Source organism: Humulus lupulus, chromosome 3 (genome assembly GCF_963169125.1).
Source record: "Humulus lupulus chromosome 3, drHumLupu1.1, whole genome shotgun sequence".
In the NCBI taxonomy this organism is placed as follows: domain Eukaryota; kingdom Viridiplantae; phylum Streptophyta; class Magnoliopsida; order Rosales; family Cannabaceae; genus Humulus; species Humulus lupulus.
The window spans coordinates 68,607,538-68,679,626 of record NC_084795.1 but is presented as its reverse complement, the minus strand read 5'-3'; the positions used below and the strand labels follow the sequence as shown (position 1 = coordinate 68,679,626).

General features: G+C 40.7%; 1 protein-coding gene and 1 pseudogene across 1 annotated transcript; both read left to right on the top strand.

The window, feature by feature from the left end:
• Positions 1 to 43,135: 43,135 nt before the first annotated feature.
• LOC133822795 (trans-resveratrol di-O-methyltransferase-like) lies at positions 43,136 to 44,645 on the top strand. Its single transcript, XM_062255239.1, has 2 exons — positions 43,136 to 44,047; positions 44,167 to 44,645. The coding sequence occupies exons 1-2, from the start codon at positions 43,268 to 43,270 to the stop codon at positions 44,464 to 44,466; spliced, it is 1,080 nt and encodes a 359-aa protein (XP_062111223.1). The 5' UTR covers positions 43,136 to 43,267; the 3' UTR covers positions 44,467 to 44,645.
• Positions 44,646 to 54,941: 10,296 nt separating this feature from the next.
• On the top strand, positions 54,942 to 62,306 carry LOC133824311 (uncharacterized; annotated as a pseudogene).
• The last annotated feature ends 9,783 nt before the right edge of the window (positions 62,307 to 72,089 follow it).

Sequence of the window (72,089 nt, the reverse complement as noted above, 5' to 3'; positions counted from 1 at the left end):
TTTAGAGAACATGTGAAGGAAAGGAAAACCTTGGTTTTTTCTCTGGTTTATGTTTTCTGAAGGATAATAGTGAAAGTGGTGAAGGTGGAGAAGAAGGTGAATATATATACCCCAGTGAGGATGTCAAGGGTCGAAATTATCTGGGCCGTTAATTTTGATTAAAAAGGGATCCAAAGGATCGTATTTAATTATGCAAACTGGGGGCAAAAAGGTCATAGGAAATGATGTGTGCAGAATAGGGAGATACTCGAGTACACTCAGTATGCAATCCCCTAACGACACGTGTCCGCACTCGAATGAGGTAGGTGGGCAAGTTTTTGGAAAGTGGAGTTCAAAAGTTTCCTTCTCATAGGAATCGAACCAACACTTTTAAGGGGGAAAATGTTACACCCAAATTTTGAGGATGAATAAATGAGCCTCGAAATGTAGGTTCGAAAAGCGTAAGCTCAAAAATAACAAGCATTGGCTAAACACTTGTATAAATTGACATGATTCCTGATTTGTTATTGTTGGTGATCGAGCACAAGTTGAAAGGTTCGAGCTTAAGTTCCAGGCTCGAAGACCAGGGACCTTCTCTGAAGCATGTGTTTGATGAAATCATTAGATGAGAAGAAACTTGACTGGAATGATGAGCTCGAAGTTTGGATTTGTCTCGAAAGCACGTCAACCATGCATTCAAGATCAGTAACGTGTTTTGCACACGACAACTGTTAGGAAATCCCTATTCTTTGGGGATTTGTTGTTATCAGATATCATATCCCAATTATCATGAGATATTGTGTAATTAATGTATTATTTTCATTTATTTGAAATTTTAATAATAGGTTGTAACTTCCCAAAATAAGGGGAAGACATTCTGTCAACCAAGATTATAAATAGCCTGGAGAATTTCATTTGGATTCACACACAAAATTGTACTAAAAATACTCTCCCAAATATCTTTCTAAAAAAGCTTTGAGAGAGTGTCAAGATCAATAATATTTATTCGTGAACTAAGCAGATTTTAACGGCTGAACCACGTAAAAAGCTCTTGTGTTCTTCTATTAATCTGAAATATTGTTTAGTCCTCTTCTTAATTACGTTGACGAAAAACGACGTCAACAAATGATACCTAAGGAAACAAGATATAATTAAAGATGTTAAATAGTAATTAATTCATACATTAATTATGAACCAATAATATAGGATTGAATTGTATGTAATGATTAAATCGATGGACGCTTTTTATATTTAAAAATTACTCAATAAATAAATGTCTATAATTACAAGAGTACAAGCTCATATTTTTAGTGGAATAATATTGAGATTAATAAATTAAGGTTATTATATTAAAGATTTTAATTAATAATATAAATTTATTGGAGCTTGAACTTATAGGTCCATAGGTCCCCGAGATGGCTCTATCAACATTATTCAAGGTAAGAGTTCAAAATGAGAAAAATCACGGAAATTACATATTTGGAAGAAATTTTTTCTTCGCTGTCAAATATGTAATTGAGACAAATAAATTAATTAACATATTAATTTTTTAAATTAATAATTTAATTAATGAAATTTTAAAAATTCATTTTTTTATTCAAAGGGGCATTTTAAAAAAATTCATTTAAATAATTAAGATAATTAATTTTGAATTAATTAATTTTATTTATTTAAATTGTGTGAAAATATATTTATGATAATTCAAATTGGATTTGAATTTGAAATAATATTTATCCTTCAATTAATATGATAAAAAAGTTCTCAAGATTAGATATCTTTTAAGAAATAATTAAATAAAAGAGGTTAAAACACATCCCTACAAATAGGGAGTGTTACACGCCAATCACAATGCTAGTACTGTGACTAGCATGTAACAATAATCAAGGTTTGATCTTGGATATTTCTTTTATTTATTTAATTGTTCATCTAATATTTGATTTATAATTTGAGTTTTGAATTTAATTAATTCTTTTATAAATCTATTAGATAGAAATCGTTTCAAGATACGCTTAAGTGAGAGAATATTCTTGAGAGAAAATTCTAAGTTTTTCACAGAGAAAGAAAAATATATCGTAATATTTTCCTATCCGTGAAATTGGTCTCAGACCTGAAATGTTTTCAAGATCTCACATGTTGAGAATATCTTGTGAATCAGTAAAATTTTCCACAATAACTCTACGTGCTCACACATGTCTTGAGGTGTAGAGATACATCTTGGAAGATCGTGGTCTGAGTATTTTGGATGTTGCTTTGGATTGGATGTTCGTAGGATTTACTAAAAGATAGCGATGATTCATAATTGGTCTACAACTGGAAAATGCTCATCTTTTTCTATCTCATTGATTAATGTTTTGGATATTAATGGATCCGATTATTTAAAGTTTGTTTAAATAATTTTTTTTGAAATCTCTGGGCACACCACCCCATGCTTTCCGCTGCACACATGGTAAACTTGTTACCAACACTACATCCACAAGCAATTTTATTAATAAAATAGGTGTCAAACTCAAGATCAAGAAGAACAAGGTTCAACTGAGTTTCCTAAGCCTAAGAGAGAATACAATGCAATAGGGATTTTGTATGTAAAGTGCGCTTTAGAAATTAATGATTGTTATAGATTTCTATTTATAGTCTCTTAATGGGCCATGGGTCGTACAAATGTGATCTAGGCCCTATACGTGTAGTGTGAGATTGATACAACTGATTACATATTTCAAACAATTAAAAAGATACATTTAAATATCAGTTAAATAAATATCTCATGAAATTCAAATCATTCTTATTGAATGGTTTGTACTTCGAGCTGGTCTCCCTCCGAGCAACTTTATGAGATTAATCTTCCTTCGATCAACTCCTTTCTATTCGAGCAACAACCTTCATGGAACTTCACTTTCTACAAGGCAAATAGCTTCCTTCATGTTGACAACACACACTCGAGCAGCCCTTTTATGTGGACCAACTTTTGGGAGTTTCAATGTTGTTTACTGCCATGTGTAATCTTCACATGCCATGTCATCATGTCCAATTTTGGATTAAACAAGTATGAACAACAATAAATGCTAGTGCTACTTTCACTAATTACATATATATATATATATTAAGCTTAAATAATATAAATATGTTTGATTTATTTTTAGGAAATAAATATATCATGATTTTATATATATTTATGTATGTTATACCAAAATTTTGGTATTGCCACGTGGCGACCCGTGAAACTGATGACGTGTCAAAACAAGTGGTGAAGTGGCAAGACACCACAATTACCGTCACGCATCAAAGAGAGTGATCCTCACCATTCCCTCATCATTTAAGTAAAAATGGACTTCTTCAGCAAAAGTCTAGCTCTCCCATTGTGCGAAGTCAATCGGCCCCCAACCATCCAGGTCGTCGCAAATCACAAGGATGAGGGGGTCCTCGCGAGTCCCCTAGCGCCAACAGCCCTAGCTAGTCGTCGATGGCCTTCGTCTGTCACCAATGGCTATCACTGCTCACTGTTGGCACTCGCCACTTGACCCTTCTTCAGCACCGGAATATGCCCTCAACCTCTTCATGCACATTGGATTGTCATTTTTTGAGAAAAAAAAAACCTGACTACATTTGAGTGTCCCAAAAATTAGTCGGATCAGGAAACAACTTGCCACCGTCATATCTTCCCATGCTCGCGACTATAACTATTGCCAATCAAAAAGTAAAAGGGATCAAGAAAAAAGTCAGTAACTGTTTATCTTCTAGAGAGCTCTCACTCTCCATTGTTGTAACTGCCTCAAGAACAGAATCAAACATGGCGTGAGATCAAATACTACTGACTAAGGTAGATGTAGGTCATCTTTTTGGGGTCGAACCACTATAAACCTGTGTGTTTTTTATTTATTACTACATTTATTTCTTCTTTGGTTCACTATTCAAAGTTAGGATTCCACTTTGGATCTTACACACAAAACAACTTTTCTTTCATTACTCCGTATCAGTTGATGAAAAAACCAGTCAACAATATATAGCTAATGCGAACATGGATGAAGACTTGGAGGGTAAATGTTATCCTTGTTTTCCACCCATGACACGTGGGATGACCCAATGGACTCGTGGACCCTCTTAAGAGGTCCGGGCCCATCCTGAACTTGGTGAGCGAGGAAAGAGGAAACCCCAGATAGCCTAAGCACCATCGAGCCCAACAACATTCAATGGGCATGAGCATAACGAAGGAACTAGGACTAAGATGCAGGCCCGACTCATCTTCTCGGCCCCGACCAACCTACATCATGGGATGCCAATTGAGGTAGCATACTAACTGGTCAATGGAGATGAACCTTATCAAAGATCCAAGGGAGATACTCAGTGTCACGACGTCTATCTTGGAAAATGAACCTGAGTCCTGGTGAACGAACCATGACTCTGGTAAGTGAATCGGGACATTAGTAAACGAACTTGGATCAAACTTCTAGATAGGGCAAACCTAGCTTTCCCTGATGTTGACCTGTCCCCATGAAATCCGGAAGTTGGTCTCCTCAACTAACCTGCAGAAGAGGGTACACATGGAATGTACACTGTTCCTAGGAAATAGTACTACCACTACTCTGATAGATCCTGTCCCCAGGATCCTTTTAGAAGCCCACGCAGAGTCACTTAGGTGGCTTAGGTCGACCTTAATCATCTTTTTAAATTGTAATGTATTTACTAAATAGTATTTTGGGATTCCAACTGTAAATTTTTTTTTATGATTTCAATGAATGTGCAAATCTTTATAATTAATCTCATTAAATAATTTTTATTCCAAATTAGTCACACTTTTAACCTAGAACTTCGATTAGCGAGCTAATGGCACATATTTAACTCACATATTAATGACTCTAAGGAAGAAGGGTGTTACAACTTGGTATTAGAGCGTGCCAAGGTTTATGGTTTTGGAGATTGACCAAACATGTACACTCGCTGCAAATGACAAGCTCAACTCAGAGTTGGTTGGTATTTAATTAACTATATGCTTAACTGCTTGTTTATGTTGCCCTGTTTGCCTTAATATATCGATAGAGCATGATGAATATGTTGTTATATGCATGATGTTAAGGCATGGCCCTCTTGATTGTTATAGTTGTGTGTGACTTGTGGACTTGCTGATTGCAGTTGATTGATGAGATTGGGATGTGGTTTTGGATGTTGTTATCATGCCTAATGTGCAGTTTCATTGATTGCATGCATATTGTAGTAATGCCTCGGCGATCAATCAGACTCTGCGACAATAGGGCCGAGGATTAAAACCAGGGTCAGGACCCTCCACCTGCCCCACTGAATTGGCAACGTATGTTTGCTGAGATGGAAGCTAGGCTTCATCAAACAGAAGAAGAGCTTCAACAGTTGAGGCAGCAGGCCCCTCTTCAGGGCATTGGATTACAAGTTCCATAGGCTGTGGCACCAGTTCCAGCCCAGCCTGCTATGGAAAATAGGTGGGAACCATTCTATGGGAGGTTCAGGAAGCAGCATTCTCCCACCTTTGTGGGTGGCTCAGACCCATTGCGGGCAAAGCAGTGGATGAACATGATTTCTTCCATCCTGGGTTTCATGAGGGTGGAAGGGAATGAGAGAGTAGCCTATGCTAGCTATATGTTGAGGGAAGATGCTGACATCTGGTGGGATGTTGTGTCTCAGAGAAGGAATGTGGCAATCATGACTAGGGAAGAATTCATAAACATTTTTAATGAGAAGTATTACAACATCGTAGTCCGAGCTGCGAAGGTTAATGAATTTACTAACCTGACTCAGAACCGGATGACGGTTAATGAGTATACCTTGTAGTTTGACTGGTTAGCAAAGTTCGCACTCGATTTGGTGCCTACTGACATGGCACAGAGAGATCGATTTATGCATGGATTAAACGTTATGATCAGCCATGTCGTCAAGATAACTCTGGATCCGGGAACCACAACTTATGCACAGGTAGGGGAGAAGGCCCTTACAGTTGAGGGGGCCGGGGATCAGATTTGGTGGGAAGGCGCCACTAGGTGCGATGCTCGAAGGATGGTGCATCCTTTTACTGGATCTAATCGGGGTAGAGGCCCCATTGAATAGAAGATAAAGGTCCCAAATTCTTTTTTTCCTTCTGGCTCAGATAGGAGGGCACGGGGTGCTTTCAGTGACCGTCAGGGCGGGGGAGACAACTGGAGAAGTTTCCCAGTGTGTCCTCGGTGCAGACGACAACCTCAGGGAGAGTGCAGGAGCAGGGCATGCTTTACTTGTGGGAGCATTAATCATTTGAGGAAGGAATGCCCACATGCCAGGATGGAAGAGCCGAAACAGAGCGACAGTTTCACACCTGCCAGAGTATTTACCTTGACCCAGAATGAGGCTAAGGCTAGCCCCTCGGTCGTGACAGGTCAGATTTATAGTGTTGGTTCTTCTTTTACTGGATTGATTGACTTAGAGGCTACTCATTCATTTGTATCTGCTATAGTGATAGATGAGTTTTGTAGACCTAGTCATTTGTATGCTAGGGGATTTCAGAAATTGTTGCCAACTGGGGAATTGGTAGTCTCTAGAAGATGAGTTAGAGCAATGCCAGTAGAGATAGACCGTAGAGAGTTGTCAATGGACCTGATTGAGTTAGCGATGGATGACTTATATACGATCCTAGGGATGGATTGGATATCAAAGTACGGGGCAACGATTGACTGCAAGCACAGAATGGTGACCTTTGAACCGAAAGGGGAGGTACCCTTTGTATTTGTGGGGACAGTGAGTGGACCGCAAGTGCTTGTGATTTTGACACTGAAGGCTAGAGACCTAATGCAAGAGGGTTGCATAGGATTTCTAGCGAACATTGTGAATACTTCTAGAGTTGTTTCGATTTTACTAGATTAGTCTGTGAGTTTCCTGATTTGTTCCCCGCAAATTTACCAGGGTTATCGCCACACCGAAGGAACTGAAGATTCAGTTGCAAGAGTTACTGGTTTTGGGATTCATTAGACCGAGTTTTTCACCGTGGGGTGCTCTAGTGTTGTTCGTCAAGAAGAAGGATGGATCCTTAAGGATGTGTATTGACTACAGAGAGTTGGGTAAGTGGACCATTAAGAATAAGTACCCACCACCTAGGATCGATGACTTGTTTGACCAACAATAGGGGAAGACAGTGTTCTCCAAGATCGATCTTCCATTAGGCTACCACCAGTTAAGGATTAAAGAGGAGGACATACCAAAGACTGCTTTCCGTACAAGGTATGGACACTATGAATTCCTGGTCATGTCTTTTGGATTGATTAATGCCCCATCAGCCTTTATGGACTTGATGAATAGGGTCTTCAAGGATTATCTGGACATGTTTGTGGTCATAATTATTGATGACATACTGATGTACTCCCAGTCAGAGACAAAGCATGAACAACATCTACACCTGGTACTACAGCGGTTGAGAGAGACTAGGTTATATGCTAAGTTCAACAATTGTGAGTTTTGGCTACCCCAAGTAACATTTCTGGGTCATATTGTCAGTAAGGAGGGGATTCTGGTGGACCTAAGTAAGATTGAGGCAGTGATAGTTTAGCCCAGGTCGAGCAACGTACTATAGGTTAGAAGTATTTTGGGATTGGTAGGTTACTAACGGCAATTCGTTGAGGGATTTTCACCACACCATTGACCGAGCTGACACATAAGAAGACTAAGTATGTGTGGATAGACAAGTGTGAGAACAATTTCAAGGAGTTGAAGCGGCGACTGATCACCGCTTGAGTATTGAGTCTGCCATCAGACAATGAGAAGTTTGTAGTCTATTTCGATGCTTCCAGGCAAGGTTTGGGGTGTGTATTGATGCAAGCTGGAAAGGTAATAGCCTACGCATCAAGATAGCTGAAGGAGTACGAGCAGAGGTATCCCACACATGATCTAGAATTGGCAGCGGTGGTATTTGCATTAAAGGTTTGGAGACATTATTTGTATGACGAGAAGGGCGAAGTATACACCGACCATAAAAGATTGAAGTACTTCTTTACTCAGAAGGATTTGAATATGAACCAGAGATGTTGGCTGGAATTGGTAAAGGATTACGACTGTGATAATCTATACCATCTTGGGAAGGCCAATGTGGTGGCTGACGCGTGAGTCAGAAGGGCCCAAGACAAATATTCAGTTCTAAGCAGATATCAGATAGGTTAGTTGAAGAGATGACTAAAGCATGTATTCAGTTGGTAGTAAGGCAACTAGCCAACATCACTCTTCAGTCCACGCTTCTTATGAGGATCAAGGAAGCACAAGGGAAGGACCCCCAGTTGAGGGAATACACAGAGGGCGTCTTAGCTAGAGTAGCAAAGGACTTTTCTATTTCAGAGATGGGTTTGTTGAGATACAAAGGTAAAATTTTTGTTCAGATGGATTCTGGTATCCGGCGAGAGATTTTAGATGAGTCTCATACCTATTCCTTACATCCTGGTTCAATGAAGATGTATCGAGATTTGAGAACTTTATATTGGTGTCGGGCAATGAAGAGGGATGCGGTGGAATATGTGGCTAAGTGTTTAACTTGTTAACAAGTAAAGGCTGAACATCAGAGGTCAGCAGGGTTGCTGCAGCCTTTAAGGATTCATAATGGAAATGGGAGGATGTCACCATGGACTTCGTGGTTGGATTACCGAAGACTGTGAGACAACATGATTTTGTATGGGTGATTATGGATAGGTACACTAAGTCAGCCCACTTTTGGCATGTTAAGACAACTTATACAGTGGAACAGTACGTTTAACTGTATGTCAAGCAAATTGTGCGATTACATGGGGCTCCGAGGTCGATAGTATCAGACATGGACCCCACCTTCAACTCCAAGTTTTGGAAAAGCCTGCAGAAGGCTATGGGTACACAGTTGCGGTTTAGTACTGCTTATCATCCTCAGGCGGATGGACAGTCTGAGAGGACGATTCAGATATTGAAGGATATGTTGCGAGCCTGCATTCTTGATTTTGAGCGATCTTGGAGTAAGTATCTCCTTTTTATTGAATTTTCCTACAATAATAGTTATCAGGCGACTATCGGAGTGGCTCTGTATGAGATGGTATATGGGAGAAAGTGTAGATCACCCATCCATTGGGATGAGATGGATGAGAGGAGGTATTTAGGTCCAAAGGTTATTATTTAGAATTGAGACGCAAGAGCGTAGAGTTTCAAGTCGGTGATCACTTGTTTCTTAGAGTTTCTCCCTTGAGAGGGGTGAAATGGTTTGGAGTAAGGGGCAAGCTGAGCCCTAGATTTGTTTGGCCCTTTGAGATTTTGGAAGGGGTTAGAGAGGTAGCTTACAGATTAGCGATGCCTCCAGCTCTATCAGTGGTTCACAAAGTGTTTCACGTATTTATGCTCCGAAAGTACGTATCGAATTCTACACACGTATTGAGTTATGAAAACTTGGAACTGGATCAATATTTATCATATGAAGAAAAGCCGGTTGGGATTCTAGACCAAAATATTAAAGTCTTGTAGAGTAAGACCATCGCCTTGGTAAAAGTATTGTGGAGGAATAGCAAAGTGGAAGAGGCAAGTTGGGAGCTTGAGACACATATGCGGGATCGGTATCCCGAGTTATTCAAGTAATTTTGAGGATGAAATTTTGTAAGGAGGGGAAAGTTGTAGCATCCCAAATTTGTTAATAAGGCTTAGGGCAGAAATTAGGGTCTCGGGAGGACAATAATTGAATTAATTATGCTGATATATGAATTAAATGATTATATGATTAGAAATGCATGTTTAGGTGAATTAAATATTCATGTGGGCCCCATTGGGTAGTTGGTCTCCTCAACAACATCCAGAAGAGGGTACGCACGGAAAGGATCCCCGTAGAAGCCCACGCAGTCCAGGTCGTGCTAACGTACAATGGGCAGCTATAAGGCTTGGCCACGCCTAAGCTGGCCCAATGGGCCTAGATTAACTACATCTTATTATGTAAAATTCTTTGTATTATGGCTCCATTAGCGAGAAAACTATAATTACATCTCTATTGGGCCCGAATTAGTCTGGCCAAATGTGCTTGTCTGCCTATAAATCGGGCTAGTTATGGACTGTAGTGGGGATCCCAGATTTTTCTTGTAAGAAAAAACTCTGTAAAACGTGTAAAAAACTCCATTGTCAATGTAGCGTCTCATAATTTTTTTTAGCTAGAAAGTAGTAGTAGTAGCTTAGTCTTTATTTTTAGTTTTCGTGGTTATTGGTTCAAGCCGGGACTTAGTTGGAAACTCATAGAGATAGCTATGGATTTTATAAGTTTAGCCTATAGTTTAGAAATACTGATTTTATCAAAAGGTTTGATAAATATAGCAGGTCCTAGAAATGTTATTTATTATAACCTAAGGTTTAGATAGAATAATTAAGAATGTGATACTTGTCACATGTATGTTTATTAAGGATTTAAGAATTTTAGATGAATAAATTAATCAAGGATAAACCTAGGAAGTCTAGAACCTTCCCTCAGTTGTTAGGATCACATATTACTCAGTCAAAGTGGTTTAAACAAATTCAAGTGGGTTGAAAGTGTGCAAAAATGAGTTTGATATATCAGTGAATGCCAATATATCGTAGCTATAGGGGTTGATATATCTCCTATGATTGATACGGAAAATACGTCGAATTCGCACGAACAAAAACACAGAGGCCCGGGACTATGGGGGAGGCGATATATCGCCTATAGGAGGCAATATATCGGCTGCACTTGCATATTTTGAAAATCCATGGAATCAGTGCTAGTAACAGCCCTCAACAACTTGGACTTGCTCTTGAACGATTTTGACCAAGTTCTGGGCATTTGTTGAGCAGAAAATTCAATTATTTATTCATTTTAAAAGGATTTAGTTTCACTCCTTGAACTCTATAAATAGGACCCTTCAGTCACCCATTTGCTTCATCATTCAAGCACTTCTCAGAGCCTCCAAGCTACTAAGTTTGTATTAGAGAGAAACACTAGGGTTTTTGGGGTTAAAAGCTTTCAAATCCAAGCTTTTATAAACACTTGGGAAGTAAGATAGAGTGATATTTTAGTATTCAGGTGTAGATTGAAGTTTTAATCTATCTAAGGTATTCTTTATCCTCAGGTTTAGTTCATTGTAGTTCCTCTTATTCTTTTCATTTTCTTCCAAATCCTAACTTGTTGTGAGGGCTTTTGGTTAGGTGTTTGATTCCTTTGAAACTTAAGGTTTTCGGTAAGTTCTTATCTTGATGGTTTAGATCTTCTTTTCATCTTTTTTTCTTTTGAAAACTTATGATATTACTATTTTGTTTTAGGAGTTTCCAATCTCTATCTTGTCTCCAATATCACTGTTTTTTGGTAAGGAAAATAGGTTAGATTTTATATGTATGTATGTATGTATGTATGTATGTATGTATGTGTTTTATGTTGTAGGTTCTTGGGAAATATGGTTGCTTAGATAGCAAATAAGCAAATCCCAAGAATTTTTTATCATTACCGTAGACTATAGCTATGTTTAAACCTACCTCTAAATTGTACCAAGAGAACTTAGATGATTATCATATACTATATTTGTATTTAAACCTACCTCTAAATAGCAGCAAGAGGACCTAGATGGTTTCTATCACATACTACGGTAATGAGTCAATGGTCATTAATTTGTAGTCATATGTTTTATGATTTATGTTTTTACGTCATACGTCATACGTCATACGTTTTATGATTTATGTTTTTATGTCTTATGATTTATGATATGCTTTAGTAGTTTTTCCTTACGCGGCATTAGACTCATTCCTTTTTATTTTAGATGGTGTAGGAAAATGAGCTTGGAAGACGGGACAGATTCATGGCAGCTTTGGCATGTGTATTGGGCGAGAACTGAATGAATGGACTGATGGGAAAGATTGAGGATGACGTTTTGTTTCAAGTCTTTTTAATTATGTATGTATGTTTTTCCGCACTTAGTATTTGAACAATTAATTAAAGGTTTTGTTTTCCTTATGATTTTGTGTAATAACAATGGGATCCCGTATTTTGGAATTTTATAATAAAGTTCTATTATTTTATGTATGTATACCAAAATAGTAGTTATGCTTAGTAGTTTTAATGATCTCAGGTCTTTAAGTTAGTCAGGTCATTACAGTTGGTACCAGAGCCACGGTTCATATGCTTGAAGTTCTCCTAGATACACACGCAAAAGCTCTGAATCTAACCGCCAATGTAAGTGCTTATGTTATGAATATATGTTGTGTTAAAATCTAACGTTTTAGTCATTATGTTTTCAGCCAAAATGAATGGAGCTTTGACCTATCATGATATCCGAGCCATTAAGGCATTGAAAAGGGTTAGAGAGCTAAGGGACACAATATGAGTGCTAGAAAGAATCACTCAAATATTGATCATATTTCACAAGGAGATAGTTCACCTTCAAATCGCTACGAAAATTATGATGTGAGCCATGGAACAATATGTCTTAGTAATTAGGATTTTTATGGAATTTCCTTCTGAAGTTTCAAAATTGGAAGAATAATGGGAGACTATGGATGATGAAGATGATTTACTAGTAGCCATGAGATATTATTTTCTTATACTTATGTTTACCTATAGGTTTGAGTTTCAATTTACCAATGAACAAAAGCATATTATCCTAATGAATATTGCCCGAGGTAGTTTCGAGGCTTATGATACTGATGATTATGAGGAAATAACTAATGATATGTTAAATGAAGGGTCAGATGTAGAAGATCCTGATTTTTAGAAATTTTACCCTAGTAATTATTAGTATAGTTTCTTTATTTATTTTGAATTTATGATTGTAATAAGTGAAAATCTTTTTCAAAATGAATAAACTTGTTATTTTTAATGGCATGTGTGAGTTTGATTTTTCTTACAATCATAATAAATTCAATAAATAATGACTGAGTTAAGTGAGGGTGGATACAAATCAATGAATCCAGTTCTGTATTGAGAGTTTGGGAGGCCATAGTAGTGGGAACGATTTTACTGATCCCAGCCCTCCCTCAATATGGTTAACTTTGGAACAATGACAAGTTTCGAGCCTGAGAATTAAGTCATATATGGTGGTTAGAAACAAACTTACTAGATCATAAAGATGGCTGAATAGTCTAAGTATAGAAACACACCCTAATTTATATAGATGGCTTACATAATATTTCATAAGAAATCATAACTGATAGGTCCGAGTTATCCTTGCTTAGACTAAGTTTTTCCTTAGAAACTAGTAGGGTAAGTTCTAACATGTTTTTCTTGACTGTTAGAACTTTTCTAAAGATGTCGCTCCAAAGGTCTGCACGCAAGAACGCCAATGCTCCTAGCACCGCCAACTAAACTCACGAAGCCCATCCGATTTGAAGAAGGGGAACACGTGCTACTACTGCTGCTACTAATAGGAATGCACCACCACTAGTTGAAAAACCCGCTAATAGTATCTGGCTATGACATCAAATGGAAGAACTGTTGCAACAACAATGACAATAGTCTCAGCCATAGGCTCAGCTATAGCTTCAGCAGCAGCTTCAGCCGCAGACTCAGCCGCAACCTCAGCCAATGACTCAAGCACCTCAGCAAGGGGAGAATGTAGGATATCCATATGGGGGATGGTTGGTGGCAAACTATGCGCCTTATCCAGCTTAGTACATAGAACCAGTCTACGAGTATTTCCGTAAGCAGCACGCTCCAAACTTTGAAGGGACAACTGACCCCTTTGAGGCTGAAGAGTAGCTCAGAAATGTAGAGCCTATTCTAGCACACATGAACCTCGGCAACGCGGATCGCATATCCTGCATTTCCTTTCTACTGAAAAAGGATGCTAGAATCTGGTGGGATTTGGTACAACAGACTCATGATTTCACCACCATTACTTGGGCCAGATTTGCAAAGCTGTTTCACAAAAAGTACTACAACTTGGTAGTCATCACAATGAGGGTAGAAGAGTTTGCAAGTCTGAAGCAGGGAAATTTGACGGTAGTCGATTACACTCGACAATTTCATCTTCTAGGCAAGTTTGCAACAGAATTAGTCCCAACCGACTCAGACCCAAGATTGAGTTAGGAGTCAAGCTTGCAAACCCTGCAACTATTTATTACGCTAATGTTCTAAAAATGCCTATAGAGGTGGAAAGGCTCCAAGCAAATTTTAGTAAGGAGGAGGCCAGCAGGTCTGAATCCAAGCTGCAGAATCAGAAGCAGAATGGTCGAAACCACAACAAAAACCAGCATAACAATAACAGACAAAAAAGAAAGCATCCTGATACTAAGCAAGCCGACGATGATAAAAGAGCACTGACCAATAACGGTAATAATAGGTCGGGTTATGTGGAATACCCTCAGTGCTCCAAGTGCTAGAAAAGACATCCTAGGGAGTGTCGTGCAAACACCAAGGGTTGTTACAACTGTGGCCAGGAAGGTCATCAGAAAAAGGATTGTCTGCAGCTCAAACAAGAAGAAAAGAAGGACAACAAGATGGTTCCAGCCAGAGTCTTTGCCTTGACCCAGAGAAAAGCCGAAACTAGTAACAAGGTGGTCACAGGTCAACTTCCTATCCTCGATAATATATGTTGAGTATTGTTTGATTCGGGAGAACACACTCGTATGTCTCATTAGGAATGATAGAAAAATTATCAAACCATGTGAAAGATTTAGAACTAGGTTTGTTACAGAACTGCCTTTGGGTGAAGTAATTCTATCACCACGAATAGTACGGGGAGTACCGATCAAAATTGAGAGCACGAAGTTAGAAGGAGACCTAATAGAGCTAGAGATCAAGGACTTCGATGTAATACTGGGCATGGACTGGCTAGCTAGACATGGTGCAACCATCGACTATAGATGCAAGCAAGTGATGTTTGATACTTCTGAGGGTCAGAAACTATGTTTTATGGGAAAGGTTTCACGACTACGTATACCACTTATCTCATCTCTCAAAGATAAGAGGATGATAGAGAAAGGATGTCCCACATTCTTAGAAAACATCACAGATGTGGCATAGGAAACACCATTAAAGGTTGGAGACGTCTGCATTATAAAGGAATTTCCAAAGATATTTCCTGACGACTTACCAGGGTTACCCTCTACTCGAGAAATTGAATTCACAATCAAACTAGTACCGGGAACCAAGCCTATCTCAAAGGCACCATACCGGATCGCAACTACTGAATTCGAAGAGTTGAAAACGCAGTTGTAAGAACTCTTAGACTTGGGTTTCATCAGACCGAGCCATTCACCACGGGGAGCACTGATTCTATTTGTGAAGAAGAAGGATGGAAGCATGCGGATGTGTATCAATTACCACGAGTTGAACAAGGTGACAATTAAGAACAAGTACCCGCTACCCCAGATCAACGACTTAATTGATCAATTCTAAGAAGCGACTGTATTTTCAAAGATTGATTTACGATCTGGTTATCACCAGCTCAAGGTAAGGGAAGAGGATATACCAAAGACAACTTTTAGCACTCGATACGGACACTACGAGTTCCTAGTCATGTTTTTTGGTCTTACCAACACTCTAGCTGCATTTATGGACTTAATGAATCGGGTCTTCAAGGATTACTTGGGAAAATTCGTTGTAGTGTTCATTAATGATATTTTGGTGTACTCCAAGGATGAATTCGAGCACGAGGAACATTTAAGACTGACCATGTTGCGACTAAAGGAGCATCAACTTTATGCCAAGTTCAAGAAATGCATATTTTGGCTATCGCAAGTAGTGTTCCTCAGCCATATAGTATCCAAGGATGGAGTTGCAGTAGACCCAACTAAAGTAGAGGCTGTGAAGGATTGACCAAGACCTAAGAATGCGTCAGAAGTTACAAGTTTTCTTGGGCTAGCAGGCTATTATCGAAGATTTTTAGAAGGCTTTTCTAAGATATCCACTTCACTTCCTAACCTGACCCAAAAATAAAAAAAGTTCAACTGGACAGATAAAAGTCAAGAAAGCTTCCAGTTGTTAAAGATAAATTATGCTCAGCACCAGTACTTTGCGTACTGACACCCAACGACAAGTTGTAGTATATTGTGATGCGTCCAAGCAAGGTTTGGGATGTGTGTTGATGCAAAATGACAAGGTGATAGCCTACGCCTCAAGGAAGCTGAAGGAATACAAGCAACGCTATGCAATGCACAATATGAAGTTGGCAGTTATGGTTTTCGCATTGAAAATCTTGCGCCACTATCTTTATGATGAACGGTGTGAGATTTATATGGACCACAAGAGATTAAAATATATATTTATGCGGAACGAGCTCAATATGAAGCAACACAGGTGGTTAGAACTAGTAATGGATTATGACTGCGAAATCCTATACCACCCAGGAAAGGGAAATGTAGTTGCAGATTGTTGACGGTGAAATCTCGTCAACGAAATTAGGTCGGAAAACTCAAAGGTAAATGCGGCGATGTTTGGATAAGAACTTAGAATTAACTTATGAAAGGATAAACACAGATGAACAATGGAGTCAAAAATGTATATTGCTTAATAGCCTCTCCATACAATGAATTTTCCAACCCCCTTCTCTGTGGAAGTGGGGTTCATTTTATAGTAGGCTCTAATGGCCCTGGGTACATGGTGGTCCAGGGGACCAGATGGTACACGAGTACACTAACAGGAGAGTGGTTCCAGGGGTAGTGGTGTTGGCTCTGGTACAAGGTTAGAGATCATGGGAGCACCTCACCATGACTTCGATATTTAGAGGGAAAGGCCTAAGAACAATTCAAAAGGATCATGTTGGTACAATCTTGTACGGGGTACGACCGTACGCATGATCCTGACACCCTTGATAGACGAGTAGTTGGAGCATTAGGAAAGAGGACAGAATCGACACCACTACCTCCTGCGCCACTACACATGCCACTACTCATCAGACACGGGTACAGACAAGTAGTGGAGACATCCTCCTGACATCTGCTCCTGTACGGGATGTACGACCACAACCTCTGAAGCCACTCCCCTGACACAGTACATATGTACCACTTGGTCTCCTGGACCACCATGTATCTAAGGCCATTAGAGCCTACTATAAAATGAACTCTATGACCACCTGAAAAGGGGTTGGAAAATTTTACTGTAGCAGAGGTTTGAGTGTGAATGAAAGACTGAATTCTCCATTATTGTTCAAGTTTTTACAGTTTTCCGATCAGTGATCTTGATTTGATAATTTTTCCAACTTAACTTCGTTGACGAGTTCTCACCGTCAACAGTTTGGCGCCGTCTGTGGGAACATTAGTTTCAAGCTACTGTTCCACCATTGTTTCCGACAAGAAGAAGATGCCAAGACGCTCGAAGCGACTGAGGGAGACGCGGGAGGTAGAAGTTCACCTGAACGGAGTCCAGCTGAAGGCCTCCATGAAGGACGCTCCTCCACCCAGGGACGTGGAGCCCCCGAAAGACCCTAAAGTTCACGAAGGTGATAGGGTGGCCTCATCGCTGGCCGCTCCACCTGGAGGGAGTCCTCCAAGAGCACCACCGGTACACGCTGATGAGTTCCCTCCTCCAAAACCGCCACAGGCACCGAACTCCGGCCGGCAAGACCCGGGCCCTTCTGCCCGTAGGCCTGAAAAGCACCCCCGGGTCCACTCCGTGAGCTCGAGTTCAAAATCCTGGTTTTACGAAGAGGAGATACGTGAGCTCCACCACAAGAACCAAAGATTAGAAACCACCTTAGAAAACATGCAAGAGGTCCTTAACGGCCTGCTGCAGGGTAAGTCCAGCGTAACCTTGCCTAAGAGGAAGGAGAAGGGCAAGGATGGGGTGGAGACCACGGTACCGGTAGATGATGGGAGAACCCGCCATTCAACTAGTAACACCCCCTGTGCGAAGCAACGCGATCACCCCGAACCGCCTAAGCAGGCCCCGAAGCCAGCGCCGAGGACCAACGCTGCCCCTCCCCATGAGGATGAGGTCACCTCCAAAAGAACACCCTCAGACTTACGGGAGGAGCTTAATAAGAAGAGGGCAAGCAAAGGGACCACGCCCCCTGTGGCACCTCGAGAAGGCAAGGGAAAGGCGGATCTCAGCCCGTCCGCTTTAAGGGACACTCTCAGCAAGAGGAGGCAGGACCTAGACACGGAGATGAGGAGCTTGCGGAGCAAGATCGTCACCACGTCAGGCGGCCAGGCCTTTAAGGAGGACTTCGACCATGAGTCGCCCTTTGTGAGAGAAATTCAGGCAATCCGACTCCCTGCCAATTTTAAGGAGCCCAATATGACCCCTTACGAAGGGAACACAGATCCGAAATACCACCTGGATGCGTTTAATGATCTGATGAAACTGAGAGGGATCGGAAGTGGTGCCAGGTGCCATTGCTTCGCTGTTACTCTAAAAGGACCCGCCTACAAATGGTTCAAAAGACTAAGGCCGGGGTCCATCAGGTCGTGGCAGCAGTTTTCTGACGAATTCCTTCAGCAGCACCATGTCGTGCGAGACTACACGATGCCTGGTACCAGCCTGGCTAACGTGAAGCAAGGGGAGAATGAAAGCCTGAAGAGCTACATTCATCGGTTCAATATGGAGGCCGCAAAAGTGGGAATCCTAACACGCCGAGAGTTAAAAATGGCCATTACCGCAGGAGTGCTCCCAGGAAGCAAGCTGTGGGACAACATGTTGAAGAGGGAAGTCACCGACTTAGATGACTTCTATGAGAGAGCGCTGAAGTACATCCGTGTGGAGGATGGCCATGCAAACCTGAAGGCGGGGAAGGAGGAGCCCCACGCGAAGCCCCCAACTAACGACGGATCGAATGTAGCAAAGAAGAAAAGGACGTACGATGGGCCAAGAGATGACCAGCAGAGGAAAACCAAACGAAGGGGTGACCATAGGCCAACGGCTTATACTTACTATACGAACCTCACGGACACCAGGGAGCATATTTACATCACCAACGAAGATCGAGTGCCCTTCAAAAAGCCCCCACCAATGAGAAAGGATCGGTCCAAAAGGGACCCCAGTAGATACTGCCAATACCACAAGGACATCGGACACACCACAGCAGAGTGTATCCACCTGAAGGAGGAAATTGAGGAGCTTATCCGCCGGGGGCACTTGGGCCGCTATGTCAGGAGAGAAAGGCAAATGCCAGAAAACGAGCCCACAACACCCCAGGCACAAGAGCGAGCCCCAGAAATACAGGGGGAGGTCCGAACCATTTTTGGAGGTCCAGGATTTGAGGGAGATCCTAGGAAGGGGCGAGATAGGTATGCAAGAGAAGCTAGGCGAAGTCTGCCTCCCTGCGTCATGAGTCTAGAACAACGACCCTTGAAGAGCTTCAAGGGGGAAAACGACTCGATAATGTTCACTGAGGAGGACGCACGGGGGGGTACACTTTCCCCACAATGATCCGCTGGTGTTGACAGTCCAATTGGCAAATATGCGTGTGCACCGAGTCTTAGTGGACAACGGGAGCTCGGTGGACATCCTATATCGCCCTGCTTTGGAAAAGATGGGACTGGGCATTCGTCACCTGAAGCCCTGCCAGTCGTCCCTATACGGATTTACAGGGGATTCAGTGCAACCCCTTGGAATGATCGAATTGACACTTACCATGGGGGAACAACCCCGGCAGACTACAGTCATGTCTAATTTTGTTGTAGTAGATTGTGCATCAGCTTTCAATGCGGTATCGGGGAGACCCTCCCTGAGAGAATTGAAAGCCATAACTTCAATATATCACTTGGTTGTCAAGTTCCCGACTCCAGGAGGGGTCACAAGTATGAAGGGAGAACAGAAGGAGGCGAGGGAGTGTTACAACACCTCACTCCGCACGCCTATAAAATCGCGTGAGCCAGTGGCCATGGTGGTACATGAGGCGCTATGTATGCCCACGGGGGGTCCGCAGGAGCTGGACCCTCGGGTCGTGGATGAGTCGAGAGCAGAACCAGTGGAAGAAGTAGAGGAGGTTACGGTGAAGGAGGAACCCTTAAGGAAATTGAAGATAGGGAGAAGCCTGCAAGGTGACGTGAAGGAGGAGTTGACGAAATTTTTGAAAGATAATCTAGACGTGTTTGCATGGAGTCATGAGGACATGGTGGGCATAGACCCCAGTGTGATGTGTCACCACCTGATCATCTCCCCAGAAGCAAGGCCCGTCCGGCAAAAGAGGCGGGTGCTAGACCCAACAAGATACGCAGCGTTAAAGGAGGAGGTTGACAAGTTGAAGGCCAACAGTTTCATCCGTGAGTCTTTCTACCCTGTGTGGGTATCGAACCCAGTACTCGTGCCGAAGCCGAATGGGAAGTCGAGAACTTGCGTCGATTTCACGAACTTGAATAAAGCTTGTCCAAAGAACAGCTTCCCACTTCCCAGGATAGATCAGCTAGTAGATGCAACAGCAGGACATGAGTTACTAAGTTTTATGGACGCCTACTCAGGATACAACCAAATCCCAATGAACCCGGCAGACGAAGAGCACACGTCATTCATTACAGACAAAGGGCTATACTGTTACAAGGTGATGCCCTTCGGCCTCAAAAACGCGGGAGCCACCTATCAAAGGCTGGTGAATAAGATGTTCACCAATCAGATAGGAAGGAATATGGAGGTGTATGTGGATGACATGTTAGTAAAGACCAAAGTAGCAGCAGAGCTCAACAAAGACCTTGGTGAGATGTTTGACACGCTCAGGAAATACCGGATGAAGTTGAACCCAGTCAAGTGCACCTTCGGGGTATCCTCAGGAAAATTCTTGGGCTTCATGGTCAATTCCAGAGGCATCGAGGCCAATCCTGACAAGATAAAGGCACTCATAGAGATGAGCCCGCCAAAGAATAAGAAGGAGGTGCAGTGTCTAACAGGAAGGGTGGCGGCCCTTAATAGGTTTATCTTAAGGTCCACCGACAAGTGCCTCCCATTATTTAACATTCTCAAAGGGAGCAAAAATTTCACTTGGGATGAAAGATGTGAGGAAGCTTTTGTCAAGCAGAAAGAGCACCTGGGGAAGCCACCCCTGTTAGCGAAGCCAGAGAAGGGCAAGAAACTGTACCTGTACTTGGCAGTGTCTGAGCATGCCATCAGCGCAGCCCTGGTTAAGGGAGAGAAGAAGTAGCAACAACCCGTATACTATATCAGCAAACGTTTGGTGGACGCGGAGAACCGGTATCCAGAGATCGAAAAACTGGCCTATGTGCTAGTGGTGGCTTCGAGGAAGTTGAAGCCTTACTTCCATGCACATACAATTGAAGTCTTAACAGATAGTCCTTTGAGACAGGTCTTACATAAGCCAAAGACTTCAGGGAGACTAATGAAATGGTCGATTGAGCTAAGTCAGTTTGATATTGTATACACCCCGAGGGCTTCCATCAATGGACAGGTGCTGGCAGATTTTATAGTAGAACTCACCCATCAGTCGAATGAAGGAAGGAATGAAGAAGGGGAGCAGCCTGTTACGAAGGAGGAGCTAGGAGGTTCAGAGGAGTGGAGTTTGCACGTTGATGGGGCGTCAAATGAAGGAGGATCAGGAGCGGGCATCATGATGACTGGGCCCGAGGGACATAGAATGTATTGCGCAATCCGATTTGGGTTTGATGCCTCCAATAATGAAGCAGAGTACGAGGCGCTCTTAGCTGGCCTGCGTTTGGCCCAGGAACTGAGAGTGACGCGCCTTCAAATCTTCAGCGACTCTCAATTGGTAGTATGCCAAGTAAAGGGAGAGTACCAGGCGAGGGGACCCAAGATGGCGGCATACTTGGAGAAGGTGAAGGGCTATCTGGGACGGTTGGTGGCATATACTATAGAGCAAATCCCCAGAGAAAAGAACACCCATGCCGATGCACTCACAAAGCTGGCATCTACAAAGGATAGTGATGTCTTGGAATCAATACCCGTAGAGTACTTACCAAAACCCAGCATCGAAGGCGCGGATGTGCACATGATTAGTGTCCCGAGGAAATCATGGACTGAGCCAATCAAGAGGTACCTGGAAGAAGGAACCTTGCCTGCGGATAAAAACGAATCCTGGAGGTTGGTGTACAAGGCCGCAAGATACACCCTGGTAGATGGGGTCCTTTACAAAAGAGGATTCTCAATGCCCCTTATGCGGTGTGTAGAAGAAGAGGAGGCGTTGAAAGTGTCACAGGAGATACATAAGGGAGAGTGCGGCAACCACGAGAGCGGACCCTCTACGGCTAGGAAGGCCATGAGACAAGGATACTACTGGCCTTCCATGGAGAAAGATGCGCGTGACTTTGCCACGAAATGCGACAAATGCCAGAGGCACGCCAACTACCCTCAGAAACCCCCAAGTGAACTGACCAGCATGACCAGCCCCTGGCCCTTCGCTATCTGGGGGATAGACTTGATCGGTGCTCTACCTACAGGCAGGGGTGGAGCAAAGTACGTGGTGGTGGCAGTGGATTATTTCACTAAGTGGGTAGAAGAGGAACCCCTTATGAAGATAACCGCCAAGCACATCACCTCTTTCGTCAACAAATTCATTGTGTGTCGATATGGAGTACCCTACAAGATTATTTCTGACAATGGTACCCAGTTCGAGGGAGGAGCCTTCGATGAATATTGTAAGGAAAGAGGCATAAGGAGGAGTTTCTCCGCGGTTGTGCATCCCCAGGCCAATGGGCAAGTGGAGGCCATAAACAGGGTCCTTAAGAAGAACTTGAAGACAAAGCTGGAAAAGATGAAGGGAGCCTGGGTAGATGAGCTACCAAATGTGCTGTGGGCTTACAGAACCACCCCACGCACGACTACAAGGGAATCCCCATTCTCCTTGGCCTATGGGTGCAAGGCCGTGCTCCCAGTCGAGATGCGAGTCGAGTCCCACAGGGTACGGGCAATGGAGACGAAGCCAACCGCGTAGCCCTGGCCGAAAACTTAGACATGCTGGAAGAGAAGAGGGAAAAAGCCCAAATGAGGGTGGCGGTATACCAGCAGCGCGCTGCAAGGTACTACAATTCGAGGGTGCGAGAGAGAACTTTCAGAGTTGGCGACCTGGTGCTAAGGAAGGTACTCCCAAACACACGAGACCCAGGCGCAGGAGTGCTGGGGGCGAATTGGGAAGGGCCCTACCAGGTTGCTCAGTGCATCCCCCCGAACACTTACAAGCTGGCTCGCATGGACGACACCCTCATACCCCGACCATGGAACGCGGAGCACCTGAGGAAGTACTACCAGTAAGGCGCCCATGTTCGATGGAAAAAGAACAAGTGTTGCACACTGCCTTAATATGATAGGAAGAAATCAAAGAGGTTACTTAGATAGCCTCCTAAGTAGGTGTGAGTCTTTTATTTTTGTTTTATATAAAAACTTCATATGTACCATTGCAACTATTTGTATGAGACCGTTTATTATGAATGTGATGAATGGAACTGCATGTTGTGGGTAAAACTGTTCAACCTCATGTATTATTTTCCTTTGCTACGTGGGCATCAGTCAAAGTGCCTGCCGAAATAAATTTCACCAGACACTTGGGGAGCAGGATAGGAGGCGACAGCAGGTAGCTAGCAAAGGGAACCTAAAAAAGGCCCTATAATAAAGGATCCTAAAAAGGGACCCCTTGCCCTCCTAAAAACGAGGCCCCTAAAAGGGACCCTCTACCAAGAGGACCCCTAGCCCTCCTAAAAAGGAGGCCCCTAAAAAGAAAAGAAAAAAAAAGAGAACCCTCTACCAAGAGTATCCTAAAAAGGGCCCTCTATCAAGAGGAGGTAACCCAAAACCAAAGAGACCCCCTATACTCGGGCCTTAAACGAAGTCCCTACAAGGCATCCCTTGGGATCACAAGGATTAGCTACCCTTATGAACACAAAGGGAGGCCATAGGGACTTACAAAAAATGCATGGTGACGACGATAATAATAAGTCTAGAGCGGCCACCAAGCCGCCTAGCCAAAAAGGGTCCCAAAGGAGACCCTTGCAAAAATAGTACTATGAATAACGACAAGAAGGACGCTTCTCGCAAAGAAATAATAAGCGCGCGCAAGAAAAACATAAAAGGATAACAAAGACCCAAGGGGTCAAAATATCCTTATAAAAGCAACCAAGAGGCACCAAAAGAGGTCCCAGCGAACCCTTTCACATGGGCTCCAAAGGACCTCCAGCATGATAGATAAAAGAGGGGAACCAACTAAACCCCATCACACGGGCTTAAAAGGGCCTCGAATGCAATAGAACAAGAAATAAACAGCAACATATGTATTTATACATTAAAAAAAAAAAAAGAGTTCTCGGGATAGTACAAGAGTTACTAACAGAAAAGTAGCACTGATAATGATGTTACAAAATAAAAAGAAAACAAAAAAGGAGCGAGACTATTTCAAGGTCTCCCGTAGTGGGCACTCCACCAGGCCGCTCGGGCAATGGCCTGTTCGCCAAAAGAGGAGAAGTCGAAGTTGGGATCCTGCTTCCACACATTGTAAAGAGCACGATCTATAGACTTGCGCTCGGTTATGACCCTCTCCGCCTCCAAAGAAGCCCTCGCCGCCTCCCAGGAAGCCCTCGCCGCCTCCCAGGAAGCCTTCTCCGCCTCCAAGGAAGCGTTCTTCTCCTGAGCCAACTGTAGTTCAGCCCTAAGGGCCTCAATTTCAGTCTCCAGTTGAGTAACCCTCTCCTGCGACGCGGACGCAGCGGCCTTGGTCCCCCGGAGCTCGCGCTCCAAGCATCTAGCCCTGCCCTTTAGCTCCTTGATCTTGGCCTTCAACTTCTCCCTCTCCGAGTCCAACTTGGCATACTTAGTTCGGGCCTTTGAAAATTGGACCTTGGTTGCGCTAAGCTCATTTTCAAGCTCCTGGACCTGGACCATAAGGCCGTCCCTCTCGGCAGTAGATGTGGAGAGGACGCCGGACGTGTCAGCATGCTGAAGAGACACGATGTAGACCTGCACAAGAAAGTCAATGGCGTCAGCAATAAGTAACAAAAAGAAAAACACATGTACACCTATACATAATACTAATCAATACAAGGCGCAAGATCTCACCCAGGTCGCGGCACGCCTTAGGGTCTCCCCAAGGTCTGGTTGAGTCACATTCCCTAGACCCCTCCAGTCGGAGGCAGGGAGGCCCGAGGCTATTTGAACGAAACGCTGCCCATAAGCTGAAGCCATCCTAGTCACCCAAACCTCTGCTTCCGCGCTGGGAACATCTGGTTAGACAGGAACGGATGACCCACTCGCCGAAGAAGGAGGAGGCGCAGGGAAGGGAAAAAACTGGGACCCTGGTGCATTAGAAGGGGGCTCCGCAAAGTCGACATAATCAGCATCCGGTAAGCCAATATCATGAGGGACCGGAGGGAAGGCGTCATTGCCATCAAGGCCAGGAGGAGCGTAACATCCCGCTGCGGCCTGTGGGTCTGGAGATTGACAGGTCATGTCCTGGTCATGGAAACCGTAGGGAGGGCATCCTCCAGGGGACAGGGGGCGCTGATGAGACCCCCCACACTCGAGGGGAGCATCCTCTATCTCCTCCTCAGCCTTACCATCATGTAGGGACGGCCTAGCCGCCATAGCCATAGCCTTCTTCGACCCAGTAACTGACCACAGGAACTTGGGGTCAGAGACCGGGGACAGTTGGTAGCGGTTGAGGTTCGCCACAGTAAATAGGACCGCCGCCTTCTTCAGGGCGGAGTCCGCACTAATGAGCTTGTTGATGGCCTCCGCCTCCGGCCCAATGACCGAAGGATCAGCAAATTGCCCTGGATGATCCACGCCAATGTCAGTACAAGCAAGAGTACGAAACAGTAAGTGCTATTAAGAAGAAGAGAAAAACCAGGATACTTACTAGGGCCAGCGCGAAAGTCTTCACGAACCGAGAGAGGGCCCTCTACCCAGAAAAAGTCCTGTTTCCAAGGCCCTGTGTTGGACACTGAGCCCTCTATCAAGGGGAGCTCATTGGCCTTCTGCAGGTAGTAAAAACCCTTGGACTTGTGCACCCCCATGAGGTTATACAGGGAATGCACCTCCTGCGCCGTCGGAGCCCGTTAGGCGTTTTCCTTAAACCAAATAAAGAGGCAACTTAAAGTCAGCCAACTGTTGGGTGACAGTTGAAGGGGGGCCAAATCGAAGTAATTAAGAACCGCCATGAAAAACGGGTGCAAAGGAATGGTGCCACCCGCCTTCAGAATCTGCTCACTCAGAGCCACAAAACCCTTCGCAGGGCGGTCAGCCCGGCATGCCTCCTTTGGAGCATATAGGGCGTACTCTAGTGCAATGCGGTAGTGTTTCACAATCCCCTTCAATTTGTTCGGAGACACATGGGACACTAGGCTGGATGCCAGTAGAGGGGTCTCTTCCTCTTCCTGGGCGGACACCTGCCTGCGTGCTTTCGGCATATCTGCAAAATCAAAAGAAATATGTGAGGAAGAGACAGAACACTTAACCCTCCATTTTTTCTTCCTAGCAAGAGTTTTCCATCGAGGGAGCGATGGCGAAAGCACTAAGCTAGGATAAACTGAGACTAGGGGCTGGGGAGAGGAGCTAGCAGCCCCATGACCGTCATCAGGCGAGGAGGGAGTGGGAGGTTCTGGCGGAATGTGTCCCTCCATAAATTCTAACTCCCACCGCAATTCAAAAAGGGTCGTCCTAAGACGTGCTATATGGTCACTAAGGCCCAGGGGTGAATGTCCTCCATCTCCTCTCGACACCGAGTCAATTTCGCTCTCCACCACCCAAATTTTACGCCTAAGATCGGCCATGCACTCAAGGTGGCGGATGCGGGCTTGCCTTAAAGAGTCATAGTCCTGGTGAGGGTTGCCCTCAGGGGACTCTGAGTCTGAGGACAGGTGAATAAACTCAGCCTTTGGGGGTATGTCGGACGGGCCGTCACTGGCCATGAAACCACGTCCCAACAGCAAAAAGAGGTTCACGTATAAATGAGGGGAAGGCTACAAAACACAAAGGAATAGGCTTAATACCTCTAGATGCAAACGCCCTAAATGGCCTACTACAGGGTATAGATATAAAAATAAAAAACAATAACAACAACAAGAAGGAGGAGGGGCGTGCATATGGTCAAACTCACTACAAGCTCAGACTAATGTACCCCATCCCGAGTACTGCTAGTTTGGACCCGATAAAATAAAAAATAAATAAATAAAAGGGAGAAGGAAAGAAAATATACCTCAAGCGATTAAGAAAGTGAGGGCGGGATCCAAAGAAGGTCAGGGAGCAAAAAGCACCACAGAGTCGAAAGTGTGCGTCTGCAAGAATGAACCAAAAAGATGTGTTAGCCATAAAATAGACACACCAAGAAATTAGCTCACATATAAAAAATAAAAATAAAATAAAAAAAGAGATGATGAAACTATGGAAAAAGTGTGGTTGTGGGGGATTGAACCCTTTACCTCTTGAAAGGAGCAAGGGTCTAAATGCCACTAAGCTAAGGAGATGAAGTGTAAATATTAGGCCATGCATGAGGGCCTATTTATAGGAATCATGGTGAATAGTCTACAAGAGCACGTAAAGGTACTCTAATAGACAAGGGGGCAAGTGTTAAGGCTCAAAATTCCACGCCCTTGAAGGATCAAAGGCACGCACTAAGGCCCCATAAGCACTTAATTACGTGATGGAGCCGCGATGCCCTCGGGCTCCCATTGTCCCGCACCAACCACGTACCTAGCGAAGCCACGCCTTAGTTGCACCTGATGGCCTCGCTGGTGGTGGCCTCGCTGAATGGTGGCCTCGCTGGTGGTGGCCTCGCTGCACATGGTGGCCATGCTGATGGTGGCCTCGCTGGTGATGGCCTCGCTGATGGTGGCCTCGCTGGTGGTGGCCTAGCTGGTGATGGCCGAGCTGATGGTGGCCACGCTGATGGTGGCCTCGCTGGTGGTGGCCTCGCTGACGGTGGCCACGCTGCTGGTGGCCTCGCTGAATGGTGGCCACGCTGATGGTGGCCTCGCTGGTGGTGGCCTCGCTGCACATGGTGGCCACGCTGATGGTGGCCTCACTGGTGGTGGCCTCGTTGATGGTGGCCACGCTGATGAGGCACCTCGTGAAATGGTGCCCCAACCATGCCTCGGCCACGTGCATGAGGTCCAGCACCAAGTGGCCTCGCGAGATGGCGTCACGCACACGCCTATTCTTCGCCCCTAACACTTCAAGTGGACGCTCCTCTAAGGGTCAACCATGACTTCGATATTTAGAGGGAAAGGCCTAAGAACAATTCAAAAGGATCATGTTGGTACAATCTTGTATGGGGTACGACCGTACGCATGATCCTGACACCCTTGATAGACGAGTAGTTGGAGCATTAGGAAAGAGGACAGAATCGACACCACTACCTCCTGCGCCACTACACGTGCCACTACTCATCAGACACGGGTACAGACAAGTAGTGGAGACATCCTCCTGACATCTGCTCCTGTATGGGATGTATGACCACAACCTCTGAAGCCACTCCCCTGACACAGTACATATGTACCACTTGGTCTCCTGGACCACCATGTATCTAAGGCCATTAGAGCCTACTATAAAATGAACTCTATGACCACCTGAAAAGGGGTTGGAAAATTTTACTGTAGCAGAGGTTTGAGTGTGAATGAAAGACTGAATTCTCCATTATTGTTCTGTCATTGTTCTTGAGTTATTGTTCAAGTTTTTACAGTTTTCCGATCAGTGATCTTGATTTGATAATTTTTCCAACTTAACTTCGTTGACGAGTTCTCACCGTCAACAAAAGACATAGCCATGGACTTCGTGACAGGATTACTTCGAACAAATAAGCAACATGACTCTGCTTAGGTTGTGGTAGATAGACTAACCAAGTCAGCTCACTTCCTGCCTGTCAAGACTACGTACACTACGGACCAGTACGTAGAAATTCATGTTCAAGAAATTTTACGATTGCATGGAATCCCTAAGACCAAAATATCCGATAGAGGATTGGTGTTCACATCGAGATTTTGGGGAATCTTGCAGCAAGCCATGGGTACCAAGCTAAGTCTCAATACGACATTTCATCCTCAAACCGGCGGTCAGTACAAGCGTACCATACTGATTTTAGAAGGTATGTTGCGCGCTTGTGTACTAGACTTCGAAGGATCATGGAGTAAGTATTTTCCACTTATAGATTTCTCCTACAATAATAGCTACTAGGCAACAATCGGTATGGCGCCCTATGAGCTACTTTAAGGAAGGAAGTGTCGGTCGTCGTTACATTGGGACGAGGTAGGAGAAAGACAACTTCTTTGACCCGAGGCTGTTACAGTGGAACTGATTAGAAAACATATGCTCACTGCTCAGAGTCGACAAAAGAGTTATGTGGATGCCAAGTGATGAGATGTGGAATTCAAAGTCAGAGATCAAGTCTTCATAAGAATATCTCCTATGAAAGGAGTGAAGCAGTTTGGGAAGAAAGGCAAACTTAGTCCCCAGTTTATAGGTCCTTTTGAGATATTGGACAAGGTGGGACCAGTATCATATAAATTAGCCCTACCGCCAGCTCTAGTAGATAGCCACAATGTGTTTCACATCTCGATGCTGCATAGATATGTGTCAGACCCATCCCACGTTCTCAAGTACGATACGTTAGCACTTCAGAAAGACCTGAGTTACGAGGAACGACCGATTAGCATCCTAGAGAAGGGGGTGAAGGAATTATGGTCTAAGATTATTCCAATAGTCAAGGTCTTATGGAGTAATAGTATAGAACGGGAGGCAACATGGGAGTTGGAGAGAGACACTCATGCACGGTATCCGGAATTGTTTGGTAAGTAAATTTCAGGGACAAAATTCTTTTTTGTAGTAGAGAATTGTACCGTCTCAGAATTTTACTTAGCTAGATAGTAGTAGTAGTAGTAGTAGCTTATTTTATTTTAATTTTTTTTTAGTTTTCGTGGTTATTGGTTCAAGCCAGGATTTAGTTGGAAACTCATAGAGATAGTTATGGATTTTATAAGTTTAGCTTATAGTTTAAAAATATAGATTTTCTCATATGGTTTGATAAATATAGCTAGTCCTAGAAATGTTATTTATTATAACCTAAGGTTTAGAAAGAATAATTAAGAACGTGACACTTGTCACATGTATGTTTATTAAGGATTTAAGGATTTTAGATGAATAAATTAATCAAGGATAGATCTAGCTGTTAGGATCACGTTTTCCTCAGTCAAAGTGGTTTAAACAAATTCAAGTGTGATGAAAGTGTGCAAAAAGTGTTTGATATATCAGCGTATGCCAATATATCGCAGCTATAGGGGCCGATATATCTCCTATGATTGATACGAAAAACACGTCGACTTCGCACGAACAAAAAGACTTAAGGCGGGATCGACACAGTTTTGGTTTGGATTGCAGTCAACATTTCGTAAATAGTTCGTGGCTTCCATAAACTGTACATGCAAGTTAGTGCGCTGGCTATTGTCAAGCAACATCCCACTAAAAACCTTAGGGCTTGGATTCATACCTCCTCCCAGTTGATGAAACCTTGGGCCCTCTTGATGAATTCTTCAAGAGTGGCTACCTTGCTACGATGCATGTCGTCCCAGAGGGGTACCTAGCTCTAATCCCGGACTGGAGAGCCACCAGGCCCTGTCCTTCATCCACCTTAGTTTTTGAGGTTTTCTCTGTAAAGCGTTGGATGTAAGCCTTTGGGTGGCAGCCAGCAACCCAGTCGACCACCCAAATCTTCCCCAGAAATGAAGTAGTATTCAAAAAATATCTATACGACACCCCCAGCGGCGTCCGGATCCACTGGGATCCTTGGGATGTCGTTCATGACCCCAATGGTTTATTGGCCCACTTCAAAGAGATATGCTCTGGCTCCATCAACCCCATTTTCTGGGTACAGTGTGGCATCCACCAGGTATAGTGTCACTCCCGGTGGTGCCCAACCGCCTTAAGCTAGAGTAGCTAAGGCAAGCATAAACCCCTCTCGGGGAAATAGATTGGGCAAGAGTCAGAACCAATCCGAGCCATAAAATAAGGGGAAAAAGGGGTACGAGCCCCAATACATGGAGTATAACAACTTTGTGGACACTTGGGAAAATATCTATCGGACAATGGGTAATGTAGTCCATTACTAGAAGCCAGCCCCCATGTGTTAAAGGGGGAAAGAAATCGAGGGACACCAGCAAAAGGTGCGCTTATTGCAAGGACATGGGTCACTCCACTGAAGAGTGTCGTCAGCTGAAGGATGAGATCGAGAACCTGATCAAACTGTGGCATCTCCACCAATAGGTAAAGATGCCAACAGGAGCTCCGAGACTGCCAGCTGCTCTCGGACAACCTAACGCCCCAGGTGCACCTTGATTGTGCCGGCCTCCTCAGGGAGGGTACGCTCCAGGTTCGGGGGCACAGTTCCCCCAAGGGGCCCCGATAGTACAAACATTTGGACCCAGAATGTCATATCCTCCTAGAACTGTGCCTCCACGAGTAAATGGCCACGTGGACACCATATCAGGAGGCCCACATCTAGGATGACCATCCCAGAATGATCAGAAAAGATACCTCAGCGAACTCGATCATGACAATGAGGTATGCGCCTTGGTCCAAACTCCGACCTAGCACCTGAAGTTGATGAACTTGCCCATCACGTTCACAAAAGAGGATGCCGGGAACGTTCATTTCTTGCATCATGACCCCTTGGTCATTGATACCCGAATTACCAACAAAAGGGTATCCCGAGTGTTGGTGGATGACGGGAGCTCCGTCAATGTATTGTTCAAGTCGGCCTTGCTCTCACAACAATTGGACTAATAAAGGCAGATCTGGCTTCATGTTCGACATAGATCTACGGTTTCAACGAGGATTCATTGCTCCCGATGGGTAAGATTCAACTACCCGTGATGTTGGGGAATGTGGTTCAGGGCTCGTTCAAATATTGCACTTTCGTAGTGGTGGATTGCCCCACTACGTACAACGTAATTTTTGGTCGTCCTGCTTTAGTCGACTTCGACACCATCACCTCCATCCTCCACCTATGCATGAAGTTCCCATGCCATAATGGAGGAGCGGGAACTGTACGGGGAGATAAAAAAAGCGTCTAAAAGTGTTATCACGTCTCTGCCCGACCAATCTTCATGGTCCGCAAAGAGCCTCTTGAAGAGGAAGATGCTGATCCAATCCCACCACCATAGCCAACACAGAGGCTGGTCCAGGAGGAGGACGAATTGGATATGCAAATAGAAGTGGATAGGGCATTAGAATCCATGGAGGAGGTAGAAGAGGTGTGCATCAATGACACTGACCCGACGAATGTATTCTGAGTCGAGAAAAACATGGACTCGGAGGTCAGGGCTACCATAATTGCACGGGTGAAAGAGAACAAGGATGTCCTAGCCTGGTCTCATTTGGATATGATCGAGATCGACTGCAACGTCATAGGTCATGCCCTGAACATTGACAAAAATGCAACTCCCGTCTGGAAGAAGCAGAGACCCCTAGGGGTGGAGAGGGTAAAGGCCCTCAAGTTAGAAGTCGAGAGGTTGTCCTCGATCAACTTCATCTGGGAGGCCCTATATCCCATTTGGCTAGACAATCTGATGTTGGTCCTGAAGCAAAATGGGACGTGGAGGACTTGCATCGACTTCACCGATCTTAACAAGGCCTACCCGAAAGATTGCTTCCTTCTACCCCAGATTGACTAGATGGTGGATGCTACATCCGGGTATGAGTTGTTGAGTTTCATGGATGCCTACTTCGACTACAACCAGATCTGAATGCATGTAGCAAACTAGGAACACCCCAACTTTCAGATGGACAAAGGTGTATACTGCTACATCATCATGCCCTTTGGGCTTAAGAATGTTGGGGCCACCTATCAGAGGTTGGTCAATAGGATGTTCCGGAACCAAGTGGGGAAGAACATGGAAGTCTATATAAATGACATGTTGGTCAAGTCCAAGACCTCGGCCGAAGACGCAGATGACTTGGCAGAAGCATTTGTCATCATCCGGAAGTATGGGATGAAGCTGAACCCCAAAAAGTACACCTTTGGATTGGAATTCGGGAAGTTTCTGGGCTTTATCGTAAGCTCAAGAAGAATAGAAGCCAACTCAGACAACATCAGAGCGTTGATTGAGATGCCATCGCCACGAAAGCACAAAGACGTTCAAAGCTTAACGGGAAGAATATCAGCTTTGATCCGCTTCGTCTAGAAGTTCACGGACAAGTGCACCCAATTCTTCAATATAATTTATGGAAGCCAGATGATTGAATGGATGACTGAGTGCGAAGAGGCCTTTCAAAAATTGAAGGAACATTCAGCTCAAGCGCCAATCTTGTCAAAACTAGTGGATGGAGAGCCATTGTACCTATATTTAGTAGTGTCGGAACACGCCATCATCGCCGCTCTAGTGCGAGAAGAGGGAAATGTCCCACCCCCAGTCTATTACGTAAGCAAAAGGTTGTTGGGTGCAGAGTCCAGATACCCATTAATCGAGAAGCTGACATTTTTCTTACTGACTATCTTTAGAAAGTTGAGGCCTTACTTTCAGGCCCACACGAATAAGGTACTAACGAACCATCCCCTACGACAAGTATCATAGAAACCTGAATCATCGAGGAGACTTTTGAAGTAGGCCATGGAGCTCAGCCAGTTTCACATAGCATATGTCCCGAGGATTTCTATCAAGGAACAGGCCCTGGCCGACTTCATCATAGAATGCACTGGGATAACCGAAGATAAAGAACCTGTCGACCCCATAATGCCTTTGTGAAAAATCTTTGTAGATGAAGCCTCGAATGAAAATGGGGTCGAGGCTAGGATCATCTAGATATCCCCTCAAGGTTACCAGTTGCAAAGTGCCCTATGCTTCGAGTTCAAAATGCCAAACAACAAGCCTGAGCACGAGGCCATCCTGGCTAGACTATGCTTGGCCCGGGAGGTAGGAGCAGCAAATATAGAAGTCCACAATGACTCCCAACTGGTGGTCAGGAAAATTTCGGGGGAAAACCAAATGAAGGGGGAGAAGATGGGCACCTACATGACGCAAACCCAAGCGTTACTCCAATCCTTCCGGATATACTTCGCCCGCCAAATCCCCAGGGAACAGAATGTGTTTGCAGACACAATGGAAAAATTGGCCATGGATGTTGAAGCGGGACTCTCCAGGGTGATCTCAATTGACCATATACCCGCGCCTAGTATTCAAGCCCTCATAATCATCAACGCCGTCGATTACTCTACGTCTAGATGGGTCCTCTCATCTAGCACCTAACCACTAGGGAATTGTTCGCGAATAGGGCTGCCGCCAGGAAACTTCAATACCAGGCTCCAAGATACATTATGATGGATGGCAAACTCTATTGTAGGGGGTTGTCCATGCCCTATCTTTGATGCATATCCGGGACAGAATTGAGTGCAATCATGCATGAAGGTTTTTGCGGAGATTATACAGCCGGACTCAGCTTGTCCAAGAAAATCCTAAGGCAATGATATTTCTGGCCAACGATGAAGAAGGATTGCATTGATTACGTCCACAAATGTGGATAGTATCAAAGGTATGCAAAGATGTCATGAGCCCTCCAACAAAAATAACCTTCATTACCAGTCCCTGACCTTTCGCTGTTTGGGGAATCGATTTAGTTGGATCCTTCCCGACTGGGAAGGGTGGAGTAAAATACGTCATTGTAGCCGTTGACTATTACACCAAGTAGGTCGAAGCGGAACCAATGAGCACCATCATCTCCAAAACGCCCTGGACTTCATCATCAACAACATTGTGTGCCGATATGGCCTCCCTCACAAAATTGTGTCCAACAACGGGAAACAATTTGATAGCGTCCATTTCACTGACTTCTCTGAATGACATGGCATCTTCAAAAGCATCTCTGTGGTCGCAAGGCCTCAAGCAAACAGGAAAACATAGGTCGTGAATTTTTTTTGAAGGGAACATTAAATAAGATAACTACAAGCCTGTAAGAGCAAGTGGCTGGAAGAGTTGCCCCGCGTTATATGGCCTATCGGACCACAGAAAGAACGTCAACCAAACATACTACCTATTCAATGGTGTACGGATATGAAGCAGTCATCGAGGTAGAAACGACGGTCCCGTCTCACAGGCAGGACACATATGATCCGGTCCGAAACCATGCCTTACTCCAGGAATCCCTAGATCTCATCGAAGAGATCCGGGAGGAATCACAGGTGCAGTTGAAGATGTATCAGGGAAAGATCGCTAGACACTTTAACTCTAAAGTTAAGAGCCGAAGGTTCGAAACCATCGATCTAGTTCTGAGAAGAGTTTTCCTTGCAACTCAAGATCTAGGAGTGGGGGTTTTAGGACCAAACTGGGAAGGACCCTATGAAATCCAAAATGAAATATGTCCGAGAACATATCGCTTAAGGTGACTAGATGGAACGGAGGTCCCAAGGGCCTAGAACGCAAAACACCTCCGCCGGTACTATCAGTAGTCGGGAGGATCTAATTTTGTTTCTTTCTAACGTTTTTATATCCAGCAATGTACGCCCTAGGGTGATTTCTTTTTTTAATTAAAATGGTGTATACGAAACACCATAAGAAATGTTGAAAGGAAAGAAATTTGTCTTCAATTTTAACACAAACAAGTGACCTAAGACTACACTCTTTGGTCACTTGGGGGGTAAGGCCATCTATACAAGTCCAGGAATAAAGACAAAAAAGGATGCAAAGCTCAAAGCTTAGTCCTAAGGATGCAAAGCTCAGAGCTTAGTCCTGATTCGGACTCATATAGACTGGGGGTGCAAAATCCAACTCCCAACAAAATAGGATGCAAGAGTCAAAATCCAGTCCTGACCCAGATCCATGTGATCCGGGGGTTCAACCAAAATAGGATGCAAGGCTCAAAGCCCAGTCCTAGCCCAAACCCACATTGTCTAGGAGGTTCAGAACTCAACTCCCAATAAAAAAGGATGCAAGGGTCAAAGACTAATCCTAACCCAAATTCGTGTGATCTGGGGGTTTCAGCGAAAACAGGATGCAAGGCTCAAAGCCTAATCCTAACCCGGACCTATATGCTCTGAGGGTTCCAAACCCAACCCCTAAAAACTAGTCAAAACCTAGTGTGGTCCCAGATAACCAAATCCCTATTCATGTTTTCCTTACAAATGGCCCAGGGCGTTGGAACCTAAACCTCAGGTTCAAAATAAGTTAATTAACTATTCTCTGATGGTCCAAACCATTGAAACCTGAACACTAGAGTCAGGACAAATAAATCTGATGACAGTTATTAACTCCTTAACAGTCCAGGTCGTTGGAACCTGAACCTCGGGTTCAGAACGAGTTAATTAATTAAGTCATATCTAAAAAAATCTCTAACAGTCCAGGTCGTTGGAAAATGAACCATAAAGTCGAGATATATTAGTTAAGTTATATTGGGTAAGTCCAAGACAGTCTAGGCCATCAAGACCCGAACGTGGGTCTCAAGACATTTTAAATACCTTCTACAATATTCCCTTAGTGGTCCTAGCCATTGGAAACAGGACCCAATATTAAACTTGAATTCATGCAGAGTGATAAAACACTTAGTGAATTTAGAAGAAAAAATAAACGAATATAAAGTGGGAACCATTGTGTAAAGAAAAATCAATATATAACAATACAGATAATAGAAATTGTCTTGGACGCATCCATAAAAGTAATACAACTACAAAAATAGAAAGGAAGCCATAACTAAAATACAAAGGCCCATGCCTAGGCTTCGTTCTGATCTAGGACATCTGGAGCATTCTCACCTGTTAGTCCTCAGCTAGGAGCGCCACTTCAGCATTCTCTTTGGCTTCGAATTCCACCTTCTTTGCAGCCGAATCCGGATAAAGGAAGAGATTTATGTTCTTGTCTTGGAGCCAGGCCAGGTAAATGGCCTCGTCAAAAGTGACTGCCAACATCTCGTCAGCCTGTTCCTTCTCCTGGCGAGCCTCCTCACTTCGCTTCATCTCCTGTTGAACCATGCCTTCCAAAGCCTGGTTATAGGAGTCAAGGTTTACCACCTTATCTTGCTCCTGGAAAATTTGGGCCTCAGCCGCCTCCAGAAAGGCTTTGATCAAATCCTCCAAGCCACAAACATGATGTACTTCTGCCTCCAAGTTGTCCACCGAATTCTTATGTTTGGCGTCCTTCCTGGACAAAGATTCTGCGTGCTGAGCCAAAACCCGGGCAACCTCCTCATGCTCAGCCTCAATCCAAGCAGCCTCCTTAGCAAGGGCCTCTCTGGTAGCTTCCTATTAATTAACGGCACCCTCCAGCTCCATCTTGGCCGTCTACAGCTTCACAGCCATCTCAGGCACCAAATCTGCATTCCTATGGGCCAACAAAGCATCCTGGAACAAATCAAAGTTAGAAAATTTACAAGGAATAATGATGGTAAAATAAAAGACTAGACGGACATATGGCTTACCACGGTGGCCTGATGACGAATGGCCTGGGAGATAAAAAGGGCATCCTGGCTGGCTAAGGAGGCATGTTTCTTGAGCTAAAGATTGGACATGGTAGCAAGCGGAGCCGTGTCCTACCCTAACTTAGGTCGAAACCCAATCTCAGCTACAAGTCGTTCCACGATCTGTTGGGGAGCATTTAAGGCCTCCAGATGTTTGGAAAACTCCACCTTCTGTCGGATGGTCAAGGCCCAGTACACCTCGTCCCATTTGTCCCGACCGTCGTCCCAATCCTGGGACACCATTTTCATCTTTTCCACCTGGAGGACTGGGTCCCCTTCTTCAGGAAAGACTGGGTTAACAGGAAGCCCTGAAGCCTCCTAGACCTCCTGGATAACAATGAGGCTTTCCCTAGAGGAATGCTCCTCAGCTAGGGCTGGATCCTTGGTCATGGTCCTCTTGGCCTGCTTCGAGGACCCCGTGGCAATCGAGCCTGCTTTCCTCTTAAGCACCCCTCCTCCTTCGGAAGGCTCCTCCTTCAGAAGGCTCCTCCTCCAAATTAATAACTTGGAGAGGAGCAGGCTAGGGAGAGACCATTTTGGCTTGCACCACCGGGATGGAACTTGTAGCTGGACCCCTCTCAGAAGCCTCCCATACTAGCTTTGAATCCCTGAGGATCAGCTGCATAATTTTCTTTTTGGTCGGGTCCTTGGCGGCCTTCTTCGCTGAAGCCTTGGCTGCGGTCGCCTTGGCCTCGATCATCTCCTTCATCTTGGCCACAGGGTTGGACATCTCTGAATCACCTAAGATAGATAGGAAAAGAAAATTGATTAATAGAGTACATGCATGGGGATAAAAGTCAAAAATAAAAAGAACATTTAAGTCTAAAGTTCTCCGGGACGAACCCTCATCTATGGAATGGGCACGACTCAACTCTCTTAGGGCGAAAGAATGAATTCGGTCCCCCATGTCATCAAGGTCCAAAAAGCTACCGTATTGGAGGAACCAGGACAAGTGCATGAGGTTCACCATGTCTATAACAATGGGGCAAGGAAGCCCCACGTTGCTAATAGTCCCACTCAAATAATCCTTGTATTGTTGCCTATTCCTAACTAAGCCCTCAAAATGAGGGGCATAAGTTAAAATCGGAGGCGATTTACCTTGCCCCGAAATGCTAGCTCCAGAAGCTTCGGTGTTAGGTAGCCTCCCCTCGTGAAGGGCGTCTAATTCTTTGGATTGGACCTTCTCCACCTGATGGGCCTACTCCTTCCTCGCCTTCTCCGCGTCCGCCTTGGCTGCGGCCTCCATTGCCTCAATGTGGATGAGGGCCAACTCCTCCCTCAGGGCGGGATCCCTCTCGCACTGCAACCCCCGAAAGCTAGGGGCATCTATCGACTGGTTCACGACAATCAACATGACCAGCCGAAGGTTCTTTGTAGTTACGAAGCCCCCCACGTCCAACTCCTCGACGCTCAGAGTGGCATAGAATTTTTTTCAGTCCAAGATCAATTCGCTGAGCCAAGTCTGAGCATATAGACTTGTTTCTAGGATTGTAAGGGTCCATTAAACAAAACTAAAGGATGGATAAAAAAGTGGAGAAGGATAACTTACCCACACACTGGAAGTCTAGCACCAAAGTGGGGTTCTTCTCTAGGAGGAACCCGGATGTCATGAACCAATAGTTCCTGAAATCCAAGGGTTGCTTCCATGTGCTGAATGGAGTCTAACTAACTCTGCGGGCTTTCAGTCTATAAAATTCATCTCGTGTATTGTCTTTGGAGTTAAGTTGCGGCTCCAGCTTGTAGAAATAATACACTTCCACGAGAGTGGGCGCCGGGATCTCCTTCGACGCACAGAATATGCACCATCTCGTGAGCAATTTATGCGCCTGGGGGAGAAGCTAGAAGGGCGTGATCCCCACAAACTTGAGGAACTGCGAGAAGTAGTTGTGGAGCGGGAGAGTAGCTCTAGCATTGATATGGCCTATGCTCCAAGCCCTGAACATGCCCACGCCGGTATGGGTCTTCTTTTCCTTCTGGGCCAGTCGGTTGTGGAAAAGTCCCGAAGTCACCTCTACTCTGAGGGCTTTCTCCATCTGGTGTAACATTTGGTAATTCTGGATCTCATTCTTCTCCCCGTCCATTTCCCACGTGTTTCCAGTGGGAAGCTTGGACCCCACCAAGACCACAGGGTCTGCCTAGACAACGTCCTCCACGTATAAAGTCACGCTGCGACTCATGATCAAGGACCTGGAAGCGACAAAGAAAACAAGAACCAAGCAGTTAGCACAAAGACTGAAGAAAATTGGTTGAGGTACGGGGGTTCTCCTAAAACTGCTTGGAGAAGTCCCCTCTAAACCCAGCTTCGGGACCAATTAAGATCCCAAGATTTTGATTCGGGAACTAAAGGCCAAAGGTTTTTCTAACTCACCCCAAACGATCTTGAGGCATTCAAATTGATCCGGGACAACCAGATTAATATGAGTTATCACCTAGAACCACCCTACACGGTTGTCACGACCCTAACAGTTTTATGGTCGCAGAAATATCATGAAAATAAAAATAACTAAAAAAGGAATAAACATATAAAAAAATGACCAGAAAACTTACTGTGAGGTATTGGATTTGAGATTCGTAGAGTTTCAGGTGAAAATGTCGGTAGAATCTCAGTCTTGAATTAGAGAAGATGATGCAGCAGTTCGTCGGCACTCCTAGATGTGTGAGTGGGGATAGAATTGTCAACTGGTTGAACGGAAAGAGGCCTCGTCGAAAATAAATGGACACGAAGGTGTATCAATCGCCAGAGAATCTCGTCGGCAATGTTGGACATACGAAGTTTTCTCTGCTCTCTAGTGTGAATATATGGGATGCGTAAAGTTTGGAAATAAGCCTATCGAGGTATTTATAGGGAAAATATCCACTATTTGATCCAACGGTCCACAGTGGGGATCTCGAGATTATCCACATTCGACAGTCCTGAATGATGCAAGGGCATTAATTGGCCTAATTGAATCCTAAATCGTGGATTCGTCAATCCATGATCCACACCTACCTCATCCAACGGTCCATGTTAAATATCTCGAGATTATCCCCATCCAACGATTCCTAAGTAAATGAACCCGACTCTTGTAAACGATCTGGGATATTTGAGATTGATCTGGGAGAGCGTGGCAAGTCTCCACCATGTAAACATGGATGAAGAGTTGGGGGTAAATGTTATCCTTGTTTTCCACCTGTGACACGTGGCATGACCCAATGGGCCCGTGGGCCCTCTTATGAGGACCGGACCCATCCTGAACCTGGTGAGCGGGGAAGGAGGAAACCCCAGATAGCCCAAGCACCATCAAGCCCAACAACATTCAATCGGTGCAAGCATAACGAAGGAACTGGAACTAAGATGTAGGCCCGACTCTTCTTCCCGACCCCAACCAACCTACATCTTCCGGGATGCCAATTGAGGTAGTAGACTAACTGGTCGATGGAGACGAACCTTATCAAAGATCCCAGGGAGATACTCAGTGTCACGACGTCCTTCTTGGAAAATGAACCCGAGTCTTGGTGAACGAACCAAGACTCCGGTAAGTGAATCGGGACATTAGTAAACGAACCCGGATTAGACTTCTGGATAGGGCAAGCCTAGCTTTCCCTAATGTTGACCTGTCCCCATGAAAGCCGGCAGTTGGTCTCCTCAACTTACCTGTAGAAGAGTGTACGCACAAAACGTACATTTTTTCTAGGAAACAATACTGCCACTACTCTGACAGAACATGCCCCTAGGATCCCCTTAGAAGCCCACGCGGTCCAATCCGTGCTAACGTACAATGGGCAGTTGTAAGGCTTGGCCATACCTAACCCGACCCAATGGGCCCAGATTAACTACATCTTATTATGTAACATTTTTTGTATTATGCCTCCATTAGTGAGCAAACTATAATTACATTGCTATTGGGCCCAAATTAGTCCGGCCCAATGTGCTTGACTACCTATAAATAGGGCTAGTTGTGCACTATAGCGGGAATCCCGTATACTCTCTTGTAAGCAAATACTCTGCTAAAACTTGTAGAAAATTCCATTGTAAAAAACTATCTAAAGCCTAATACTATTGACTCGTGGACTAAGGCTTATTAATGCTCCAACCACGTAAAAAATGTGACAGCTCATCTCTAATCCTTTATTTTCAGCTATTACTTCTTAATATATTTCTAGTTTCTAAAAAACTCAATAAACATATATATATATAATACATAATCTTAATTTTTATTAAAAAAATTATCATTTATATTTCATATAAAAACATGTTATTTTTTTATTTGATCTAACTTATATAAATATATAGGGGAGCACTGCGGTGCATCCACTTTTTTTAATGCACCGGCGCAGCCAGTAGGGTATTTCAATAGCTAAATAATTTTTTTTTAATTTTTATGACGATGTACATTGTAGACATTAAAAACAACCTGCAAATTTTCAAGAAATTCTGATAAGTTTACAGTGCCAAAAACAAGGTTGTTGCACGTGTGTCTGTTTTTTTGTATGCGCGCGTAAAATTCAACTGTTTGAAGCTTGTTTTCGACATTGTTAACTATTCAGAATTTATAGAAAATTTGCAGGATGTCTTAAATGACTACAATGTACACTGTCATAAAAAAAATTGGAAAAAAAATATTTAAGTTCCGAAATAGCCAAATGGTTGCACCGAAGTGGTGCCCTAAATATATATAGTCATATTGAATAACAATAAATATTATAAATATATTATTTATATGTGTCGTGTATATATAAATACTATGATTGTGTAACTACATAAGAAACTAGAATATCATTTATCTTTTATCAATAATAAGCATGCTTATTATCCAATCATTAAGAAGTTTTTTAATAAACTATAAAGGTCATGCATGAATGTTTTGTACCTTAAATATGGTAGTTTGTAATCTAAAAGGTTATTATATTATCTATATAATTTAAAAATCATAAATAATGTTTTAGTTTAATTTTTCTTTGTCATTGTTTTATAAATAATATTATTTATTTTAAATTTATATGGTAATTATATAAATTTAATAAAAATAATTAATAAATTGTATAAATAAAACTAAACAAACGTATGTTGCATGTTGTTTGTATCTTGTAAACAAAATAAATTACACAATATAGGGTTAAATTACACAATGTTTAAGCAAATAAGTAGAAATACAAAAATTAGCGTTTGAAAAAATAAGAGTAAAATACATTTGAAAACAAAGAGGAGTTTGAGATAGAGTAAAAATTAATGTACATTCGGTATCACTTATAATATTGTCTAACTTATTCATTCATCCAATAACATTAGACAAAAATCAGCGGCACCAGTGCGGGTGCCCCCACAACAGAAAAATCCTCAATGGATACATATTGATGAGGACACTCAAGAATTATTATATTCAATAAGATAAAATAAATATAAAGTACGATTATATACATGTGGTCAACAAAATGATTATCATATTATGTATATATTTAAAAAAAATTATATACAATGTTTTGGTTTAATTTTTCTTTTAATATGTTTATGTTATTTTTTTATAAATAATATTATTTATTTAAAATTAATATGAAAATCATATAAATTTAATAAAAATAATTAATTTATTTGTATTTAGTATACAAATAAATATAGCTTTAAATTATAAAATGTTTAAATTTTATATTTAAAGCAAAGTAGAAAAAAACAAAAATTAGCGTTTGAAAAAATTGGAGTAAAATACATTTGAAAACAAAGATGAGCTTGAGATTCAGTAAAAATTAGTCTACATTTGGTATCACTTATAATATTGTCCAACTTATTCTTTCATCGAATAACATTAGACAAAAATGGGCGTACTGATGCAGCGTTTCGTACCCCCCCACCATAGAAAAATCGTTAATGGATATATAATGACGAGGACACTCAATAATTATTATATTCAATAATTATATATATGTGGCATCTTATCACTTCGGGGAGGGTCCTAGCTTGTTCAACATGTGACACTTCTGAAAAATATCTTTTGTAGTCTTCTTCTTCTTGTTTTTTTTAGTCTTTTTAGTACTCTGGTTTTAAAAAGTTACTATACATACTCGGCTATTTTGGAAAATATTATTATGGATCTCATTGATGGTGAAGGAAGTAATAGCGAGTTATTCCAAGCTCAATCCCATTTGTACAAGCATATACTATGCTACATAAGTTCTATGTGTCTAAAATCTGTGGTTGAGCTAGGCATACCAGACATAATCAACAACCATGGCAAATCCATTACTCTCCCTGAGTTGGTCTCTGCCCTTGAATTTCCTCCAGCCAAAACTGGCTTTGTCCATCGTCTGATGCGCCTATTAGTACACTCTGGCTTCTTTACAGCAAAGAAAGTTAGCCAAAATCAAGAAGAACAAGAGGCATATGATCTAACACCTTCATCTAGACTTCTTCTCAAAGATAAGGTCCCATGTTTGTCACCCTTTGTTCTTCTTATGCTTGATCCAGCTCTTATAACTGCATCGCAATTTCTTGGAAGTTGGCTCCAAAAAGATGCAGCCCCAACAATGCCATTTGAGTCAGCTCATGAGATGAACTTTTGGGAGTACATTAACAAAAATACCGAATTCAGTGATCTATTTAACGAGGCAATGGCTAGTGATTCAGGAATGATGAACTTGGTAATTAAAGATTTCAAGTCTGTTTTTGAGGGACTAAATTCATTGGTCGATGTAGGCGGTGGCACAGGAGGAGTCTGCAGGATCCTCAATGAGGCATTTCCTCACCTGAAATGCATAGTGCTCGAACAACCACATGTGGTTGCCAATTTGCCTAACACTGAAAACTTGAAGTTTGTTGAGGGTGACATGTTTCAAGCAATCCCTCAGGCTGATGCAATTCTACTCAAGGTTTGTTGTGAAATTATATAAATATATATATAAAGTGATATTGCTTAAGAGTTTTGGTGAATAAAACTGTCATAACTGATTTTTTTTTTTCTTGTATGATTTGATTGGCGTCTTTTTAGTTGGTTTTACATGACTGGAGTGATGAGGAATGCTTGACGATTTTAAAGAAATGTAGAGAAGCTATTCCAAGCAATGGTGGAGGAAAGGTTGTGATAATAGACATAGTAATAAATGACGAAAAAGATGAACTTGAAGTAACTGATGCTAAGCTCTGCTTTGACTTGCTGATGATGATTGTGTCTTCTGGGAGAGAGAGAAGCCAAAAAGATTGGGAAAAGCTCTTCTTGGAGGCAGGTTTCACTCGCAATAAAATTACACCCATATTTGGTTTAAAGTCACTAATTGAGGTTTTTCCTTAGAAACAAAATCAGTAAATATATTATGTGACCCTTGAAATAAGGATATGATTACTATTGTGATTATACTTGATCACAATAAAATTGACAATATGCAGGTTGTTCATCAGCAAGGGATGCCTTCTTAAACATAGCTTCTTGTATTATTTTTTCAGGCAATATTATGGAAAATTAAAACTTCATGATTTGGGGATTTTAGTTTTGAGTAACTTTAGATTCCTAGATCGGCTTAATAGAATTAGGTTATGGTAGGTTAAAATAGGAATAAAATCATAAATGGAATTTAACTCGTACGTTTAGTTGAACAGTAAAGCTAATGTATGATTCAAATATAATATGTTTGATTAGGAGATGGATTTTAATGAATGAAGCAAAACATGATACATTATTATATATTAGAGCAGCTCTGATGGATGCTCTAGAATACTTTTTTCTTCAAATTTTAAATACATTGAGAAGAAAATCCACTCCAACGCATAATGTATAATGCGTCTCTATTTTACATATATATTACTCTATCGTGCTAGATTTATAGAATACTGTAGCTCCTTCAATTTATTTAGTTAATGTTTCTCATTTCCACTTTCTCTTTCATTCTCTCTAGTTAATTGGTTAAATTAAACTGGTACATTATCTTGTGTAATATTTGGATGATATTTTGAGTACACATCATTACTCTAATGAAAATATTTGTTGACAAGCTGATCAGAACTTTGGAGCAAGTGTTAACCGAATTATAAATATTCAATATATATGTATATGAATATAGGACAATTTTTTTATAGGGGCTTCACTTTAAGCCCTACCGATAGGGCTTTCAGTGTTTCTCTACCCGTGAACAGTTTTCGACGCGACTTTTTTTATGACCGTGTATATTGTAGCTATTTAGAGCATCCTGCAAATTTTTAGAAAATTCCGAATAGTTTACAGTACCGAAAATTAAGTTGAAACATGTTGTTTTCCACGAGCATAAAAAATATTAGTCACGTGTGCAACAGCATGTGTGAACCTAGTTTTCGGTACTGTAAATTATTCAGAATTTTCTGAAAATTTGCAGGATGCTCTAAATAGCTACAATATACACGGTCATAAAAAATTCGCGCCGAAAACTGTTCACAGGTTGTAAACACTGAAAGCCCTACCGGTAGGGCTTAAAGTGAGCCCCTATAGGAGAATTCCCCTATGAATATATAGTTTAGTTGATTATTTCAAAAGCTTTATGCTTTATTTATAAATATAAATATGAAAATATCTATTAATTGGGTGAACCCAATTATTTATACAATATATATTTCTTAAAAATATATATTGTTGGTGCAACAATTTTGTCTTTCTAAATCGGGTAGTACTTGCCATCAAACTATGGTTCTCCGATCTCTTTCCAGTAATGAAGATGGCTCCAGTGATCGTCGAACCATCTGGGAGTACCTGGAAGAAAGACACTTCGATGCTTAAATCAGATTCTGATCCTTTCTCTAAACGAGATCATGGTATTTATAGGGTCAAAAATACTAAGAGGTTAGTCAGTGTAATCTACTTCCTCGTTTGTTGAAGAAATAACTGAATTTCCTGCCAAAACGCTTTTGAATCTTTTACGTATGCAGAAGACAGAGGCAAGGCCCGCCTCTAATCTGCAACCTCTGATTCTGGCTCCTCTACCTGGGCTAAAACGCTCCGTTTCACTTTACCCAAAACAGAAAAACATTTTGACCGATTATTTTGAGCCCAACAGATGCCCTTCGGCCCGAGTTTTGAACGTGGTATATTTGTCAGACCGTTCGAATCTTGGGCCGACTCTTTGTCTTCAAAATTTTTGCCCAACGTCATCGCTTCCCTTCAATCGAGGATCACTGCGTGCACATAATCATATTGAATCCTGACAAATGTCATCTCAAATTTATTGAGCACACAATTACCGAGCATTACACCCAATTGTGGTATTTCCTTTTTCATTTTACTGTTCCAAATCATTTCATTCCATTCTCAAATCATATATCTCCTATTTTGATTTCTTCAGAGAAAGATAGAGAAAAAACCCTAAGTTCATTTGCCCTTTCTCTTCTGTGGATAATCAACCACTCGAATTTCTACAACTATGGCTTCACGTTCGTCCCCTGAACCCGTGGACGGCAAAGGATACAAAGCTGCATTCGACCGTATATGTAAGTCGTTCGATATTCCAGACAATGTCACAATCCGATTACTCATGGATTTCGAATTAAAAGAATGGCGTATTAAGGATGTGGTCAAATCTGGTGAGATCGTCACGAGTCTGAGACACATTGAGTGGCTTCGGTTTCCTCTTCCTGCTCTGTTGGTCCAAATAATTTCAAACTCCGGGGCTCACATTTCTCAGTTCCTCCCAAACACCATTCAATCCATTGTTGGGGCCCAGATGATTGGAGCTCTTAGAAATGTCAACATTCAGTCAGATGATATTTACACATGCTTCACCAAGTCAACCAACAAGTCAATAGAAGGCAAGCCCTGGAAGACCTTCTATCTTTCCCCTAAGAAGGACCGAACAATTTTCACTGATTTTGACAATTCCCACAGGAATTGGAATAAGTACTTCTTCGCTGTCGGAGGTGCATGGTACCCTGAGTTTTTGCCCCAAGAAATTTTCTGCCTCGCTAGGGTTTTAAGAGGTGCGCCTCGTCTCTGCATTGTTCTTCTTCTTTTAATGTGTATATTTTTTGTTTTAAATGATTGACTATTCACACGGTCCTTTGTGTTTCAATTATGCCTTATGCCCCAGATTTTTCGTGGCCTCAAGTCAGCATGAACCCTGAGAGGCAGAGCTTGTTGACAGAGAAGGGACTCCTCCACGAGTCTTAAAAAACTGCCATTAGCATCAGAGGGGTCATGAATCCCTATTGTATGCAAATTATGACTCGCCTCTACTTCCCGGACCAAACTGATTAGGGGCCATGCGATTCAAAATGCAGAAGGGTGACATGTCCTTCGCCAAAGTCACGGCTGTATGTGCGAAGCAGTTGGGAGCGTTCTTATAGAGGTCTCCCCCTGCCTCCTCGACTCTAAAATTATCAAGGACTAAGAATGAAAGGGCGTGCTCTAAAACATTTGCAGCATGCGCCTAGGGCTTGGGGCTCCTGAGAGCAAAGAGAAAGATGGCCTTGAGCCACCCCACGCTTTAGATGCTTCCCCAGACAAATCTGATCTGGCTCGCATACAAGGGCGATCCTCCATGCCCTCAGTAGCTCTGCAAATCCAACCACTTCAATAGGTGCGTTTTTCAAAGGACGCTCTGGGGAAGAGGAAGTCACAGGAAGAGTCCTCTGATGAGGATTCAGACGATGGGAAAGTAATTTCGTCCAAACTCCGTGTCTCGAGAGGGTCTGCTTCTACCACTAGAGGCTCTTCCTTGACAATTCCTAAGCTTACGACCTGGAAATTGTCACTCGGGCAGGCTTTGTCTCTCTCCAAGACATCTATGGGGTCCGCCCACGCTGCTCATCAAGCTAAGCCTTCCCCTTCTTCCTCCACATCAGGATCCTCTCTGGGAGATGGCTCAAAATATGACTTGCCTCCAGTGGCTCTATCCTCTACAACATTCAAATCGCCAGGGATGACGGCTCACACACGGGCGCTTGATGACACGCTAGTGGGGGCGAAATCTCCCAACGTCTTTCTTGGCTCTGTGGAAGTGGTGACTTCTGTTTCTGCCTTGTCTCGAGGCTTTGACACCTGCCCTACTAACAGGCATGGATTAGAGGGGAAACATTCCGCCTCTGCCTCCTGTAAGAACTATTTTTTAGAGGAAGCTTTCGGGGGTTGCTCGGGAACCACAGGTAGCCCTTCATGTCCAATAGATGCAAGCCAAGCAATCAACTTGGAAACTGCTCCTGTTCCTCAAAGGTCAGAAGCTACTAAGGTCGTAGGAGGCCAGAGCTCGGGTGTCGATGCTTGCCCCCACTTCTGCAGCGGTAGGGCCATCCTCAGGGGAGGTCATTATCTTGTCCCCAGAGACGATGAACAATTTTGACTCACCCAACACCTTCCTAGAGCAGCTGACGTCCTCTGTGGTGCAGACGCTGGTATTTTTGCCGAGTAAACTAGGTGAGGATGTTGGCAAAGGGTTTATTGCTCGTCTTCCATGCCACAACTCCCTGAGTTGGGATTAACTGCGTTGGCGTTTGATAGCCTCGTGGTATCATCACTAGTAGGCGGGGAACCAGTTGCCCCCGTTGCTTCTATCACTGCTTTAGCAAGGATAGAAGTAATTGGCAGAGGAGAGGGATTGCCAGAGTTTATGCCGACTGCGTCAATGGAGGTGATGGAAGAGATGCTGCGCATAAGTCGGTCGCATCTTCCTGCTGAAGCGGTTAGGTTGCTGAGTTGTCAAGGTGACTTGCTACAACAAGCGTCTGATCATATATGGATGGTGAGTATTACTTGCTGGAATATTTGTGTGAATATCCTTTATGTGTTATGATTTTACTCATATATTGTGTATTTCTTTGAAGTTTGACAAATGTATTGAATTTTTGTAAAGCTATGTATGCGCGTCTGCTGCTAGGAGGGAGTATGCAGCGGCTGTTCAGAACAACACTAAGATGGCTGAACAGGCGGCCATGCTCGAGGAGGAACGTATGGGGAGAAGGGTGGCCGAAACTAACCGGGAAATGCTTGTAGAGGTTGTAAAAAATCTAGAAGTAGAGCTGGCAGAGGTGAAGGAGAAAGTGGCATCCACTGAGGCAAAGTTGGTAGGGTCTGTTGAACTAGAGATGGAGCGTGATAAGCTGAAGGCAGATTTAGTGACGATGACCAACAATTGGATGGAGAAGAGCTAGTTCTGCATGGAGCATAAGAAGCGGATGGTGATGTTTAATAACATTATTAATGATTTGTAGGAAGATGTGGTGTCTTTGCAAACGAATAAGGAGTTGTGGGAGAAGGAGAGGAAGTAGTTGCAACGGAAGGTGGAGGGGTTAGAGATGAACGTTGCAAATTTACGGAAGCAGAAGCTGGAGGCAGAGCTTCAGTTAAACGCTGAGTTGAAGGAGAAAGAGGGGGTCATAGCGAAAAAAGAGTGACATTTGAAAGAAATGACTGAGGTATGTGATGTAGAGACTGTCACGATGATGGTATGGTTGAAATTCGTGTTTTATGTATTAAGTGTACGACCTGTTCGATTTGCTGAAGATGGAAAAGGCAGCAGTGGAGGCCACAAGGCAGCGTATTAGAGATAGAGAAATTACCAAACGTAAGTTCGTGAGAATTATCGAAGTGGACATTGCAAAGTGTATGGATCTTGTGTTACACAAAAAGAAGCAGACCCCAGAGGAGAAATGGGTGAAGATGAAGATGTAATGTAAAAGTATAGACGTGAAGATTGGATAATATGACGTCGATCAGTACCTCGGTGAGCTTGGGGATCTGCAAATCAACTACCCAGTGCAGCATCTGGAGAAATTGAGGTAAAGGGATGATGCCCTGGGTTTGATCTATACTGCAAGTTGAGAACCTACCGAAGAAAGGGATGTTACAGGGTAGGTGGCTTCTGTCTCAGGTACTATTTCCATTGCAGAGGTTGCGGGAAAGGCATCTGGACAAATGGTAGCAGAAAAAGGGGCGGACAGAGTGTCGATACCAGCGACAGAAGCAATGTCGAGGAGTGAAAGAGGTGTCGTAGAACGGTTGACATAGCTTTTATAGGATGTACATATGTGTTCATCCTCCTCACTTGGTAATTTTTGGACAATGTTAGTTGTAATGATGTGCATAGTACTGAGATAATGTACATTGTATATGTAGAATTGTATCGTAAATAAAAATTCGTTGTGTTTTGTGCTCTCTATTGTTGAATATGTTCGTTTGATATTATGATAATGATAATATTGCAGCTGGTGAGGTTCGGTTGACGTGTGTTGATGAGAGGCTTCACAGACCCTTTAGGCTTTTGCGTGAGAGATATAGGAGAAACATGTACAAATGGTGGGAGAGAATGCCCAGTTAAGTGTGGAGTTAGTTATGGGTGCAGGGTTTTAAGGGGATTGAATGGTTTTGATGATATTTCCATTTCAGGTGAACACCGTGATTGGGTAAACGTGCCATTTCTGAGCCGAATCTTTGATAAGCCACAGTGGTTGTACTCAACGTGGGCGTTAAATGAGTTAGTGAGAAGCAGAATTCCATACTACATATCGTGCGAGCGATACGGGATAGGTCATCCGAAGCTAGAGAATGCGATGGTGAAGTATGTACGTCATATTCAGTGGGATTAGCCAGTAGCAGAAGTTGTACGTAACAAGTAACGTTATATGTGTCTCAAACAAAAAACAACGATGAATTATGTAAATAATTGTAATGTGATATTTAACATAACATATTTTATAAATAAAAGTGATCTTTTGATAAGTTGTTGATGTACAAAATACGTTTTCATTATCCTGGCGATCGTTGAAAGAGTTGAGTGTGTTGCTCTTGTGTTCATTGAGAGAGTTGAGTGTGTTGTTCTCTCCTTAGAACTAAGCCGTCCCCTTGGGTGCGTGAAAGAGAAACTTAGATGCTCTACCATTTGTGAGAGGAGGCAACGTGGCTGAGCTCAGACACGGAACACAGCATGCAGGGCTGGGCGTCGAGGCTGAGCCAAGAATTGCAAAACCTAAGATCAGTCATCTTTCCATTGCACTCATACCTTGGTGTATTGGGTGCCTTTTGCTGAGATAGGCTCCCCAAAGAAGGGGGTGGGCCATTGAACCCAATAGAGACAACCAGCGGGTAAGACGTGGGTATGAGTACTGGAAAAGTTCCTCCCATTCTTGGATTGCCAAAGCAGTTACTCTGTAACTGAGGCAGAGCCAAAGTGGGGTGTCCGATGGTTCTGCTGTAGTAGTCAGGGCGGATTAGACTACATGGGTAGGGCTCCTCTGTTTGCTCGTCCCGATGGGGCTCCTCTGTTTTCTTAGCAAAGTAAGAGGACATGGTAGATGGTGAATATTACCCTGACCGGATAGCCAAACTCGCGTAATCAGGTCAGATTAGACTGTGAAATGACTAGCCCTAGCTCCTCGTTGTTTTAGTCAGGTTAGATTAGAACACTTTTGGTTGTGTAATGCGATCCTTGATGTGGAACGCATTGTTCAAATGCCACGAGTGAAGTAGAACGACTCATTGTTTAAAGGTTGGCTAGGCGAAATCGTAAGCCTTTGCTCGTAAGAGAATTAGGAGATTGATGGAGACATCATGCCTCTGTGTGTGTTTTGTGTGTTTAATTGATCATCATAGGGCCATATTTATATTGGAAGTGGTAGGTGGGGTGTAGTGCACATGAATAATACGTTAACCCATATAGGTAGGTAAGGATATGTTAAAGTATACATGTAATAGTAGCTCCTGGTGTAGAGCAAGTAGTGTGGCATTGTTCACACGTGTGCACTGTTTATGGTGCGTTAGAGAGATTCCTTATGCAGATTTGCGTTAGCAAATGTTGACTAAGTAAAGTGATGTAGAGTGATGTAAAAAAGGAAAGATGTTTTATTACTTTTGAACTTTGGAGTACATACAACTTTTAACAGTAGTAATGTTTTAAAGACATTGAGTTCCAAGTACGTGGTACATTTTTGCCACTATGTATGTTCTTCAGAGTGTAAGATCCTCACCCCAACGCTTCTGTAACTTCAAAAGGACCCTCCCAGTTAGGCTCTAGCTTCTTTTGATTGCCAGTAACTTTACGCAGAACCCAATCTCCCTTCTTAAATGAGCGTGAGTGGACCCTCTTGTTGTAATAGCATTCTGCTGCCTTTTGGTATTTTTTTTCGTGTCTGATTTGTGCTATCATACGTAATTCGTCCAAGAGGTTGAGGTTGTGGGTTAGCTGCTCGTTATTCATGCTTAGATCAAAAGCGATTTCTATACGAAGTGTTGGCAGGCCCATCTCTGTAGGGATAATGGCATTTGTTCCGTATACCAAAGCGTAGGGCGACTCGCCCATGGAGGTTCTTTTTTTTGTCCTGTATGCCTATAGCACCTTTAGTAATTCTTCTACCCACGCGCCTTTTTTATCTTCTAGGTTCTTTTTAATGTTGGCAAAAATGACCTTGTTAGAAGCTTTTGCTTGACCATTTCCTTGGGGATAGGTGACAGAAGCAAAGCTTAACTTTATTTTGTATGTGTCACACAGTCCTTGTACTTTTGCATTTTGGAACAGGGCCCCGTTATCAACAACTATTTCCCATGGGATCTCGAACTGGCAGATGATATGCTTCCTTATAAAACTCATGGGGTTTGTTTTGATGACTATAACGTAAGCCTCTACTTTAATCAATTTTGTGAAGCAATCAGTGGCTAACATGGCGTATCGTTTTCCTCCAGCAGCCCTGGGTAGTTCTCCGACTACATCCATCCCCCACTTTGGAAATGACCATGGGGCGACAACAGAATGCAGGATTTGCGCTGGTTCGTGTATGGTAGGTGCAAATCGTTGGCATCTGTCGCATATTTTCACATAATCACGTGCCTCCGTCATCATGTATGGCTAGTAGTACCCTGCTGTTAGTGCTTTGTGTGCTAAGCTTCGTCCCCTCGTGTGGTTCCCACAGGCTCCTTCATGGATTTCTTCTAATAATCTTTTTGCTTTTGTGGGGCACAAGCACCGTGAGTAGGGCCATTAAAGGACTTGCGATACAACCTCCCAGTGATAATGGAGTAGCGTTGGGTTCTAAGGCACAGAAGCATGGCATCTTTTGCATTGGTAGGCAGTTCAGATTTGGTCAGATACCTGGTAATAGGGTCCATCCAACATTCAGGCTCTGTTGAGATGGAACACACTCTCGTAGCTTCCTGTGTAGGGGTTGTAGAAATTGATGAGTGACGCGGGCATTCCCCCCACAGAGGCTCTCTTTGCAAGGGCATCTACCTTCTGATTTAGCTCCTTGGGTATTTGTATGAGCTCGAACGGTTAGAATTGTGACTTTAATGTGGATACCTTTTCCAATAGGTTGGTCAGAGAGGGTGCCTTAGTGTCAAAATTGCCAGCCACTTGTTCTGTTATCAGCTTCGAATCTCCTCTGACTCGTAGTCGCTTGTTGCCCATGCTTCGTGCCAATTCTAGTCCATAGATCAAGGCTTCATATTCGGCTTCGTTATTTGTGGCAAGTTGCTCCAACCGTATGGCTTCCTAAATTTGTAACCCAGAGGGTGCTTCCAATACGACGCCAACCCTAGCCCCTTGCAAATTGGAGGCCCCATCTATATATATTGTCCACATCCATTCCTCTTCAGAATTTAGCAGTTCAGGAGCGGTCTCGGCTATTGGATGGACCCTATTACCGTCAAACCATCTTGGAGTACCTGCAAGAAAGACACTCCAATGCTTAACTCAGATTCTGATCCTTTCTCTAAACGAGATCATGGTATTAATAAGGTAAAAAATACTAAGAAGTTAGTTGGTTAAATCTACTTCCTGATTGGTTGAAGGAATAACTGAATTTTCTGCCAAAACGCTTTCGAATCTTTTAGGTATGCAGAAGACAAAGGCAAGGCCCGCCTTTGATCCACAGCCTCTGATTCTGGCTCCTCCACCAGGCTAAAACGCTCTGTTTTACTTTACCCAAAACAGTAAAATATTTGGGCCGAATATTTTGAGCCCAACCTATATGTATGTGTATATAAATATAGTATGATATATACAAATATAATAATGAAATGATGTAAAAATATATTAAGAAAATATTTAAATTGACTAAAATACATTTAAAATAGAATATTTAAATGATGTAGAGAAGAAATAGAAAAGATGATATATAGTATAATGTAAGAGCACACCTAATGGCTGAGAATTATAATTTTTTTTTTTTTGGATTAGTTGATATTTTAAATCATCTTATAAATTTGGGTAAATACTCATTCGGTGCCCTATGTTTTATTGAAATACAAAATTGACACTTTATGTTTATAATAATGATCATTTGATACCCTCTATTTGTGATTCCTACCAATTTGGTACCCTCCGCTGAAACGTGGTCAACTCATATTTCAAATATAACCATCACTACAACAATTATGCCCATATATTACATTAAAATATAACATATTTTAAAAAACGCTATTGTTTGACACGACTAAAAAATTTATTAGGCGGTAAATTATTCACTTAGGCGCCAAATGAAAAAGCAAAAGAATCCCTAATAACCCTACGCCTCCTCTGTTTCTCTCTCATGCTCTATCTTTCTCTCTCAGCAAGATACCGTGCGGTCTCATCCTTTACAAAGTCTTCAAGCGCTTCTTCTACGATGACGATAGGTCGAGACCTCCGATTCCAATGCCCTCTTCTCTGTCGCCGATCGCTACTTCTGTTTCTCTCTCTGTAAATATATATATATGTATGTATATATACAACAATTCGAACACCAATTCCCTTCCTTTTCAATTTGCTGTTTCTGGGTTTTTGTTTGCAGACTTGAAAAGCTTTATGGTGGGAAGGCCTATGTCGGCCTTCGGATTCCCGATGCTGACACCGGCACTCGACAGAACATCGATCTGGTTCTCCTCACCAAAGGTTATGCAAATTTCTTTCCCAAAATTATAAATTATAAATAAAAACCTCATCTTTTTGTTCTCAACAGTGCAACTACGATACTCTCATTATATAACCTTGTACTACTACTCTGTTAACTAGCTCAACATAATAGAAGAAGGGTCAAAGATGTCTACTTCAACTCAATTTGCTTTGTTTCTGCTTACGAAGTTGTTACTTTTCTGTTTTTGGTGCAGAGGGGCAGTGGTTGTATCTGTCAAGAATCTTGTTGGATTTGTGTTGATCAATGCGGATGGTAGTTGGTCGTGTGAGACCAAAAATAAAACAGAACATCTTCCTAACCCAGTAAGTAGCTTTAAAAATCAATGCTTTCTGAATGGAGCTTTTTAATTTCAGTACTTTTATATATCAAATGCCTTTGCTTATTGCTGTCTTTGGTTTAGTTTAGTTTGCTGTTCACTTTACTTGGTTGTTTATGTGATACTCATGGTATTTGACAGCAAAAGCAAAAGTAATGCTTCAAATGGGGAAATAAATGATGTATACGTATCAAGTAATGTCATGGATATGCATGCATAACCAAATCTACAGATTCCAAGTATTTTTGTCTGGATTTTGGTCTTCAAGTTGTTTCTTTCATATTGTTTATTTTTAGGTGGAGGAGACTAGAAAAGAAGCTTCAATTCTTGAATCATATCTTGAACAAAGAGGAGTTGCTTTGCCTAAAGGATACTTGTTTTGCAAAGTTTTACTTCCCAATCTGAAATGTTGGTATGCGATTGATTTGAATGTTTCGTGATTTGACCTTTAGTATCTTTATTTCACAGATAAATCTGTAGCTTTTGTTATGGTGTTTAAATTTCTTAAACTTACATGTTACTTTTATGTATGTATATGCGTGCACATGTTCGTGCTTATGTACCTATGTTTATTAGGAGCTAAAAATCTTTTGTAGAAAAGAGGCAAAGAACTTGGCTGAGGACTATGGATTTTCACCTAGCTACAAGAAAATAAAATAAAAAAACTTAAACCAAATTGTTTTAATTACACTACATTTGGTATTTAAAAAAAAAAACAGAGAGACAACTGTAAATGTTCTCTCTCTCTCTCTCTTTCTCAGAAAACCTGGACTACAAAAACACAAGATCTTTTTGCCAACTCCAACAAAGCTCCTAGTAAATGGCCAAAACCAGGAATCCCTGCAACACCCTTCTCTGGTAGCTCCTTTGACTAACTGGAACCAAAGTCTCAGAGCCATAGAACAATGCATGAATAATTGATCTATGTATTAACCTTTCACATAGGATGCTGAAATTTTAACTTAAAGACAGAAGAGGACATTTCTTTTGCAACCTATCCCAGGTTTAAACCTTATCACACGAGTCTCCAGCAAAAAAAAAAAAAAAACTTATCACATGAGCAATATGTTTTGACCTTACTGAGTGCCACAGACTTCCAAATTCCCAGAGAAGGCTTAAAAATCCAGAAAATAGGTGACGATTCAATGACCATACCCTTTTACCATCTAATTTAACTCTCAACTGAAACCCCTCAAGAAGATTTAACAATGAGGAAAACTCAGTAGTGTTACATAGAAAGTTTAGAAATATTATCACCCCAAGATAAGAAAATACCAGGGAAAGAGATTTTAAAAGGAGAAAAGCCCCTCCATTAATATGTTCTCATCAATATGTTCAATTAAACAACACTTATCAGATTGGCCTATTTTCCATTTTCTTTGACCCTCAATGTCTCTATGTTTCTCTACCTATTGTTATGGCTATTGAATTGAGGATCCCTACATGGGGTCAATCAGAATGATATCTAGCAAGACTAGCATAATTTAGAAAGTACATTGCCACAATGAAAACATAATTATTTTGTATTCGAAGTGAATTAAAGGGTTACAATGCGGCCATTTTAAGTTAGACACTAAACCACTGCACATGCCTATCTCAGTCATTTTGTAGGTTTGTTTTACATTGTAGTTGTTGTAGATAGTAACATCTGTGACATTTAGTTTGTCTTCCCTTTAATTTCACCGAGCTTCTTTTCTTGCAGTACTATTCAGCCAGGCTCCTTTCCACCATAAGTCATTCCCTATGACCAGTGGACTCAACAGAAACCAGAAACAAAGCCTATGTTTTCTGGTTGGCTTAAGGGTGCATTTGGAGGTGGAAAGAAAGAGATGCAAGAATCTATACAGCAGAACCTCAATTTTATTCTCAGTACTGCTCCAATTTGGGATAGGTTTGTCATTTATCTATACTATAAAGTATAAATACTTATTTCCTTTTTAAGGTATAAGAGATTGTTGCTTTGGTTGTCTGAACATTAATGAAGTCCTTATTTTTGAAGTCATTTCAAATGACATTTAGATACTGCTTTCCAATTGTAGTTTTTTATTTTCCAAGGAGCTCTAAACTATTTTAAGCTTTGAACAAGTTTCTTAGTCTTCTTTAAAACTTGTCTAGTCATTATTATTGCTTTGTTAAAGAAAGGAGCACATGCCATTTTTATTGAGGGAAAAAGGAATATTGTTTCTTATGTAATTTTGAAGAAAATTAAAGAAAAGGGGTTGTCAAATATAGTCCATTTGTTTCCATGATATCTGGCTTTCACTACTGGAAGATTTTACTATTTTGTTTGCACACAGGGTGGAGCTCAAAGGTAATAAATATGTACTTGGAGAATTTCTGGAGTTCAAGGGAAAGCCAGAAGATCTCCATGCCTTGAGAAATATCAAAAGATCTAAAGTCAGTCGTCTGATTATCGACAAGCATGCTTGGATTAGGTGAAAATCCATTTCCATTTCTGAATAAAAATTAGCTGTGGTTGAGACATCTAATCTACACACTAACCTTTGTATCTTTTTCTATCAACTTTTTTTTGAGTCTTCAGTTTCTCTAAGTCATCATGTGCATTTTTCTTTCGAAATCACAGCGCATTCGACGCTCCAAGTTTTGTACTCGCCTAGGGATTATCGAAGCGAAGGAGCTTCAGCTTCGGAGTGGAAGGAGTTATGCGTGAGGTCGAGTACAGAGGTTGTCTTCCAGCCTCAGAAATCTACAAAAGTCCACAAGTTCAATTTAATTCAAATTTGTCTGTGTGAGGTATCTTTTTTAATTCAAATTTCAATTTAATATCAGATAATCCTAATTGCTCAATTACTTCTATGAAAGTTAAACCTAAAACAGTTGTCACTTTCTTGCTAGTAAGACCATTTCACCAACATATGAAAATTAGACATAATGACACTAAGTGGAAGTGTTTAAATTTTGTTTTAATTGATCATAAAGAAGGGCAAAACATATATACAAAGTCTAAGGAAATAAAGTACAATCTGGTTAGCATTATATTGATTGGAATGAATACTAATTCGAGGTCATAGTTACGATTTCAGCTGAAGGATGTCAGACTTTGCAGTAGGATTCTGTCATTCTTTACAGTTCAAGAATTAAAAAACTGAATAATTTTACTTTCCACAGTAAAACATGTTATTTATCCAAATTAATATGTATTTTATGTCAAATGATGGATCAATTTTATCATTTAAAATTAGGGTAATCTTGTATCCATTTTAGTATTTTCTCCAAAAAAAATTACCTCTCTGGATGGTTCCTATATGATGAAATCTATATATTGGGACAGAACTTGAAAAAATTTGTGAAAGCTGCAGATATTGATAGAAAGGATTACAGAATTCTGCAAGGTTGAAGCTACAGTTCTTTACAGAATAGAGCCTCGAAGCTGCAGTTCTTTACAGAAAAGTGCCTCCTACACTTCAAGAACTTCTAAACACAAAGGAAGGTTTTTTATTTTCATAATTAATGAGTACCCTCTTTTAATAAGAAATTGCTCTGGACTATCTAAAGTTGTGGTGTTTTTTTATGGCAGTTGATTGGGAGTTGTGAATAAGAAAGACTATTGTAGCTTCTAAGAGAGAAAGGCTTATAAAATTTGGGAGGAAAGAAGAAATGAAATCTCTTTGCAGGTACTTTCAAGTTCCTAACTTTTCTTTTTTGTTTTTTATTTTCTATGTATTCAAGTTCTAATCTTGTTCTTATTTCAAGAGGTTGTAATTTTCTAAGCTAAGATTATTGATTTGTATATATTTTATTGTCAATTAACTATAGATTAGCTCCATAGATTGAGGTTAAAGCTTTAAAGGACTTTTGAATTGAGCTTTTTATGCTTTTGTATTATGGTGTATTGGATGGATATATTTTCTTTTATAGAATTTGCTGTTTTGGTGTGCTTTTGATAAGCAATAGATTGATATTTGTAGCCAAACGAGCTTTGTTTGTTGTATGCTTGCTGTGCTACCTACTTAGCATTCTTGTGCATATTCCTGAGATTTAGGAACTGTAGCATTACAAAGTTAAATTTAGTTTCCTACTCAGTTATAAAGTGATGGTTGTGGTCCAGCCTCGGTCACCATCTTATTTGTTAAGGATTGTCTATGTGTAGATCCACACTATAGTTTGGTTGTAGATATGTGGAAATTGGTTTCTGTTTGGCTCATGAATCAATACCAGAGATAGGATTTATTATTTTTTCCTTCTGACTTGTTTCAGATACTTAATCAGTAGTAAGCCAGTCATATTACTGTGTTTGGAAGCACTGAATTATACAGAAAACTTTTCTTTCTGCATGGTAGACTGAATGTAATTTATTTTTGAAAGATAGATCTTAATATATTGAGTGCATATCTATGCATGGTAGACTGAATGTAATTTATTATTGGTTGCAGGGGGGAAGAAATTTTACACTACTGTTGATACTTTGACTCAACAAGAGCCTTATTCAATGCTTGCTACAATGTTCAGTGGTTGGCATACTGTGTGTCAGGATCCTGAAATGGTATTTAGTTTACATATTATTCCTTCAGATTTCATTTTATATTCCTTCAGCTTCGTGTGTTTACTTATGTAAGATGATATAATATATCTGATTTTCCATGTTTCATCTTCTTGTTACTCATCATAAGTGACTGCTGGCCAACCATAAATTATTGATTGCAGGGACTTATGGAGGAAATCAATGCTGTCTTAAGTAGAAAGTTAGATTTCGAGGTGTTAAACTTTCTGGCCTTGATCTTTCAAAACTGGTAATTTTTCACAACCTTGTGCTTGCAACAACAGTTTTGGTTTTATAAGAAAAATAATGAAAGTCTTGCAGTAGAATTTCACATTTTGGTTAGCCAAGATATGGTTTCTAGAGAAATATTTCTTCATTGAAAGAAGGAAAGCTTCATTTAATAAAGACAACACTCTTGCTTACTTTGTTTTTGAAGTTTCACTTAATATGTTTATGTGGAATTGTAGGATTTGTCTTATGTGGACTTCATCCATGCTTGTCTTAGAGATGTATTCTTCTCACGTGCAAACCTACAGTGTGCCAAGTTCCGGGTAGGTATTGCTTTAAAGTAATGCATCTATTTACGATATAATAGTTTTTGAAACATTAATAATATTACATTATTGCTGTGTACTAATTCAGTACACAAGATATTGCTGGAAATGAATTAGAAGTTTTTTTAGGATGTTGAAGCTACCAGGGAAACTCTTTGGGTTAAGTTTGAATTTTGGGTAGCAAAATTGGTGTATAATGTTAAAAGTTTAAGGTAGTATTGTTCTCTGGTTTTGCCAGGGATTGGAATTGTGTTTTGTAATTTGTTAATTTACAATCCCCAAGTGTTTTGCATATTGTGCTTATTCATACCACATTTTCCTTGTATTAGCTTTACAATAAATACAAGTTTGTTTCTTTTGAAAAATAAATAAATAATAAAGGATTAAAGCTTGTTTATGTCTGTCTTGAAAACAGATTATTAATTTCCATGACCACTTGAAATTTTTATTCTGATCTTCTTATTTTGTTTTGCTTTTTGGGCTGGTATCTAATTTTGCCTTAGAATGTGGATGCTGAGGGTGCGATCTTTCACAATTTGTTTCTGTTTATTTAGGTCAGTGTTCTACAAGTGTCCAGCCTTCCATGTACACATTCCTAGACCACCAAGTGGAGTTCATTATCCAAATAAGGTACAATGGTTTGTATTTTTTATAGCAGTTAATATTCTAAATCTTGGAAGTTTAATGCAACATAATTCTATGCGGGACTTGAAAAGAGTTCTGAAATTTTACTAGATAAGGATATACAACTTTCTTCTATAGCATGTGCTTCCAAACAATTCTCATTGGAACTAATGAAAATAAATTTTGGTAAGGAAACCTTTGAAAATATTTTAATCTGAACTAGTTAATTTGGTGGTAGTAACTTAAGAGGGGTAGCTCAAATGGTGAGGCATGTAATTTACTCCAACAAGATCTGTTGTTCAAATTTTTCCTGGGCACCTACATAGCAATTTCTATGGTTTCTTGTTCAAATTTTTTAGGTGGAGAGCCTAGTTAAAAAAAAAAAATTGGTGGTAGTAACTTTCATTACCAATGATTTATTTTTGTGTTTATGAATCAGTTTATTAACCTTGTTTGTTAGTTTTAGTCTGGACTCTAGAGTAATTGTTTGTGTGGCATTAATGATGCCTGGCATCTCAGCTTTATCAATTAAATTGTGTGATTGGATTAGAAAACAAACATTTGGTTTAGAGCACCAATGGCATCTTTTAACTTTTAAATGACCCGATTTTTACACCTACCTTTTAATTTGAGACAAAGTGTTGATGGAAACATTTCAATGAGAAAACTTACTTTATTTGATGCTCCCAGTTTCTCTTGCTTTGATTATAAACGCATGTATATAATACACACACACACAAACACAAATATATAATTTGGGTCAAGCTGATTTTTGGTATTATGTTTATGCAGTCTATCATCAAGAAGCATGTTAAACCCACACCATTTTTTTGGCATGAGAAGTCTGTTGTTGTTGGACGGTTGCATTCTTTAAGGTGAGAAGGCCCTAATATTATCTTTTTATAGAGCAGATTTTGCTTGTAGTATAATTGCATGGCCAGCTGATAAAGTTATATTTAGGTAATTAACTTTTTTTATGTACTCTTTTAGTTTACTATAACTTTAAGTTGAAGCATTACTTATTTAAATTTTGTTGTAGCTAAACAAATGGGCTCACAACAAAGACAAGTGCACAAAGGATGATGAATTGAAGGATGGAGCAAGTTTCACGCATGGTTTACTTTTGTGTATCTTGTAATGTTTCTATTTTTCATTTTTGAAGTAAAAATTGTTCAAGATTATAAAACTTTATTATGTTATGCTTTCAAACTTAAGTTAGAACTAAGATCTCATGAAGTAGACACATTCATGGTTTGAATTAGTTATTGTTTAATGTAATACTTATGGTTTATCAATCTATTGAGAATTACATTTTATGATTAATTTTGAATTTTTTTTATCAAAATACAATAATGAAAATCTTTTAATTAAAAAAAAAACCATATAAGTATATTTATCAAAATAAAATTTAAAATTTTATTACTATATGTTATGATTTAAAAGCATATAATAAGCGTAAAAAATTGTTATGGTTTATATAATATAACAAACTAAAAATGTTATCAAAATAATCAAATGTAACAGTTGAAAAGTGTTATGAAAAAAATACAAGATTAAACTTCAAATTTATAATCAAAAACTCTATCTAAATGTTATTATTTGAATATTATAGCACCTAAAATTGTGTTATTGAATAGTTTAAGATAACACCGAACATAACATTCAAAAAATGTTATAGAAAAGACTGGACTTTTAATAACATGGGCTACGTTAGCATTTTCAGAAGTGCTATCAATAGTCCCCGATAGCACTTTTTAAGTGTTATGAATACTGTTTTTTCTTGTAGTGCATATTGCCCCTCTTTTTAATGATTTATTTGATTTTCTTTTGTTTTTGTTATTTTAAAATGATTCAAAAATAATTTTTAAATTAATAAAATAAGAATTGTTTTATAAAATGTAATGGTTCAATTAAATGTAAATTTTTAAATAAAAATAATATAAATTAATTTTAAAATAAAAATATCTAATAAAACTATTTTAATTAATTAAATAAACATAAATATGTTTAATTTGAAATATAATTTAGAAAAACTAAAACCATTATTTTTAAATTAATTAAAGTAAACTAAAACCTAATAATTTTTTTAAGTTTTAATCAAACTATTTTTGTTTGAATTTATTTTAAATTTTGGCTTTTAAGTTTAGGGTGTTGATTTTGATTTTTTTGGTTTAAGTTTTAAGGGTTAGATTTAATTTTTTATTTTTGTTTATTAATTTTTTTTTCAAAGTTGTAATTATACATTATTTTTTGTTTTATTAATTCATAAAATATTTTTAATACATTTTAAAATAATAAAAACAAAAAGAAAATCAAATAAATCATTAAAAAAGAGAGGTAAATTTGTCATATTTGAAATATGAGTTGACCGAATTGCAGCAGAGGGTGCCAAAATGCTACAAATTGAAAATAGATGGTACTGAATGATCATTATTATAAACACAAGGTACCAAGTATGTATTTTGATAAAACACAGGGTACCAAATGAGTATTTACCTTATAAATTTAGATAAATTTAAAATATAATATAATTATGTGATATTATACGTGGGTAGATATTGTAAATATTAAAATATATAAGAATATTATTGACCATTAGATAAAATATTTGAATTAAATAAAAAATATTCTTAAAAAAATTTAATGTTTAAATAATATGGAGAGAAAAAAAAGAGAAATTGATTGTGTAATGTAAAATTTTGTAAAATAGAAAAAAATAGTATATTGGTAAAGTATTTTAAAGTATAGGATAGAGCACCATTGAAAGTGCTATTAGTGTTGTTAATTAGAATTGCACAATAGACACATTCTGTCATTTCATAACTAATAATTATAATGAGATGTGATCATGACTTCTCAACTCCTCTGGGACCTTTCAGGATGATTGTTATTACTGCAAAGAGGAAGAAGACCGGACGACCTCTTAAGATCACTAATTGAGTTTTTTCCTTGGAAACAAATAGAGCTAAATTTTCTTGTGGAAATTCACATCTACATTATTTTTCTAATATATTGATTTTGTTTGTTTTTCATTTCTATATTTGTTATAATTAAATATTTTTTCTTATAATTTTCTCTTTTAAATTTATTAGTGTCTTTTATATAAATTTAGTCATGCTCTTCTTATTTAATTTAGATTATTGATTTAATTTAGAATATTTGTTATATTATATGATTTTTACGGCATTCAGTCATTAGTATTTTGTTGCTCTAAGGTATATAATATGATAGATTTTTAAAATTCGAAATTAGTGTAAATTTAATTAAGAACATATTTTAAGGCGAGCTTTATTATATATATTTTTCAACTATAATTAATGGTGTAGAATTATAGTTGTGTTGAATGGATCAATTTTATTAAAAAAAATATGTTTGCATAAATGAAACTTGTGTCTTCCATGTTCCCTTTTTTATTCTCATTCTTTTTAATTAAGTGTTTAATTTTTATAAGAATATTTTTTATTCTCAAAGTTACATTAATTCCAAGTTTCTTATTTTTAGTTTCCTAATTTAGTAATGAGAATTGCTAAAAGGCACTAGTGGTGCCCAACATGATAGTATCATACTGCTATTGGTGTAATTCATTATCGGGTTCCACATATTTTGATTTAATAAGTAATATGGGAAACTGCTAACCACTTATAAGGAGTCATCTCTTGTGGTGTTGGACATCTTATGGTACCTAATAGCAATGCTCTTTACTAATCTTTCCTTTTATTTGTATTTTTGCCTCTCTGGGGATACAACATAGCTTGTTTACTACTGCGACTACAAGGTGAATTATTGGGCGATATCAATTTTTGGCGCTGTTGTCGAGGAAGTAATATTACAATTAAAGGTTTGCATAGTTGAATTAATTTTTCATTAAAAAAAATTACGATTCTCTTTTATTTTATTTTTTTTTCAATTTTACATTTCCTTAATTTTTTTAATTTTGTTATGTTATTTTTTAATTATTTATTTTTGTCATTATTTTGTTTTTTTTCTTCTTACTTTTAGGTTTGAAATTTTATTTTCTAGATTAAGGTTTTTTCTGAAAATAAAGCATAAAATATTAAACCATAAAATTTTAAAGCATAATTTTATTTTAAAAAAAAATAATTGAGAAAAGTTGTGTAATTTTGGAAATTAGTAAAAATCAAACTTGTTATATCTAAGAAAAAGTAGTTGTTAAATAAAGTTTGTGTTAGCGTTACCCTCTAATATTTTCTAAGAATCTCAGGGAGTGTTAGGGTTTATGCCCTAAAAACAAGTTAAAAGATAATATATTGTGAAATATATGAAATACAAATATATTATAAATAAATAAGTTCATTATTATGTATAATAATGAATAGATATCATAAAATTCCTTATTCATATTCTAGTGTATGATCTTGTAAGAGTACATGAGAATTAAGATCATAAAATATGAATAAAATAAGTCAATAACATATTAAAGTATATAATCTTTAATTAAAGGTTGCTAGTACGGTTTACTAAGAACTACTTTGTAGTGCATGTGATTTTGATCCGAATCACTAATGTGGATAGACATTTTAGTAAATGTACTGTGTATAATAGTGATTATACATGATTGGACCGATGTAAATTAATATCTTTTTTTAACGTGCTGTGTATCATAAAATATTTAATTTATATCACAAAGATGATCATTAGTAGATCAGTTTAAATCATGAGTATTCATGAACTCTTGTTTGTGTTTATTAGGTTCTTTGATTCACTCGCTCAGGTATCTTATATATAATGATCCTGAATAACTTTTGTTTTGGGAACTTAATAACATGAATGGATGGGAACATGTTATACAACAGTGGAATCCAAGATTTCTGTAAAGGATCGAATATTAATTCTCTTGAGGGTTAATTCTTGAAGTGAATTTAGTTATTGAGCTCAAATCTATAATTGGATTATAGATTAACTATTCATTATGAATTAGTGGTACTTAAGGAATCAATAGATAATTAGAAAGGTAAAACGATAATTTTGACCAGCTCTAATTATGAACTAATAAATTGGAGGACAGAACTATTTATATTGATTATATCAATGGACTAGTATTTAGAACTTGGTAAATATAATTATATATTTTCTAAGAGTGCAATTCCATATTTATAGTGGAGTAATAATGAAATTAATAAATAAGGTTATTACATTGATAAGTTCAATCAATAATCTGATTTATTGGAGCTTAGAATTATAGGTTCATGGTCCCCAAATCACCTGTGTACTACATTGTTGAGGGTAAGATTGACTAAGGAAATATTACCAAGAGAAAGAACTATTTTATGAGAGATTTTATTCTCGATGGCAAATGGTAATTATGGGATAATTATTATTATTTAATTAATTGTGATGTAATTAATTTTAACTATTTAATTTTATTTATTAAAACTATGTATTAATTATTTAAATAATATTATAAAAGGAGAGATAAAATAAATATCTTATTTAAAGATATTATTTTAATCCAATAGAAAATAAAATAAGGTTAATTTTTGATTAATTGATATTTATTTAAATATAAATATATTATTTTATTTGAAGACAAATTGAGAAAAACATTTTTTGAGCATTAAAATAATGTCACATGCCTATGACAGTACAGTCATAGGCGTGTAGCACTATAGGAGTGCCATGTGGATTTGTCTTGAATATTTTATTAGATATAATATTCAAAATAAATTTATTTAATAAGATATTTTGATTAGTTTAAAATATTGGATATTAAATAAAAAGGTAATAAAGATATTTATTATTTAAATAAAAATATTATTTATCTTTATTGGATTAAATAAAACCCTATAAATATATCATTATAGGTTTGACTTACGATGATGATTAATCTAGTTTTCTAAAAACCTAGCCGCTCTCAAAAAAGTCTCTCTTCCCTTTTCTCTTCACCATCACTAAGTCTCATGAGTTGAGAACTGTTGACGCCGTTTTTCGTCAACTTAAAATGTAGAGCACGTAAACAGTGAAGAATTATGGCTAGAAAAACACGATAAAGCAAGGAGAGTTTTTTACGTGGTTCAGCAGTTAACTCTGCCTAGTCCACGAGTCTTTGTTATTAGAACTTAGGAAATTTCTAGAAATCCTTCGGGGATGAATTCTCCAGAGTTTCTCTCAAGATCACAAAATTTCGGTCCTTTACAAAGGTACATGAATTCTTTATTTATAGAAGAAGTCTCAGAATACTATCCCACACGTTCAGGGAAGTTATTCTGGTTATTAATAAATTTAATGGCTTTAAAGCCTGTAACTCCTATATACAAGGAAACGTCCCCTGAAGACCAGGGGGCGTGTAACCGACTAATAAATATCCCTTTATTGTAGGGAAGTTACAACAATAATATCTCTTGAATGAATGGATTGTGTCTCTTCAAGTGACCTATTAAGTCGTTCAAGGTCAGCAATCAGCACCATGTCCGTCTAAGTCTCTGAGCGAAGTACAAGTTGTCTTATTTTCCCGAAATCAATTCGGAGAGGGTAAGTACCACCGAGGCCGCCTTACCCCGAGCTCACACTTATGCCAAGCTCGGGCCACTTGATCCGAGGTCATCTGACAATGGACGTACTCCGATGTTCTGTCTTTCGAGCTTGCAAGAACTTTGAGGCCGCCCATCTTCAAGGTTGCCACCTGCTTTGAAGGTTCGGTATCTAGGTTACGAGCATGTATTTTGACCATCTCGAACTCACCCCTGACGGATCCAGCTTTCGAGGTTACAACCTCAAGTCTCGAAATCTGGGCGTAACATTTTGCCCCCTCAAAAGTATTTGTTCGAATCCTATGAGTAGGAAACTTTTGAACTATTTTCTTTGGGAACCGCACCATCACACATACTCAAGTGTGGACACGCGTCAGTTGAGTATTGCTTATTCAAGATACTCGAGTGCCTTGGTAATCAGCCCACGATCGTTCGCTTGCCACCTTTACGGCACCATCTTGTCTCCTTTCCCTAACCGTTGGATTTGATACGGAATCTGGCCAATGGCCCAGATTACTCCTTCTATTATCATTTCTGATAGTCTATATATAAGACTTCAATCGTCCTCTTCCTCTCATTTTCACATTTACCAGAAGAGAAGAAAAAAGAGAAGAGAAACCCAGAGGCAAGCCCAGAATGTGTTTGGTGTTACATGTTCTCTCGGACAAAGAAACAAAGGACCACCAGCTTGTTCGAGACCGTGAGATCATACCTGCAGCCTCTTCTTTAGTCATCTGTTTCTCTGCAACCACCATCTTCAGTGTGTAAGTATTAAATCTTAACTTTTATGTATAACTTCTTTTTTTTTCTTTGCGCCAATTTCTGCCTTTGTTGCTTTTACATTTCTGGGAATGTGTTGGTTTATTCTTTAGTTTGATATACTAGGATACTTTGATCGATAGATATTAGTTTAGGTTCCCCATTACTGGTTTTAAATCCAGTTCAAATGTAGGAAGGCCCAAATATGGTCTTTTTTTCTGGGTTTTCAAATTTTGGACGACATATCTTGCAAACCAAGATATCAGGTACAAAATCTTGATCTTAAAGAATGCACGATACTCAAAAATACCATTTTTGAATAACAGCCACCTTTTTCCCTGATATTTCAGGATTCTAAAAAATTAAATCCACCTCCCTCCCTTTTTCGTGAAGTACACATCGTGACACTTAATCGGGTCTCCAGGATCGAACTCATCTTGTATCCAAGCATTTTCAAGCTTGACCCACCATGATCGTTATTCTTGATTCCTTGCATGCATGGCCTTCACCACTTTTTTCTTTCTTGCTAGATGTCACAGAATCTAGAAAGACGGTGGGGGTCTTTGCTTGCCATCCCATATTTGCCAAAAACTCCAAGCCTGGAGTCGTTGTTTACCCGGAACCAGCGTCTGATTCGTGAACACGAGCTAGCTCGCAAACAAGAAGAAACCCAAGCTCATTATCATCGTCAAATCGTCGAGGTTATAGAGAAAAATTCTTCGAGAGGCTCTTTATGCGGAATCTGACTCAGGACCCAGACCGATCCCCCTTGATCCCAGGTGAAAGTGACAGTCGCGTACAACCCGAGAGATCTTCGATTCTCACTGATGGGGGAGCCCTCTACCTTATAGCCGAGGAGGGAATTTTTCGAGGCCGAGCACTATTGGAGCTCGGTTACCTCGCTAGGTCAGATAAACGATATCCTGGCCTTTCATGGTATAAGATTATCAGGCTTGCTAAGGTGTCGAGCCCCTACCTCGCATGAGCGAAGCTGCCGCGCTCCAGGGGATGGAAATCCTGACAATAAGCTGAGATACACGGCTTGGAGCCAGGAGCACATGAAGGCAGGAGCGATACTGCCTTTGAAGTCTTTCTTCAAGGACTTCAGAGACTTCGTTGGGTTGGCTCCATTCCAGCTCAACACTAATTCTTACAGGGTTCTGTCTGCACTGAGGTCGCTATACCACGAGCTGAAGTGGGAAGGACCATCGCCAGAGGAGATCCTGTATCTTTTCTGCTTGAAAAGCAATCCCTCCCGAGCTCGGGGAAGAGACGGCTTCTATTATCTCTCGAGCTACCCCAAGGAGAAAAAGATGTTTGAGGATCTTCCCAACCATCCTCTCGACTTTAAGAAGGCCTTCTTCTGGATAGATGGCCTAGCTCCGTCTCGATACTACTTGTTCAGACGGATTCGTAAGTATCCCAACCTCCTTCTTTTCTGTGCTCGGACTTTTGTCTATAGGCCTGTACTTAGTTGAAATGTATTTTATTTTCCAGCCAACTATCATCATTCTACTCCTACTAACGAGATGAAGGAGCATAGAGAGACTCTGCTCCAACTCCCTTATGGTAGGAGATCCCTCTCATACCTTTTGCATGAAGGTAAGCTCCGAGCTTGCGGGCTCTTGGGAAATGGCCAGTCCACCTCGGATTAGTCCAATAAAAAATATGACTGCTGGGAGCTCGTGCCTTTGCCAACAGGCATCCTCCCCTCAAGGAGAGAGGTGAAGCCCCCGCCTCCAGTTCGCCGAAGGAGCTCGCAATCAGGAAACAAGGCTAACCATGAAGCCTCGAGCTCGGGCTCAGATGATCAAGGTACAGTCATCCTAAACTCGAAAATGTGGTCCCCCACCCTATTAAAACACAAACCCAATAGGTTAGTATTGTGCGAGGACGATAAAGACCATTTTTATGTATGGACTTGGGTAGATGAACGGGTTCATCGGTTCGATAGCTGGCTCGGGAAATACGTTACTATATATAGCCTGAACGAGGTATGGAACGGAATAGCCGTCCAATATGGGACCAACGACTATAGGGACCTTTCGAGGTTGACGTCCACCTATAGGGAAGGTACTCCCCCCGCCTCTTCTGAAGATGGGGGAATTTCATGGTCTCCGAGCTCAAGCTCGAAGGAGAGTTCCAGTTAAGTTTTTCTCCACTTGTTTTTTTTTCTCATATCTTCTACGTTTCTTAGCACCATGCTAAATCTTGATTGCAACTGTGCAGGTGCTATGGACTCTGACCTTGACACCGTGCTCTACAGTGGCGAGGGGGCTCAAAAGAGTAAGCACCCAAGAGGCTCGCAGAGGTCAGACCGACCCTCCAAAATCCTCAAGCGCACTGAGAAGACTTCGCCAGCTCCAACTACTGCTAGCATAGCCGAGGACCCGACTGCCCAGGTCGACACATCCATCTCAGCCGCATTTGTTGCACTTCCTCCGTCTACAATTCCTCTAGCACTCGGCCAACCCCCGAAAAAACCCTCAACCTCCAAGTCACTCTTTCCGTCGGCCCGACCTCACGTTGATGAGTTCGTGCTTGATAGTGCCGCCGGGGCCCACGGAGCTGTAATTGGCTCAGATATCCTCTCTCGGGTGGGTCAAAGTCTTACGGGATTCGATGCTGAGCACTGGGAGTTTGTGAATAAGGCTCGAGACTGCAATACTCTTTATGATAAGAGTATTGAACTTACTGCCGTGGTAATTTTCGCAACTTACTTTTAATTGCTTATGTGCCTTGGCTTATGTTCTAATTCAATCTCTTTGTGTTTCAGGCTCTTATCGTCTCGGCTCAGCTTAATTATAAGCTAACCAATGAGGTGCACTCGAGCATGTCTTTGGCCCAGGAGTCGAGGAATCTCCAACTTAAAATGGCTAATGATCTCAAGGACTCGAAGACAGAGCTTGAAAAGGCGAATGCTCAGCTTGTAGAGCTGGAGAAAGCTAATGCCAAGCTCGAGGAGGAGAAGGCTGCCACTTTTGATATAATCGAGAGTGAAAAGGCTCGCCTCCTTACCGAGTACAAAGAGAAAAAGGGCAAGGCAGTCGATCAAGCCATGCACAGGATCTGGGCTAGCAACGCTGACCTTGATACCATCTTCCTGGGCTCTTTCGAGGAAGGATTTGTGGCCAAATGGCAAGCTCGGCTTGACGCGGAGGAGGCTGCTTGGGAGACTGCTCAGAAGGATAGTCATGTTATTCGTCCTAGAGAGTCTAGTGCTGCTGGTGCTGAGAAGGCCAAGGAAACTGCTCCTTCATAAATTTCACTTCGGGGCTGCATCCCTTTATTTTTGTAATTGTTTTAATTTATGCCGGTAGGGCTGATACAATTTCTTTTTCTTTTTGGCATTCTTTTAATATATATGCTTTACATTTCTTGATTTGAAATATTTTTCACATTTTATATTAAAGAATCGTGTATGCTTGTTTATTCGCACAAACATAGTTTGGATTTAGGCTCGAGGTTCAATGCATTCACGCACAATTTGCTCGAATTATCCGCTTCCGATCTTGTTATTTGTCAAGGTCGGATATTACTTTAACCATGAACCCGAAAGTACTTGTATGGTGTGTAATGCAAACGGTTTAGTTATATCTTATTTTTTAGTAACTTTTTCTCGTCCTCGGTTATCTCTCCGAGGTTATGAGTTCGAAACTATTGTATTATAAGATACTCCAGCCTCGATCTCGACTTAACTCGAAGTGGGTTTACGTTCCAACTTATTGTCGATTAGTTTTAGCTGATTTGCTCCAAACCTATTAAGGTCGTGTTTGGTTTGTAATCCATACACTTATATTTTTAATCTAGTTCGCATATTTGGTTACATCCAAACATTTT

Coding starts and splice junctions, on each gene's coding strand:
- LOC133822795 (XM_062255239.1), top strand. CDS start 43,268: ATGGATCTCATTGATGGTGAAGGAAGTAATAGCGAGTTATTCCAAGCT. Junction 44,048..44,166: donor CTGATGCAATTCTACTCAAG/GTTTGTTGTGAA, acceptor GCGTCTTTTTAG/TTGGTTTTACATGACTGGAG.